Raw genomic sequence first — 52050 nt, 5'->3', positions numbered from 1 at the left:
GAAGAAATTCAAATTGGATGTTGTAGAATAGAGACACAGCTGAACAAGATAAAAAAAATGATTTGCAACATTCTTGAAGTCTATTAATCTGAGTAGGTTTAATAATGTCTGTTTGGACATTGACTTCAGTGTGTTATAACAATCACAGACTATAGCTTGAGATACTTGTCAAACTCTTCTATGTAGTTAAATAGTAAGGCATTTGATACCACATTACACCCCCCCCCAAAAAAAAAAGATCAGGGAGAGCAAGTCCAGTGTTGCATTCAAAACATAATGGAACAACATGCTATAGCTTTAAAAATTGATTTTACAATAATATGCATGTAAGAAAATTCATAAGTACATGTAATCTGTGGTCATCTTTGGTGAAATACAACTTAAAAGATCGAAAAACTAAATTGTTAAAACAACCCGCTTTATTACTGTTACAATTAAGAAATGCATATCATTATAAGCTGAGGAGGAAATGACATGATACTTTTTTCTTGTATGTTGCAGCAGGTGTATTCTGTATGGTGAGGATACTATTAAATATCTCTTGACGCCATTATATTGGATCATGTGACCAACTTGTGATACCCCCCTTTTTTAAATATAGAAAAACAAAATGTGTTTGTGGAACACTGATGCCGCCGTATTGCAGCTTATGGGATCGAGGGTTGAATTTTCTCAAATGCAAGTCAACCTACAAATTAACGTCATTACTTTTGTAGAAATTGGTGCTAGGGTTTTGGTAGGGTTAAAATATTTTTGACCTTGACCTTGGAGTTTGACCTGTATTTAAAATAACTAGCCTTGGCCCTATCTTTTGAACAGTTAGAACTAGGGCTTTCATATTTCACAAGTGGGTTCCTTGTGACAAGCTCTTCCTTTGGGTACCTACAACATTGAACTTGTCATTTGAGAAACTTCTACCCTCACCATAAGCTGTCGGGGGGAGGGGGGATCAATGTTTCACAAACACAACTTGTTTTTCATAGTGTTGTAACAGGGGGTGGTGATGAAGAACAACACGTACTCCTCTGTCAGGGTTCAGGTCATATATTTATTCGACACAGTGAGCATATACGAAATACAAATGTTAACAGCCCTGAAATATAGTAAAACAACAATATAATAGCACATCAATTCAATCCTATTAATCATCTATACATGTAGCTCTCATAATCAATATATTCATAATGATATATTATAGATGATATAAATATATGTACATTTACTCTCAATTAAGGGAGATAACTCTTATAGTGAATATATAGACATTACAGTCATATCTTCTCCCATATAAAGGCATAAAAAATAATACTAATTAAAACAAATAATTCCTCACCATTCTGTGGGAAAAGGCTTCCACAATGATATGGTGGTTACAGCTTTAATTAACATGTATATGGACTCTGTAATTTAATACAGTATACATTAAAATATATATATATTCCTTTAAAATAAAATCATCTGTTCACTTTGAACAAAGTTACCAAATATCTGGGTCATAAAAATATATGGTGTAACTTGAATATAACAATTTACACTTATAATATAATACATTTCTGATCTTTATAATCAATAATTCCAATCATAAAAATAACATCTTTCTCTCATGGTCATACTTTTAATTAATATGAAGTGAAGTTGGGATCTTTAATAAATGCAAATCTATAGAATGGACATATTACTTGACAATTAGTAATAAAGAAAGTTAGTACTTACCAGAAAATGGAATTTGTCAGTCTCCAACGGTCAAAGTCATGGAGTCCATAAAATACAGTTTTAATTGGTCATTTCTCAATAAGACAAAGAATGAATATTTTGGCGGTAAAACCAATGACCATAAGAATAAAACCAATGAAATCCAACTTCACAACCAAACTACCAATAAGAATCAATAACACTCCAAAACCTTTGAACTGCTAAAAGGACTACAAGGACCAGGCAAAGGTCATCTGCGGAACTAATTATCTATATACAGGTGTACAGGTAAAGGGCTGCTTTAACCATTGCTGTTTAGTTTCTGCATAGACTGCTTATGAAAATTACTACCTTTATCTATTATGGTTTCAACAGTCACTAAAGATCTTACTTTGCAGATGATATTTTACTATCACAGCTTATTTATTCAAAGTAAAACTGATGACCTGGTCAAGTATAAGACAAATTGGACTTAAGATAAATGTAAACAAAACAAAGTTAATGAGGATAAATACAATGTGAATAATGAAATATGTTTTACATACCTTGGCAGTAAGATACAGCAATGGAGATTCCACCATGTAGAATTTCAAAAGCCCGTGCCATCTTTGCCAAAGCACTGGATTTATCACCAAAACCAAACTACAAATGTCATAGTCCTTCTCTATGGATCTGAGTCATGGAAGGTGACAAAGAACATCTCGCAAAAACTGGATACCTTTCAAACTAGATGTCTCCGTAACAAGATATTCTGGCCAAACAAGATCACCAACGAGGAGCTGTATGATGCACAGCTGCTATATCTGCCAGATTATGGAAATGGATTGGCCATGTGATGAGGATGAAACCATAGAGATACCAAGGGTAGCCCTAAGATGGACTCCACCAGGAAAGAGAAACAGAGGGCGACCGAAGGAGACATGGCGACGGTCGGTTGAAAAGGAAATGAACGATCAAGGGTGGACTTGGGGCACTGTACAGACAATGGCAGCAGACAGACAGAGATGGAGGTCCTCGGTGCAGGCCTTATGTGCAAGCACAATAAGTAAGTAGTTATATAGAGGGGGGATCAGGTGCTATGGAGGAGTGAGCATATCCCCTGCCGACCGGTCACATCCGCCGTGTGCTCCTTGTCACAATTTATATATAACGGGAAAATCCATCGCCAATTCAGTGTGTAAATAATGGACTAACAATTAGTATGAAAAACGTCAGTCAGCATTTGACTCTTAAAAGGTTCCTAAACCCTCTGCTCACTCATATGAAATTTTTCTTTAACTTTTATGATTTTCCAAAGCATATGTATATGCTGAATGAAATACAAACAATTATAGCGTGGCTTGCGGGGCAAAATTTGACAAAAAGGCACTTAAACTTGACAAATTTGTAAAGGAATAATAGACATTTGTGTCATTAAGAGTTATCTCTCTTATCAGAATATCAATGTGCCTTAAATTGTATTTGCTGACAAGGTCATTGTAGCATCCATAGAACTTACGAATTGATGACTTTATACGAGACTGCTGAAATTCTTGTTTCATTAAACTGTTTGTCGATAATTTACTAGTACCTCGCTTTAGAAATTGTTCATACGTAGGATATGCTCTTGCGTATCAAATCACACTCCGTATGCAGGTGATGAGGATTTTAATTCTGCACCATTAAGGGAAGTTAACGATTGAAAAGTTACAAGTCCATACTCTTATAACTAATTAATATGTATTTAACCTTTCATAATGAAAACAAGTAATTTCATTTCTTGATGAAATTCATGTTATCTGCCATTGTGTTTGTATTATTTCCACATTGTTCATCCAATGCTGACTTTCGATCTCTTATTCTATTCCTCACAAGCACTTCTTTCGTATTCGGGACACCCTTACTTATTTTGTGTGGTTAAAATAAGTAGGGGGGTACCCCGTATACGAAACAAGTGCCTGTGCTATTCCTCCCCGAATTGCCAAGTACAACGCGACCTTTTATTTATCCTTTCATTGTGCGATCATAAAGTAACATTTATAATAATTTATTTATGCTGTGACCACCTATCATCTACATTTGTTGATGAAATGCTGTCTCGTATTCTATACATTTTAAAAGTCCACATTGTTGAATTCCACATATTGACTTTCGATCTCTGGCTTTCATACTTCCTTCCCGTAAATCGTAACAGCTCTTCAGTCAAGTTAACATATTTCGAAAACAAGACTTGTCTGTGAAATACTGATGCCCCAAAAGGACAGCTTTGGCGAAGATATAAAATTCAAGTAAACTCCAAGGTCAAGAGACCGAAAATTTGGTACCCCATAAAGGTCTTGTCAAGGAATATACATGTACCTGTTGAATAGGAAAGCCATAGCACCAACCATCTAAAGTTATATCAAAGGGTGAAGTTTTTTTTCAAAAGTATGTCAAACTCAAAGGTCACGAATAAAGAATTGATGGTGCCAAGGATAATTTTTTTTTACAGGAAATATACCTATGAAATATGAAAGCCATAGCACCAACCATACAAAAGTGAAAGTCAAGGTTCAATTTTTTTTTTTTTCAAAAATAGATCAAACTCGAAGATCAACGTCTAAGGTTGAAATTGTTAATATTGAATGAGCTCTTGTAGAAAATATTCCCCTGAAATATAAAAGCTCAAGCACCAACCACTCAAAAGTAACTTTAAGATTTTCCTCCAAAGTGAATATTTTTTAGAAGAGGGTCAAACTCGAAGGTTAAAGTCTGAGGATCATAATATTATTCACACAAGTACTACGAAGTCGACATAAAAAATGCTTAAGTTTCTGATTGACAATATCTATGTTGTTTTTAGAGATCAGGGCTTCCAACAATCTTTTGGAATTCTTTTGGGTACCAATTGCGCCCCGTTCTTAGCAGACTTATTTTTGTGTTCATATGAAGCAGAATTTGTACAAAATTTTATGTATGAAAAGAAGAAAACACTTGCTTTTGCCTTCAACTAGACCTTTAGATATATCGACGACGTACTGTCAATTAACAATGGTAATTTCCATTCTTATGTCGATACAATTTATCCTGGTGAGCTTGAGATAAGATACCAAAGAGTCTGACACATCTGCTTCATATTTAGATATTTAACTTTAAAAAGAGGTTAATGGTAATCTAACAACCAAGCTCTATGATAAACGTGATGACTTAAACTTTTCTATAGTCTTACTTATGCAGCAATATACCTTCATCACCTGCATACCGAGTTTATATATCTCAGCTGATTAGATACGAAAGAGCGTGTTCTACGTCTGAACAATTTTTACAACGAGGTAAATTATTGACAAACAAGTTGATGAAACAAGAATTTCAGCAGGCTCGTTTAAAGTCATCATTTCGTAAGTTCTATGGTCGATACAATGACCTTGTCAGCAAATACAATTTATCGTTGAGTCAAATGCTGACTGACGTTATTCAAACTAACAGTTAGATCTTTATTACACTGAAATGACGACGAATTTTTCCGTTATTTCCCGATTATGACAATTAAGGAGCACACGGCGGGTGTGACCGGTCAGCAGGGGATGCTCGCTCCTCCATGGTACCTGATTCCACCTCTGATGTTTTGGAGGTCCGTGTACATTGTATGTTGTGCTCATATTTTGTATTGTTTAGGGACTTTTGATCTGGAACACCGTTCGTTATCTCCATGCATATATTTCATTGATACATAAAGAAACCTCTAGTCACAAGAAAAAAATTATGAACTATGAAAACGCGAGCATCAACATTCAAAAGATGTGGCTGTAATGGTCAAACTCCAAGGTAAAAGGGCCAAAGTTGTTATGTAACCCAAGAAAGCTACTCATCATATAGAAATATAATTGTGATATATAGAAGTCATAGCCCAAACCGTTTAAAAGTTATGAGCAAAGTTCATTTTTTTTAATGGGACATACTCCAAGGTCAAGAGATCATATGTGATGGCACCGAAAGAAAAGTCTGAAAAATATATCTTTTTTTTTAATTCTAAAACAATGACATGCAAATATTTCTTATAAAGCTGATAATCGTCACAAATATAAATAAGTTAAGTATAATATTTTAACAGTTCTCGGAATATACTAGATATAAAATACGATTTGATGGACGTGGTCGAATCTATTTATACCCCGATAAATGTTTAAAAATCATACTTATTTCTTAATTAAGCGTAACATTTTTTTTTTGTCTGCTTTAACATACGTTCTTAAGAAATGATAAAATCATAGTGTACGCGTACTTTTATCAGTAAAACACTGGCGACAGACAATGACTGTATCTTAGTCTTAGAATAGAAAGTGCAAGAAGTTATTCCATCTTAATTGGACTAAGATTACAAAGGCCTTGTACCTCCAGTATATTGCTGTATTAGAGGTGCCCGTGTTGGTCTTAGCTATATCAATATACAAAATATTGATTATAATCTTAGTCTAGGTGTTTTCTATTAGCAGATAGGTAACAATGCAAGCGGAATTTTAATTGATTTAAAGTGGCTGAACTTTTTCAGTAATAATTAAATTTACAAATCACTTGATCTCTCCAATCCCTGATATACCTGTGTTAATTGGCACAAAACACTTTCACACGACAGTCTAAACAAAATCTCCCCTGGTCTGATAGACTCGTATTGTCCTTGGTTTCGCCAGCTCTGAGACAATGCACTTTGTAATTAAATCATGTATACTTTCTAGTGAGGTAAATATAAGCTGAATTCGGCTGTTTGTTCGTGATTTTTTGTTTACTTACAATAATAATAAGGTACCTGCTTTATATTATTGATCTGACGTTATGTTTGATGTTCGGTTTCTGTCATTTGTGATCCAATAGAAATCGTAGACAGCGGCGGATTATAAAGACGGTTCTGCCGAGATAAAGCACTTATTGTCCAGTATTCTAAGATGCAAAGACACGCTCGATGGATGTTTAATATTTTCTTAATATTAGCAGCAGTATAAGATATTCTTGTTGAGCATTTCCAGATAAAAGGTGTCTAGCAATGGGTTTAGGATCCTTGAAGGATGATAAGACTTCGTAGTTTGCTGATTTATATAGCAGCAATATGTCAAAGTCTAAAAACTACGCTATGGCCAACTACAACGGAAAAGGCCGGTCCTCAATGAACGGTGAACTTTTATATATGCTGAAAGATTTACGGAAATCGGATACAACCAACAACGGAATACGCAACAATCGCATTGCTAAAATAAACAGGGATAGAGAAATTGACAAAACTCAAAAGGAGCAAATGCTTCAAGTTTCGAGTATCAAGAAAAGCCAGGAAGCCATTTATAAAACTTTAGTGCGTGTAAACAGAGACAAAATAAAAACAACAAAAGATCGAATCACCAACACACATGAGGATTTACGTACACGAACTCAAAAGCTGCGGCTTAAATTGCTAGTCAGAAAGGTCGTCGAAAAGTTCAGGGAAAATGTCCAAGAGAAAAAGTTACGAAGGTATGTGCTATTGGACAAGTCTGATGGGAACGAAATTAAAGTAAAAATTAGTTCCCTAGTGTTCAACAAAGAAGATAAAAATATAATAAAAGAAGAAAAGTACAAGGAACTTTCACTGAGTGTAGACTCACTGGACCGAGAAAACTCTGAAGAGACATCACTCTCTCCTGTTGACTTAGAGAAGAACAACGAAATGGTGGGACAATTGAGCAGACCGACCTCTCGGTCGTCTTTCGAGGACGCCATCACAGCAGAATACCTCGACAGAGACAATGACGCGTACAAGGACAAGGAAGATAGAGAGGATCAGATGATGGACATACACGAAGGAGGGGTCACCATTAAAGAATTAGAGTCACTGAATGACAAACCAGCAACCCCAGCAAAACGCACGATAATCGTAACGTTACCAAATCTATCATCTGATCTCACACCAAAAAAGAAGAAAAAGGAACGGGCTGGGGCTTTTGTTGGAACGTCAATGAAGTATAAAGAGATGTACGATTGTTCGAAATGTGACATAAAAGAACCAGAGAGAGGAGGGAAAAATACCCCAAATCCAAACAGAGCAAGAAGCGCCCGATCTTCCTCCAGCGGGGGAAGCTATAAAATGGACGAAAATAATTCCAGACTGAACAGACTAAACGACCTGCCTTCACTGAAAGTTACCCTTGATCAAATTAATTCAGGTACATACTCAGCCATTTTTCAGAATACTAACAATATGTTAAATAAAGTAGAACATTTTCTTAATACTTCCATAAAGCCGAGGAATGAAGAGTTGTCTAAACCCCAAATGGATACACGGAAGGAGGATGTCGAAAAAACAAGACAAAGAAAGATAAATATCAGAAACCATCTGTTTGAGACATCCGGAAAACTATCAGGACGAAGTATACCTATGGTCAGAGCGGAAGATTCAGAAATGGAGAAACTCTCTGTGATCGGATTAAACCCCAAAAATGGTGACAATACAGAGGGCAGGGTATCATCTCAATCTGTCAATTCGGTGCAAAGTTCCACATCTTTGTCAAAAAGAATGAGTGTTCAATATATAAACCGAAAGAGGGCCAAAGCCAAGCAAGAGAGATTTCCCAAATTACAAGAGAATGTAAATGAATTGAAGGAGGATCCTCCTATTGTTTTCGTGGACACGAAAATGGAACAATCCTTGGAGCAAGAGATGAAATCTCAGAGAAGATTAATAAAGTCGGAATATACAGCACGGGAACTTCAACGGGAGAAAAGGGATGAGTCGACCAAGAATTTGAAAAAAAGTAAGTTTTTCAATAAAGGCTTCAAAACTTTTATATGTAACTTCAGTTCATTCAAGTATGATTAAAAGATTATATATAAATGCATGCGCTTAATTGAATTAAACACTTAGTGGAAACCGCCTCTATTGTGTTAATCGTATCAATGATCTGCACAATATGTAATCAAGTGAATTAATCACTTATATTAATTGCATGCAGATTTGGATATTGTGGTTTTTAAAAGGTTGAAGGGTTGCCCTGCCCCATTTTGTATGTCCTTCTGAACTTTTGGTGTTCGTACAAATTATCTATTTTCTTTAATATGTCCTCCACTAGATACTTGATTTATATGATACCCATTTACTTTTTTATCGCTACACTGTGCATTTATATGTATCATCTGTATGTATGAAAACGTTGACTTTATATAGAAGACGGAGAGAATCATTCTCGGCAAAAGTCACAACTTAAAGAATCCAGGAAGCCGCCAGAGGCAACCCCGGTAACCAGTAAAACAGAAAACGAAGAGCAGGAAATAAAGAAACCGTCCAACATGTCGGAATTTGTGTACAGAGTCTTTCTAAGACAAAACCAATTTTCCAAGCTTCCATCCTACATGGACCCAAGCGTGGAGGCTTTACGTCACTGCCGGTACCTACGTCACTACAAACGCATGAATGTAGCTGAAAAGATGGCTGCTCGATATGCTAGAAATTCCTGCTGGCAATCGAAACCTTTTTCGGTACAAGAAGAATTTCGGACAATGAATCGTCTTGGGCTTGTACCATCATCCGCCAACTAATCTCTAAAACGATATTGTTAATTCATGAACTCACATCCCATATTCACTGATTTACAAATTGACACACGCAATGGTATTATTATACCCCCACTTGAAAAGTGGGAGGGTATACTGTAATCGGTATATCCGTCCGTCTGTACGTCCGTCTGTCTGTCTGTTACGCTTTGGGGTACCCATCTCTTATCCGCAACTCAATGCAACTTTAATTGAACTTTCACAGAATCTTTATTACATATTCCCATTGTGCGAGGTGCACACTCTACTTTTTGATCCGACACATATTTTGGGTTTCCCCGCCACAGCAAAACATGGATTTTTCCATTATAATCATATGGGAGGCGGGGGGGGGGGTATCATTTAGTGAGCTCATTGCTCACAGTACCTCTAGTTTTGAAATTGATTTCTTCAAACAAGCTTAAGAAATCGTTTTAACTTTTTAATATTAATGTATGTCTAGCCGATATACCGAATTCTTATTTTAAAACGCGACATTATATTCTTACAGAATATTTCAATAACACATCCTGTATGATAAATTTAAAATTCTGTGCACCTGAGATACCCAGTTTTTGAGCAATTTGTTAGCTCTATTAAACACACAATAGTATCTATTTATTGAAGAAATTATAAAATATTTACTTTAAAATGTAAATGGAGAATATTCCCTTTTTAGTGTAATGAAATTGTTTACTTTATTTTGAGTCTTGTTTACTTGAGGTTTTTTCGCAATAATTTTTCTTTGTAGTGACAAGTATATAAAAATACTCAAAGAGAGCAGACAGTTTCGTTAAAATTAATTCAACAAATAAAACTGATGGAAAGCAATTTTGTTTTCAACACAATGTACATTTTTGTATTTGTCAGATTAGTTCTCCTAGCAGTTGATGTTATTGCAAACTAGTCGATAAATTTCGTCTTTTCGATTTATTTTTTTTTTCAAGTATATATGATATCTACATGTGTTGAAAAACAACAGAGATTGCTGCTAGATTTCTTTGAATTTTTGCTTTTACTTGGTTACATTTAATTGGCAATGTAAACATAATTTCTTATTTTTAGTCTGGACTTTCTGTGTGATTTAAGTTTACCTTTGTTTACTAGTCATTTTTAGTGAATAAACAATAAAATGTATTTAAAATGTAAATGCATTTATTATTAACATTAAATGTGTAAATATTTTTTTAAAGTGCTAATTCAATGTTTTTGTTTGTTTTCCTTTTTAAAAACAAACAGTGTTTAGATATCAATGTTTGACAAAGAGTGATTTGTTCATTAATATTATGAAAATTTGTTTTAGGTCTATGATATTATGAAATAGAAATTACGCATATTTACCTTTATTCAGGTAGGCAAATATCATTCATGTCTATCATACGTTTGAGATCTAAAGGACAGCGCAAACTGGGCTGTTAGAATGCTTACATTTGTAAAGTTCAGTATATACAGTGTTCTATCCAAGGAACACTGAATTTAACTTCCATAGAATTGTCTATTAAACACACACAAAAAAATTATTATTCAACCTTCTCCCTCAAAAGCTTGATATTACAGGCTTTTCGATTACATTAACAGCTGCTTTTTCAATAAAAATGGAACTCGAAAGTTTACTTACCTTGTCATTGGTCATTTGCAAAATTATCTTGTTAAAAAGCATTTTGATTGTACACACAAGTACTCTGAAGTCGACATAAAAAAGATGCTTGAGTTTCTGTTTGACAATATCTATGTTGTTTTTGGAGACCAGGTCTTCCAACAATCTTTTGGAATTCCCATGGGTACCAATTGCGCCCCGTTAATGGCAGACCTATTTTTGTGTTCATATGAAGCAGAATTTGTGCAAAATCTTATGAGTGAAAAGAAGAAAACACTTGTCGTAGCCTTCAACTCGACATTTACATATATCGACGACGTACTGTCAATTAACAATGGTTATTTCCATTCTTATGTTGATACGATATATCCTGGTGAGCAAGAGATAAAAGATACTACAGAGTCTGACAAATCTGATTCATATTTAGATATTTTACTTGGAAAAGACGTTAATGGTAATCTAACAACCAAGCTCTGTGATAAACGTGATGACTTTAACTTTTCTATTGTAAACTTTCCTTACTTATGCAGCAATATACCTTCATCACCTGCATACTGAGTTTACATATCTCAGTTGGTTAGATACGCAAGAGTGTGCTCTACGTATGAACAATTTCTACAACGAAGTAAATTAACAACAAGTTGATGAAACAAGATTTTCAGCAGGCTTGTTTAAAGTCATCATTTCGTAAGTTCTATGGTCGATACAATGACCTTGTCAGCAAATACAATTTATCATTGAGTCAACTACTGACTGGCATTTCTTATACTAAATGTTAGTCCATTATCTATACACTGAATTGACGACGGATTTTTCCGTTATTTCCAGATCATGACAAGGAGCACACGGCGGTTTTGACCGGTCGGTAAGAGATACTCACTCATCCGTGGCATCTAATCCCACCTCTGATGTTTCGGAGGTCCGTGTTTGCTCTTCTCCTATTTTGTATTGTTTTGTGGACTTTTGATCTGGAATACTGTTCGTTATCTCTATATGTTTCAGGTATAATTTATACGGGCAACATCCAGCTAAATTTGTTAGAACTAATTTCATACATCATAAGTTTACAAGTGAAAAAAATCTTTTGAAATTGATTTATAATTTATTTATTTCTTAGTATAAACATCCTATAGCATATTACAAATGTACAAATTTATATAATTAGATAATAAACGGTTGTACATAGATTTTAAAGTGATAGAGAACAACAACAACAACAACAAATGATGATAATGATGATGCATGACAGAGGATATACAACAATAATTACACAAAATTATTTTACAAATGTAACAAATTTAATATTAGACGTAGAGGCAGATTTATGAATTGTTAGTAATTTCTTTTCAAAATCTTTTAAAAAATATCCTACAAGATTACAGAGTTCCTTGGGTATATTAGCAGTAATGAGCTGTATAAATTTTAACATTGAATAAATATTCTTAAAAATAAAACGAGATGGCGCAATGTCAAATTCTGAGAAACATATACGTGTGGATCTGAATACACTTCTACGTAGTTGTCAGGGAGTCTACACTGGTTGTATACATGACTGTTGTACTGAATGGTAGCGATGCTGCAGAAAGATTTCCGCCAGAACTGTTGGCAATTTTAGCTGCAAAGATAGCTGGCATGGTATTTAAGTCGTATATTGCTGATCCCCAGGTGTTGATTGCAAGAGTAAGAGTCAAAATGGCGATAATGTTCATAAATATACCAGTCAGAAACTAAAATAAAAATAAGAAATAAATTTAAATGAATTTTCTTTTAATTAAAAAAATGATTTTATTCATTCTTTAGTAAAATTCTATAAGGACCGTAATGTAGCCTAGTCCGAAATATCTGAAGTTTTCTAGGCTTTTTAAGATTTTGATATTTTACGTGCCAGGAAAACGTCAGAATTGGCGCCATTACGAAAACTGGGAATTCACGGCCTGCAACCGGATGCGGCATTCTCGAGTTGATTTTAGACAATTTGTTGAAAACATTTTAACAGACTGATGAGATTTGTTAACATTTCGTGCATTTTAAAATCTTGCAAGTCCTGTAACGAAATGTGGAGTGATATTTTCTTTTCATTAATTTTAGTGAGTACTATAAGCATATGTGCTTCTGATAAATTCTGATTTAGGCATTTAGTTCGGTTCACAACTATTTAAAATCAACTCCGGTTGAAGACAGCAAAATTTTCAGTTTCCGTAAATGCGCCGGTTCTGACGTTTTCCTGGCATGTAAAATATCAAAATCGTTAAAAAGCCAGGAAAACGTCAGATATTTCGGACTAAATGTAGCCAGGTAGCACGAGTGCTAGTAAATACTTAAGAAAGTAAAAACACACTTTTAACGATAGGTTCACAAAGACATCCAAAATTTGCTTTAAAAGTTTGGATCTTGTGACCTCTAAAAGTCAGTCAATCTCAACTCATTACAATATGATGGTGAATTTAAATAAGTAAACAGCTTTAAATGTATTTTTTAATTTGACCTTGATCTCTCAGAATAAAGGTGGATAAATGCTTTAAAATAACAGATACTTTTAAAACGTTTTATATCATTACAGTTGTATTAAAACTCCGTGTATCGCAATACCCATCGTCTCAAGCCACGGTTCGGAGTCCACAGCTCTTCCCAGATTTGGAGAGGATCGCACAGGGGCTTGTTACGAAATATCTATCTTCTTTTAATAAAGTTACCCCTACTATAAAAATACACAAGGGAGGAATCTAAAAATAGGAAATTCGCTACTACAAATTTTAACCGGACTTTCTTTGGTGTATTTTTATAGTAGGGGTAACTTTATTAAAAGAAGATAGATATTTCGTAACAAGCCCCTGTGAGGATCGTACATTTTGGCCGTGGTTTGCGACGATGTGCAATACCGGAAGTACCCGTTTTAAAAGTTTACGAAAATGAATCGAATTGTATTTCTCAATTAACTACTAAAAGTAATTTATAACTTTTGAGGACGTTAAATCAACCGATCTTCAATTCTATGGTCCCGTGGGGATCCGGGTTAGAATAGGTCCTCAGTACCCCCTTGCTTGTCGTAAAAGGCGACTAAATGGGGCGGTCCTTCGGATGAGACCGTATAAACTGAGGCCCCGTGTCACAGCAGGTGTGGCACGATAAAGATCCCTCCCTCCTCAAAGGCCGTAAGTGCCGAGCATAGGCCTAAATTTGCAGCCCTTCAACGGCAATGGTGACGTCTCCATATCAGTGAAATATTCTGGAGAGGGACGTTAAACAGTATGCAATCAATCAATCAATTCTACGACTGAAATTATATTTTGTTCTATTTGTTCTTAACGACGTTCGATCCTGATATTTAAAGTCTTAAACTTTTTTTGTCAAGTATATTTTTAATTTCTACATACATAGCTTAATTAAAATTCAAATCAAAAAATGGGGGTCAATATGCTTCTTTTGGCACTACAGTACATTAAATATGACCTTTTTGCAATGAAATTTGTGTCTTAATTAAAAATTACATCTTCGACGATTTCCCTGCAATATTTTTATATAATTAAAGCACGTAACAAATTGAACTCTAAGTCTGTTTAAAAAAAGACACTTTAAAATTGTGACTAAGAAAAAGTTTTAAATTGCTTCGCATAATCAATTATTTGACCTTTCTGCACTAATAAAATGTGATTTGTCTGGCATTGAAAATTTAACAAGCAAGAAAATTATTTTAAAGTCTTAAACTTTTTCTGATTTTAAGGAAATAGGTCAAAGTTATCTTGAATATTTAGAAAAGAACATCAAAAGTGGGGGTATATGATGTAAATTTCCAGATATTACTAAAACAGTGTCAATTTTACGTTAAAATCGGCTAATTTTTTCCCCGGATTTTCAGAATATATATACTATATTTGTCACACTTTGTTGATAGAATTCATAAGAAATAATTTAATAGATATTTCAGAACCAGCATAACACATTTCACTGCAAAAAACAGCTTTGTGTGCAACCAGCATGGAAAAATAGGAATCCAAAATAAACAGTATCGTTATAGTTCAAAAGAGAAAAACGGATCATTTTCGTCTAAAAAACCTTCCGCCACAAAATATAGTCCCTAGTTTAATTCTACTTGAATAGAATTTAATCGCGGTTTTTTCGTTGAATATAGTTCAATTTGCATTGTATAATTCAGATTTAATGTTATAACTTAAAAATGATGCAGAATTTTATAGATAAAGGACATGACCAAAATTCACTCAAAAGCTCAGGATCGAACGTCCTTAAAAAAATACCTTAAATTCAGTATCAATAATTAATTAATATAATTGTAAAGGACACAAAGACACACAATCAATTAAAAAAAAAACTCTCTGCAATTGTTGTCAGAGGATGATTTCGATACCATTTCGGGTATTTTGATGAATCCAGAGGAAAAAACGATGGCGTTTGGGGGCGTGGCTACTGGAAGACAGAAGGCAAATGAACATGCGATGGTTGCGGATATCATCAAATAAAGGGGATGAAGTCCAACAGAGATCGCCTACAAAAACAGAAAAATCAGTTCTTGAATATGATATTAGTGGCTAAGAATGATTACGAATGAAGGAACGGCAGAATAAATTTTAATTATTACCAGCTCAAATATAATTGGCATAATAAGAGATGCTATGGCAGTGTTGCTGGTGATTTCTGTAACAGCCGACACTAACAGACACACCAACAAGTTCATAATCCAGGGATCCAAGTTCTCAAACACTTTCAGTTCACATCCAATATAAGACGTTAGACCAGATATCTATGGAAATATATAGACAATATACACTTTTATTTTATCTTTTGTGTTATGTATTTGCTCCCTTTTACAAGTGATACTCGGTAGGACATACTATTGCATGCAGTTTCTTTAAATATTCTCCACATACATATACTAAGTATTTCATTTGAATATCAATCGAGGACAGGATAATTGAAAATGAATATTATACTCTAGCATGTATATATCGATCAAACTTACTTCAAATTCGCCTACGAGAAATATGAAAAGTAAAAAGAGAAATACGATGTAAATCGGATTCTCAACTTTAAAACTCAAAAAAAAAAATCTTAAGAAAATTTGGAATCAACAAAATTTTTATAAAGTCCACAACATCAAAACGCACGACTTTTCAACACTTTATAAAACCATCTCCTACAATACATTACATTTTTTTTTTACTTATCTGTTTATTGCTTGCAAAATTATTTTGTTAAAAAATTTTCAAAATGAAAGTTTATATTTAAAAAGGTGTCTTATACTGATACATGTACATAGTTTTAGAATGGTGGGTTAAATTAATTATTCCCATGTTTTATAAATCTCAGTTCTCCCTGAATGTTTAGATCCCCTCTTAGATTTACCTGTATTCTATTCACTTTAGGATAGAAAATAATGAAGAACTGTCCTAGATATTATTTATTTCCTTCAAAAATATGGATTTGAGAAAGTAACAAAAAAGATCTTGCCATACACCATACTGGTGTAGCATGGGCTTGTGTTTGTACAATAATTAAATGTCCCTTATAATGTTTAATTTGTTTATACTGTGTGTCACACTCATTATAAGGTCTAATTTTGAATAGGTGTGAACCCCTATCATACCCAAGAACAAAAACACTTAATGAAAGTTTGAATTCGATCGCTGTAGAAAAAATCTTATTTAAAAAAAAATCTTTATCTTTTTTTTTTTATAAAAATAAAACTCGAAGTAATTGAAATGTATTTAATTACATTTGTCAAAGTAATTGAAAGTAATTAATTACATTTGAAAAAATCAATGTAATTGTAATTGCAAGTAATTGACAAAATTATCAATGTATTTGAAAGTAATTAATTACATTTCAAAGTAATTGACCCCAAGCCTGGTTAAAAACATTCTAATTGTTCAAACAAATACTCCAAAAGTTGATATTTAAAAGATGCGTGATATTATGATTGACAGTATCTACATAGTAAGTAGGTTTTGTTATTATCAGACCTATGAGCAGAATTGATTGAAATGAAACATATGCAGATAAAGAGAAAACATTCTACGTAAAATTGAGACGTCTATTGCTGTGGTTTTCAATTTAACAGTAAGATATATCGACGACGTTTTAATCAATTAACAATATTCATTTTCATCATATACATCTATCCCATCGTTAACTTCCCTTATTTATGTAGTAAGAATGTTTTCTCATACCAAATCAATGGATCTCGGTTAAGATAACTTTAGATAAATGAATTAGTATTGTCATAAGAAAAAATGCATGTGATGTGGTAATCGAACAAAACATTTAATTATTAATATGTATTTTTTGGAAAAGATCTAAAGACGACCGTTGTGAAAGTACACCTATAAGTATGCCATTCTGTGTTTTTCCTTACGCAAATCATAGACCGGTGTCGCATAATATTTGGTCCGCCTCGTTTAAAGGTCCGGCCGGACCTAATACGATAACATATTAGGTCCGCCTTTTATAAGAAAAGGTCCGCCCGTATAAGAAAAGGTCCCCCTACGTTTTAAGGTCCGGGTGGTGCAAAATGTTTTAATCTTGACTTTAACATAAATTATGTAATTAAAGAGAGTTAGTTTATACTGTATGATAAGAAGGGTTTACCCTGTTGTGTTTTATTTTTTGTACAACATACATGTATCTCTAGACAAGAATCTACTCGTTTAGTGTGCTTTAAGCAGTGCCGTTTAGGACCATGATTTCTTAAAAAAATAATGCCACAATTATTGTGCAAGCGTTTGTTTTTCCTTAGAATTTGCTTTGTGTAAATTAGTATGATTAAAGGTGTGAAATCTGTCGGTGTGTATAGCTAATAAAACAATGGGGGTGTGACATATTTGTTTACCTGACAGGTACCCACAGGTAGAGCCCGCGGCAGATGGCGCTGTCAATGAATGGTCATGTGTTCGCTTTATGTTGATGTACGCGCCTGTGTCAAAAATGCAGGAGAGATATCCGAGGAATTCTCTGTAAATACCGGGTTGTTGCAGGGAGAAGTATTATCACCGATATTATTCAATATGTACGTTAACGACTTGGAAAATCATTTCATAAACGATAAATGTCCATCCGTAGAATTAAAGGAATTAAATCTTTTTGTTTTGATGTTCGCAGATGACACAGTAATATTCGCTAACTCACCAGAAGAGTTACAGAACTTGCTTGATGCGTTACAGGGATACGTATCATCGTGGAATTTGACCGTAAACACCGCAAAAACCAAAATTTTAGTATTTAGGAAAGGGGGGTGCGTTAATTTTTCATGGACGTATAATAATGAAGTTTTAGAAATTGTCAATTCTTTTAATTACCTTGGATTATGTTTAAACTACAACGGTAAATTTAATGTTAGGCAAAAAAAGTTAGCTGAACAAGGTCAAAAAGCTCTATTTGGTTTAAACCGTAATATTCAGAAATTTGAATTTAACGCCGAAACCCGCTGTCAGCTATTTGATACATATATCGGCAGCATTTTATCGTATGGTAGTGAAATCTGGGGTTTTCATAAATCTCCAGAAATTGAAAGACTGCATTTATCCTTTTGTAAAAATACTCTTGGTGTTAAGCGCAATGCATGTACTTATATGATTTATAGAGAATTGGGACGATATCCACTTATTATTCAAAGAAAACTAAGAATCATGAAGTTCTGGTGTAAATTATTAAAAACAGAAAACTGCATTTTAAAAGCTTCATACGAGTACCTGCGACATGATGCAGAGAATGGGCCGGGAACAAGCACAAATATAAATTGGGCGCGTGACGTAAAGCTTGAATTATTTAGGTTGGGTCTGGGAAAATTTTGGATGAATCAACAAGTAATAAACTCTGCTAATTTTATGCATATATATAAAAACAGAATACTAGATATACACTTCCAAGAATGCAATGCATTTATGGATAATTCGTCAAAATGTTTTTTATATAAGCACATTGTCCAACCCGATTTCTGTAAAATGCAACCTTATTTAACAAAACCGTTACAAAGTAATTTAAAAAAGCATATTTCTCGCATCAGACTTTCATCGCACTATTTAAACATAGAATGCGGAAGGTACCAAGGCAAGAGCAGAAATGATAGAATATGCGATGTTTGTGATAGTCATCAAATAGAAGATGAATTTCATTTCATTCTCCAATGTCCTAGATACCTAAATCTAAGAAAGAAATATATAAATGAATATTATTACAAATCGCCAAGTACATTTAAATTAATCCAGTTATTAGGTACAAACCGCATATCTACCTTGGTTGGTCTAGGGAAATATATTCAACATGCTCTAATATTACGTAATGAATATTTATCAGGTTGACATATACATGTAAGTTCTCTATATTTTTGTCTGTATATCAAAATAGCATTGTTGTATATTGTACTCTAACTTTGAATAATTCTGTACTGCTAATTTCAAAATCATTATAATTGTATTTTATAAATGATAATTGGAACTGTGGGACTGAGGAACACTTGACCTGGGGTTTCACCCCCCAGTTTAGACTCTTTGAGAGTCGATTATGGAACGCCATAGCTGCCTTAAGGTATGGTACTTTATGTTACATGGTGTGTTCTATATAATAAAGGGTTGAATCAATATAATAAATGGTCACCACACCTTGTTAAAGGGTTAAGCGCACATAATACATGGTGTATTTAATATAATAAAGGGTCGGTTCTTTATGTTAAATGGTCACCACTCCTTGTTATACGGTGAAAGATACATTATAAATAGTGTGTATAATATAATAAAGGGTCTGTTTACTATGTTAAATGGTCACCTCTTCTTATTATACTGTGAAAGATTCAAAATAAATGGTGCATTCAATATAATACAGAGTTGGTTTAATATGTTCAATGGTCGACGCTACTTGTTATAGGGTGAAGTATACGAATTAAATGGTGCATTCGATATAACAACGGGTCGGTTTGATATAACAACGGGTCGGTTTGATATGTTAAATGGTCGACGCTACTTGTTATAGGGTTAAGTATACGAATTAAATGGTGCATTCGATATAACAACGGGTCGGTTTGATATAACAACGGGTCGGTTTGATATAACAACGGGTCGGTTAAATATAACAACGGGTCGGTTTGATATGTTAAATGGTCGACGCTACTTGTTACGGCGTGAAGCATAAAAATTGAATGGTGCATTCGATATAATAACGGGTAGAATTAATATGTTAAATGGTCGCCATTACTTATTATAGGTTAAAATATACATATACAAATTAAATGGTGTATTCAATGTAGTAAAGGGTCGGTTTGTCATGTTAAATGATCAGTGCTACCTTTTATAGGGTGACATACCAGTATACAAAAAAGGTTAAAGATGTGTCAAATTGTGTAGCTACATTGTATAATTTTACAAAGTTTCAAAAGAAAAAAAGCAAACAATAAAAATAGAGAAAAATAAACAAGCAAACAACCCCCACCCCCATCACATTTCAGAATTAGTAAAATTAATCTGAAACAATAAAATATCAAGCTATCTACGTAAGCCTGTGGTACGAGGGGGAAAGCGCATCGATTTGATTTAATATTGAAATTGAATTTTTTCATTCAAATGCCCCCCCCCCCCCCTCCACACACACAGTTTTTGTTGCAGCTTGATTGAAGTTATGTTTGTCCCAATTTAATGTGTTTAATTAAGAATATTTCGAAAAGTTAGAGAAAGATGCTAAATCCACCAATAGTTTGTAAATTTTAAGCCTGTAAATTATTGACGCCTTTGAATTTTAACCCCCCCCCTCCGTTTAAAAACGTTGGGCCTATCATAGTATGTACATGTAACAAGTTAAAAGCGTTATGTCGTTTAGGCATAACACCTTCTCCAAATTCCACATATAATGCAAAAGACAAAAAAGTGTAAATAAAACTTTGGAGATGTATGGTCTTTCTATAAACAGTTTTATACAATTTTACAATATAAAGGAATAATATCTTAACAGAGGAGGTTAAATTACAAAATAAGTGACTGCGATGTTCCTCAAAATATTAAACATTACGTACGGCAAAAAGAGATGTAACACTCATGCGAGGGTCTAGAGGTGCCCCCCCCCCGGAAATAGTTTTTTTTTTACATTTGAAAAACAGTTTTGTTTTTTTGCTTGTCAAGATATGTCAGGAATGAATGTTTCTTTTACTGGAATGGACCCCTCCCATGGGAAAAAAATCCTGGACCGGATCCGCGCCTGACACTTAGCTCTCCCTCCCTTACCATTATTAGCCCTTTTTATATGGTACTTGATAGTGATAAACATTAAAAAATACGAGACATTTTTATTCCATAAGCCAGTTCTATAAAGGATAAGTACATCCAATCTTCTTTGTAAAATTTCATCCGGATTACTCATTCTTAATTTCCTTCTTCCTTTTTTTTAATCCTTTTTTTATTTTACATTTTTACAAAAAAAATGAATTTAAAACAAGAAGTAACAACAAAGATAATAAATTAATAAAATATTAGAATCAAATTGGAAAAAAAACAATTACGGATTTATATAAGAATACTAAAGGAGAACTGTGTCATTGATATCCATCTCTAACACCAGTTAATTAATTTATCAGCTAATATTTAATGTGCGTTTTTTGAAACCATGTTAAATTAGCTGAACAATGATAATTGTACTCAAGACGCATTTTTAATGTGTTATTTGACTCATTTTAAATATTTATTATAATGTGCCTTTTATCCTATTACAAGTAGCAATAACCATTTAACATGGTAAACCAACCATTTACTTTGTAGGACACACCATTTATCTGCCATTGACTCTAAAAACAAGTAGCGTCGACCATTTAACATATTAAACCGACTCGTTGTTATATTAAACCGACCCGTTATTATATTAAACCGACCCGTTGTTATATTAAACCGACCCGTTGTTATATCAAACCGACTCGTTATTATATTAAACCGACCCGTTGTTATATTAAACCGACCCGTTGTTATATCAAACCGACCCGTTGTTATATTAAACCGACTTGTTATTATATTGAATGCACCATTTAATTTGTATACTTCACCCCATAGGAAGTAGCGACGACCATTTTACATAGTAAACCGATCCTTTATTATATCGAATGCACCATTTATACACCTATCACCCTATAAAAGGTAGCAATGACCATATAACACATTAAACCGATCCTTTATTATATTAAACACACCATTTATAATGTATCTTTCACCGTATAACAAGGAGTGGTGACCATTTAACATAAAGAACCGACCCTTTATTAAATTAAACACACCATGTATTATGTGCGCTTAACCCTTTAACAAGGAGTGGTGACCATTTATTATATTGATTCAACCCTTTCTTATACAGAACACACCATGTAACATAATGTACCATACCTTAAGGCAGCTATGGCGTTCCATAGTCGATTGTATTATATGTTGTATACATGTACATTTGTCATTTTGTAAACTGATGGGCTGTATTGCCCGAGGTTGTATCCTGAAATAAACTTACATATATATCAAGAGATTTTTTTTTAATTAATAAATTATGCTAAGGAACAAAATATTCATGCGTACACTTCAAAACTGCGACATTTATAATAATTATAATCATATAGTCTTTATTTGAATATTTAAAGCTAATTACGGCGTATCTGAGCTAAAAATTAAAGAGACTAGTTAAGCGTATATTTACATGAGATTTGATATTTAAGTTCAAATCAAAATTTTCACCGATATTGAACTTAAATATCCCCTCGTTTCTATTAGTTAAATCTAAACTAATTGAATTAAAACTGTGTCTGATATTTAAATTCCGAGTCGATAAGAATCGGTCATTGTTTTAAATCTCTGATATCTATATATGAAACGCAATTGATTTAAATTTCGGTAATGGAAAATTTTAAAGAATAAATTATAGACTGTTTAGTAAATCAAATGTCTTGGACATAAGTTCGGCGCAGTCTTTGACATTTAATTTAGTGAACATTAAATGTGATGAAAAAATTGCATGCTCATTAAACTCTGTTAACTAGACTAAGTGCTTCATGTACAGATGTATATAATAGATACAGAATTTTTATATTAAAAATGTTGTGTATAATAAATTTTTTTCAAAATTCCTTTTCTACGTACATGTACCTGGTAAACATTAAATTGCCGGAGAGGTACCTAGCAAAAATTCCGGAAATGAAAAGAAATAAATGTCGGTAAAAAAAAGAGTAATTTTGTCGGAAATAAAATAAAGAAATGTCGGAAATGCCATGCCGATTTCCAGAAATGAAATGCAGCGGTTCTTTCTTTATATAAAAGAAAGATCTTTTTAATATTGTTAGTCTGAACTTATAAAAAAAACGCCTCATACGAGTTAAAGAAATTCCTTATCCCAAGTGTGGAGTTTAATACTAAGATCAATAAAGAGTACATGTAATTCTATGGTTTCCTGTAGTCTTCACAATTACCTTTTGTTTTCTGTTTATAATCATATTTTGGTCCTGTATTTGTGGATAGTGTAAAATATAACAACATATACATCAGGGGATTGTTTTACAAAAGAACTTGCGACTCAGACCAAAACTTAAGCTGATTGTATTTTTTTTTAAATAAAAATGATTCTTTTTGAAATAGCTGGCATGAAAATATGTTGTTAAATTTTTTTTTAAAAGATTAAAACTATTATCAAATCAACGTACAATAAAAAGTTATGAGCAGATTGAAAGGTCTAAGGTTTTTTATATTATTTTTTTTATATTTTTGTAAAACGGGCCTCAGAATTATAGTTTATTGGCTTGGAACTTATTTATTCTGATACAAATACATGTATCCTTCATCCTCGTCATAAAGAAAGGCACAATACATATAAATATTTTTTTTGCGGAAAGAAAAACAGAAATTATTACACTTTTTATTATGACTGTTGCAGAATGCGGGATAATCTTGTATTGCAAGAGCGATTAAATTTTGAAATCTTGTCAGTAACCGTAACTGTAAATTATTTTCTATATATTATAACCGACATGGAGCCTCTTGCGAAAAGTTGTTTATCGCGAGTACCAATAAGTACCTCACAGTTATCTAACTTACTACCGCTCTTTAGCGGGGGAGTCGAGAAAGGTCTAAATTTCTGGGGCACATGGCATTGTTTACAGTAGTGACAATCGAATGATTCTAACAATTTAAGGTCGAAAGCACAATGTTTTGCCAGATATTGAACGCCAAATAGTAGATTGTCAAATAAGGCAAGTTTAGAATATTTTATCTTCTTAAAAATATGACAAATTTCAATGAAAATTTAACGAGAAGAGTCCGCTTCGTTAAAAATATCGTTAAAAATGTAACAAATAAGGATTGGCTCCTCTCAAAAATTTATTAGGCTGGTTCAGCGATTGTTTAGCAAGACATTTCACCAGGATTTTTTACTTATTTGTCCTTATAAATTCTACATTGATCGTTCTTGCATTGTATTAAATAGCACATTTGCCCCCAGCCAACAGACGTTTCCTAGTACCTCCATCGCGAGAGAGTTCCGCTAAGTTAAGTAATCGCGATATCAAGTATTATTTATCTCACGCCTGTATGAAAAGGATAAGCCTGAGGGAAAAAGTTTTTATAAGTTCTCGTCCATATGCTCAAAAAAAAAAGAAGAAAAAAAATAAAGCATACATGTGTAGACAGTTGGATCCAGCATTGCATCTCTTGACATATGCTGTGTATGAAGTACAGGGCGGACCTTAAAACTCAGTTATCAGAAAAGGTCCTCCCTCTGTATTTCACATATATTCATGTCATAAAGAGAAATTTTTGGACAGTGTTTATTTTTGTAGCTTAAAAACTAGGGAAAGAGACAGGGCGGACCTTAAATCTCAGTTATCAGAAAAGGTCCGCCCTCTGTATTTCAGATATCTTCATGTCATTATGGAAAATTTTTGGACAGGATTTATTTTCGTAGCTTAAAAACTAGAAAAAGAGACAGGGCGGACCTTGAAACTCAGTTATCAGAAAAGGTCCGCCCTCTGTATGTCAGATATCTTCATGTTTTAAAGGGAAATTTTTGGACAGGGTTTATTTTCGTAGCTTAAAAAACTAGAGAAAGGGACAGGGCGGACCTTAAAACTCAGTTATCGGAAAAGGTCCGCCCTCTTTATTTAAGATATCTGTATGTTTTAAAGGGAAATTTTTGGACAGGGTTTATTTTCCTAGCTTAAAAACTAGAGAAAGGGACAGGGCGGACCTTAAAACTCAGTTATCAGAAAAGGTCCGCCCTCTGTATTTCATATATCTTCATGTCATTATGGAAAATTTTTGGACAGGATTTATTTTCGTAGCTTAAAAACTAGAAAAAGAGACAGGGCGGACCTTGAAACGCAGTTATCAGAAAAGGTCCTCCCTCTGTATGTCAGATATCTTCATGTTTTAAAGGGAAATTTTTGGACAGGGTTTATTTTCGTAGCTTAAAAAACTAGAGAAAGGGACAGGGCGGACCTTAAAACTCAGTTATCGGAAAAGGTCCGCCCTCTTTATTTAAGATATCTGTATGTTTTAAAGGGAAATTTTTGGACAGGGTTTATTTTCCTAGCTTAAAAACTAGAGAAAGGGACAGGGCGGACCTTAAAACTCAGTTATCAGAAAAGGTCCGCCCTCTGTATTTCACATATCTTCATGTCATAAAGGAAAATTTTTGGACAGGGTTTATTTTCCTAGCTTAAAAACTAGAGAAAGGGACAGGGCGGACCTTAAAACTCAGTTATCAGAAAAGGTCCGCCCTCTGTATTTCAGATATCTTTATGTTTTAAAGGGAAATTTTTGGACAGGGTTTATTTTCGTAGCTTAAAAAACTAGAGAAAGAGACAGGGCGGACCTTAAAACTCAGTTATCAGAAAAGGTCCGCCCCCTGTATTTCACATATCTTCATGTCATAAAGGAAAATTTTTGGACAGGGTTTATTTTCCTAGCTTAAAAACTAGCTACAACGAAGTTTTTGATACGTCATGATATTAAAAGACTACTAGTATTTCTATTTAATTTATTAAAAAAATGATGCGTGTCAAGTTTCTCTTTAATATGTATTGTTTGAAAAAATTCTCACTATAGCTAGTAAAACAGTGGAAAGGGAGAAAAAAAAATCTGTACTGAAGCAGTATTTCTCTGGTGAAAAATCAAGTCGGGATTGTTAGTTAGATGCTAACGGGAAATTCTAGTATGCCAAGCTTCTGAAACTGGGGTGTGTCTTTAAACTTCAGTTCTTTTTTCTGGGGAAAAAAATGTGGGATATATATGTACAATACCGGTATTCTTTAATACTTTAAACTTTTTGGCACGTATCCGCGTGATTTTACTACGCCCCATTACTCCCCCCCCCCCCCCCCGCCAAAAAAACATTTAGGAGGGGCGTATAAAATGTTCGGATTTTTTATTGAAACCGAGAGACATAAGTATGATTATATTATTAATGCACAGAGATTTCATATGAGCGACATGTATATTAAATATGAATGATAAAGGCATTTATAAATCCAGCAATTTATCGACTTTGGTTTAATTTGATTTCGCCAATTAATGCACATTTACCTTGTCCTGGAGTAATATTTAGTAGGCCGTATTTCATTTCCGGAATCCCCCCCCCAAAAAAAAATATATATATATATTGAACTTTTCATTTCCGACAGTTTTTACATTTTAAAAGTTTTCACCTCTGACATTTGTCAAATTCATGTCATTATTTTTTCGGCAATGAAAAAAAAAATCATACTTCCTTTAAAAATTAATATAATATAATACATATATACAATATCCTGTTAAAAATCTATTTCCATCTTTGTTATATATACTAACTTTAAAGTGCCATAAAGGTTTCTTTTTAAAAAAAATCCAAAAATGTGAAAAAAAATTAATAAACAATGTCGGAAATGAAAGTCGGATTCCGAAATAATAACAAAAATTGTCGGAAAATCCAATGCAAAATTCAGGAAATGAAATGCAGAGTTCTAGTAGATATAATTATTAGCTTTTGAATAGGTAAGAAACAGTGTTAACTTATAAAAACACAGGGGATATGGTACTTTAGGTTTTCTCAAACGAGACAATTATAGGCTAACCCCCAACTGCCCAATCCGCAGCATGTTGTTTTTACAATAACGGGTGTAGGGTAGTACACCGTGACATAAGCCCCCCGTCAGAGTGGTTTATTCCCCGAATGGCTACTGGAATAAAACAACAAGTAATTATCACACTCAATTAAGGGGCCTTCTAAGGGGTACAAGTAGACTTACCGGTATGAATAATCTACCATAATTGAAACAAAATAAAACGGAAATTCATCTCATTTTATTTTAATTTGAGCACTATATAAATATTTTGTATACATATTTTTTAAATAAATAATTTTTCAAGCACAAATCATATTAAAAACTATAAATTATCTTGAAGTTTTATTGATTAGCAGCACTGATTTTCACATTATATATGTGATAACACTGTTTCACTTTCATATAACACATATTTACAAGTTATAATTTAATCCATCTCCGTATATTTCTTTGCAACTAAAGGATTGGTATGAAAGGTGAAGAAGTTCATAAACTTCATCTGGATTTTATGATTATTTAATAGAATGTTTTGATAATTCAAAATGATAGATAAATAAAATAAATTAAACAAAACTTTGTAGAAACACTTTATTTATCATACATATATATCTACCGGTATATTATTTTTAAAAAAATTGTGTTAATTTATCTAAAAGAGTTTGAAAATGTAGCACAAAAAGGGATAATAATTTTTAAGTTCTCAATCAATACTATAAATAATTTGGGGAAAAAACTATATTAAAGGTACAATAAAAATTTCTTAAATCTTAATTTTATCTACTTATATTTATATATATTTTTATTCAGTATATTTTGGAAAATAGAAAACCCTCTGAATTAAAATATAATTGAATGAATATATTTGATTTACAAAATATTGCTTATCCAGGTAAACACAGGTAAGTCTACCTGTACCCCTTAGAGGGCCCCTTAATTGAGTGTGATAATTACTTGTTGTTTTATTCAAACATTCGGGGAACACACCGTCAGGGTGACCCTCCAGTTATTGACAATGTTAAACGTTAAGAATGACAGATTTTTTTATTAATACTATAAAGAAATATATTTTGAAAGATGTGATTTTTTTTTTTTTGCGAGTGGAAGTCGGACGTTTATCATCTTTATTCGAAAGAGAGTGTAACTAAATGATCCGTATTGGACTTACGAACATTCATCTATTCATTGCCTACCGATTAATCTGCCAGTAAACAGGTGGTGAAGGTAAATGTGTGTACATTTGTATTCTTAATATTTTTTAAATGATAATGTTGACACCAGTGTATTTAAACGACAAAATAAAGCATGTCTCATCTTCCCGACAGGAAACTCGATCAATAAATCTATACATTTCTTTAATAAATAAATTATTTATGTATTAATTTCTTACTTATTGTTTACTACATTCTCTTGGAGGAAATACTAGCTATTAATACGACTTTATATCCTCAATTAATTTTAAAATAATAGTTTTTCAATTAATATCGAATGAACACAGGCATACAATTTGTATAATAGGCAAAGGGCGGACCTTTTCTTATAGAGCCAGGCGGACCTAATATGTTATCGTATTAGGTCCGGCCGGACCTTTAAACGAGGCGGACCAAATATTATGCGACACCGGTCACAATTTCTACACTTCCAGACTGTTAGGACGAAATAAGTTCATAACTATGACATAACCTCTGTTTTCCTTTAATGGTTGTGAATTAGACAGAATTCAATTAGCTGTTCCTTTGCTCAAATTTACCTAGTTCAATGTTATTATACTACCCTTGTAATAAGCTACCAAATGAATAAAAAGGCTCAACAATTTTTACTCGAAGCGTTATTAGGAGGTTTATAAAAGTTCAGCAAAAAGTGACATGCCCGATTTTCGAGGACAAGAAAGGAACGTATAAAAATTTTATTTTAAACTTTCCTCTAAAATAATTGCGATACTGCACCCTTTGTTATATAAACACATACCGAGGCTGCGTTGGCCAGAGCGAACCCTCCACCCAGGAGGAAGATCACACCCCAAGACACTTTACTTTGAGCTGCACTCCACGTCAGGATAGGTCTATATCCAGGTTTTTGATTTTTTTCTAAAAAGGCAGATGATGCGGTTATATAAACAATCATAAAACCTATGAAGGGGTTGAATGTACAAGATGGTGAATTTTCTATGAGCGAGAGTATTCTTTATGTTGCATTAAAAATGACATAAGACCCCAATCATGATTAAAGCGTAATCAAGGTATCACAAAAAACCACACTCCATATAGAGATTAAATGAATCATGATTGTAATGATGAAAATAATATTAATTCATACTAGATTCAAATGTTACCAGTCGAACCGTACACAGATCATTAATGAACATCAAATAAAAGTTTTCTTTTTTAAGGAAAAAAATACCAAGAAAAATTGTAAGAAAATTATCAAGTTTGCTCATTCATAGTTAAATGAAAAAGAAATGACATTGAGATTAAAACTGAACTAAAATAAAAACATCCAAACCAGACTTTTTGAAAAGACAGAAAACGTTTGGTTTTTCTCTTGGAAGAATGAACAGAAGACATGCTACAAAGATGGCCGCTGTAGAATCACGTGCTGTCGATGTTTTCCTGCAAAAAGTGTTTCTATTTATCAAATGATTGGCCTTTATGTCTTTTTTTTATTACAAATCATACAACATAAAGACAGTTTGCGATGATTTTTAACTTCATCTAGCATCCGATATCATGAATGACAAGGAACAAACGGCGGGTGTGACCGGTGAGCAGGGGGTGTTCAATGCTTCATGGCACCTGGTCCTACATCTGATGATTTTGAGCTCAGTGTTTGCACTGCTCCAATTTTGTATTGTTTAATGGATTTTTGAGATTGAATTCTGTTTGTTATCTCCATATATTTCATTGAATATGGTTAACGATAAAAACAAAACATTGGAATCTACAAATATATGTTGTTGCTTTATATTTTCGGTGCACATAAAAATTAACATATTTACCCGGTACTGACATCCATAAATAGGTCTCCCCATCCTCCTACATCCGGTAAACTCCTAAATACCCAAAGCAACGCCAGCACACAAAAGAGGATAAAGACCTCAATCTCTGCGAATCTGAAGTCATGAACTTGCCATATTTTATACACGTATTGGGAAAAAAAACTTATATAAAGACCTTGTTTTTATTTTTTCTGACAATATTTTTTTTTCATGTACTCACTTCATTTTGCCGAGGTCTTTCCATTCTTTCAGTACCGCTGTTTGTATGGCTTTCTTCCTAATCTTATCTGTTCTTTCAAAGCACCTATAAAGCAATCAAAAGGATTTTTACTTTACTATTGCATACTAGTACTATTTTTTTCTAATAACTCATCATTTTAATAATAATAAAAAACAGAAATTGCAATGAACACCAACTTTCCACGGAGGAATACAATTTGCAGATATAGCCAGGCCAGGATTAGTAACATTACAGACATAGGCAGGGCTAGTCCCATCCAGTTTACATAGGTTATTCCGGAGCCTGCCTCACCATACTTAGCATAAAAACTGAAAAGAATAAATCATTATGAGGATCTTTTTTTTTTATAACTTTACGCATGATTCAGTTGTAATGATATATATTTCTTTCTTATTCGTTATCATAAATCTTTTTTATATAAATTACTTATTTTGGGGCAAATTTGCTTAAAAATTGCATAAAATATGGAAGAAACAAAACAGATTCTTATTTATAATGTTCATCATCTTATTTCTCCTGATTTCTTCATTTACTATCAATTCGTTAGAATTTTGGTAATCAGGAAACTTTAGCGATTCAATCACTTACTACTCAAGTAAATATGAATGAGAGTTGTTGCACCATTAATTATGATAATGATAATCAAGAACAAAATAGGGATACTGACATGTCTGCCTGACCCTGAAGCACTAAGTTGGGCGGCGTCCCAGTCAGGGTCGCTATCCCTCCAATGTTTGCCCCGTAAGCCACACAAAGAGCGAAACCTTTAGACATCCACTTCAAATCGTCATTTGGCTCTCTATAATAAAGACCATATACCAGTAAATAGTTGTCGCCTTTGAAAAATCATTTGTCTGTCTAGAAGAAAATTTATGAGACTCTGAAAGATATGTAAGAACTTTTTAGCCCTCATGTAATTCATGCAGCTAACAGTCCTTAAGTAAAGAATGAAGAGTACACTTAATCATCAATTCAAAAGGAACCATGATGAAAGTCCCATAATGGAAACAGAACTATGAAAAAAGCAACCCTACAATCTTCAATTTTGTAAAATCACCCGTTTCAATAGTATCTTGTACGTTAATTATTCTGTTATTTCTCATTATTTCCGCACAAACCCGACTTCAGATTTCTCTTCTATCTCCAGAATAACATTATCCACCATGACGACTCCGTTCTTGTCGGCAGTGTCCTCAGGGTCAACTGTGAACATATTTAAGGAATCGTTGTCTTGTTAGTGGAGTTTGCCAGGGCATCAACGATAGTGTAAAATCACATATTTTCATGGGGTCAAATTTTCGTGGCTTAAAGAAAAACTCTTGGTTCAAGGGGACTTGATTTCGTGGATGAAGAATTGTTGAATAGTAATGTATGTTACATTTTATATTTCGTGTTGGATATAAATTCATGGGTTTTTTCATACCTCAAAAACAACGAAAATTAACTCCTTAACGAAAATTTGTGATTTCACTGTAGTTAAAAACGTGGGATCATTTGCATAACGGGAGAAATCTCTAACGTTTCCAACTATTGCGATATCCCTGGCATACTCTACTAACTAGACAGTATTTCATTATATTTCTATTTCATGGTGAAAAAAATTGTAAATGTAGATTTTAAGAATGTAGACTAATAGATTTAAATTAAATTAGGCCTCCCATGTCATTTTTAATAGCCCCCAGCCCACTTACGTCAAACACAAAGTACCTTGCTGTATCTTTTCCAGTTTTTCCATCTGCTCCGTGATGGCCATCAGTATTGGTAACATCATGGAGGTGGCCGCCGTGTTGCTGATCCACATAGACAGGAACCAGGTAGGGAGCATCAGACCCAGCATCAACCTGAAATTGATTAAAAAAAATGACTTCAAACAGTCCAAAAAACAAACTGAAAACAGACAACAAAAGGGAACTTTGGTCCAAAGATCTATAAAGTATGATCAATACGGACGACGAAATTACACTGTAGAATTTTTTAAAGCAAAATATCCGAGGATGGATGGTTTGTTTTTCTCATCAACCTACTTTAATGGTATCAGCTGGATTTTTACTACTAGTATGCAGTTGTACATGTATTTCAGTATCTCAAATAAGTGTCATATATTTATATGCATCTACATGGGTGACATTATTAGGAAGTTCTATAGCCACTTTCTTTTTTGTCTATTTAATTAAACCTAAATATTTCAAGTCATTTAGTAGCTAGGATTTTTTTCAGTCCAGTTAAATTCATGATACCGAAAAATTCCTGTATTATTTGAACAAGAGGCCCACGGGCCTTATAGGTCACCTGAGTATTGTGCAACAACTTTCAAACAATTAAATTTGGTTCGTGTTTTAAACCAGAGGCCATGAAATTCGCAATTCACAATTTTGAAAGAGGTACCATTGCTTATAATAATTATAGACTTAGCATGCTTACTCTATTTACTTAATACCCAGAGGTAGATCAGAGTAAAATTAAGAGAAAATGCACTTCCACTTTATAACCAGTTGTGCACATCATCCCAAAGGAACCACTGATCCTGGGCCCACATATTTCAAATTTTTGCAAATTTTATCATAAAATGGTTGATTAACACCAAAGAGCAGATTTCAAAGCATTAATTTATTTTCAGACTTTGTACACCCCCCCTTTATCCCCGACCCAGGGAAGGGGCGGGGGGGGGGCATAAAAAATAACCATTATGCTAGGTGCACCTTTCTTCATCATGAATATATATATATTTGAATCATTGACATAAAACCCAGGAGCAAAGGAAAGATTTTCAAAGAATTAATGTATTTTCACTATGTAATCAATAGAGCCCCGCCCTAACACCAGAACCCATGACCCTCGGGCCACAAAATTCACAACTTTGGAAGAGGCACTCTTGCTCATCATAACTATGTACTTAGTTAGTTTATATAATACCCAGAAGTAGAGAAGAAGATTTTCAAAGAATAAATGCATTTTCACTATATAACCAATAGAGCCCTGCCCTAACACCAGAACCCCTGACCCTGGGGTCATAAAATTCACAATTTTGGAAGAGGCACTCTTGCTCATCATAACTATGTGCTTAGTTAGTTTATTTAATACCAAGAAGTAGAGAAGAAGATTTTCAAAGAATAAATGCATTTTCACTATATAACCAATAGAGCCCCGCCCTAATACCAGAACCCCTGACCCTGGGGTCATAAAATTCACAATTTTGGAAGAGGCACTCTTGCTCATCATAACTATGTGCTTGGTTAGTTTATTTAATACCAAGGAGCAGAGAAGAAGATTTTCAAAGAAATCATGCATTTTCACTATATAATCTATATAGCCCCGCCCTAGCACTAGAACCCCTGACCCTGGGGCCATGAATTTCACAATTTAAGTAGAGGACTCAATGCTCATTACATTCATGCCAACAGTTTGCCTGCTTGATGTCCAGGAGTAAAGAAGAAGATTTTTAAAGATTGCAATAATTTTAGTGGTTTTGGCCCCACCCCTCAGGCCCCAGGGGGGCGGGGACCATAAAATTCACAACTTTTGTTCTCCTTCACCCATAGATGCTGTATACCAAATTTGGTTGAAATTGGTTCAGTGGTTTCAGAGAAGAAGCTGAAAATGTTCAAATGTTAACACACGACGCACGACGCACGACACACGACACACGACACACGACGACGGACGAAAACGGATAGCAATAGGTCACCTGAGTTTACTCAGGTGACCTAAAAAAGGATGTGTTTGTGAAACACTGATAGCAACATAACAAAGATTAAACTTTTCTTAAAATTGGTACACAAAGTCGGGTCTTCTCATTCGAAATACAATTTGAAATATGAAAGTAGGCCAAGGTTAATTTTTTTCATAAATACGGAAATCTCCAGGGTCAAGGTATTTGATATCCAATGAAAGGTCTTGCCGCAAAAAATACATATGTGAAGTATGGAAGCCCTAACTCTAACCCTTCAAGAAGTTATGGTTAAAAATTGAAAAAAACTGGGTCAAACTCTAAGGTCAAAATTCTTGATATCCAATGAGAGGTCTTGTCACAAGAATTAAATATCAAAAGTAAGAACGACCTAGTCCTAACCCTTAAAAGTTATGGTCAATGTTTTTTTTTAAACGTAAGTCAAACTTCAAGGTTAAGGTCAAAGGGATAAAAAAGTTTGTATCCAATTAATGGTCTTCTCACAAGGATCATATATGTGAAGTAAGAGAGTACTAGCCCTTACCGTTCAAAAGTTATGGCCAAAGTTAAAGTTTTTTCATAAGTACGGAAATCTTCAAGGTCAAGGTCAAGGTCAAGAGGTCAGAGTTGTTGATATCCAATGAAAGGTCTTTCCACAAAGAATGCATATATGAATTATAAAACTCCTTCTATCTACTGTTTAAAAGAAATGACCAAGGTAAACATTTGGAATTTTTGAGTAAAATGGGTCAAACTCCTAGGTCAAAAGGTCAAATTTGATGGTATCAAAAGAAAGGTCTTGTAACAAGGAATGCACATGTGAAGTATGAAACTCATAGCTACACTAACTCAAAAGTTATGGGCAAGGTTAAAGTTTTTGCGGACAAACAGACAAACAGACAGAGAGACAGCTAGACGGACGGACACGACAAAAACTATATACCCTCGAAACCTCGTTTACGGGGGCATAAACATGTTTTTGCGAAACACTGTATGGCAGTTTTTTGGAAAGATTAAGGTTTTTCGAATGCAAGGTAATTTTCTTTATTCCAAGGTCATGAGATGAAACAAATATTGCTACCCAAAGAAAGGACTTTTGTCAATGGATATACCTAGTAAAATGAAAATTCAAGCACAAACCATTCAAAAGTTATGATTATAATTTGTGTTTTCTTAAAGTGGGTTAAACTCCAATTTTAAGGTCAAAGGTTCTGTGCGTCCTGTGGATATATCATATAGACAAAGTACTCTGGCCTAAGGTCAACAGTAGTTTAGTATCAATGACCTAACGAACAAAGGTCATATTGAAATCCTTGTAACATCAACTTATTTCGGGTTAACATTTGATTGTGTATAGAACGTGCAAGTATATCAGATAAGTTTGAAGACATAAACGCTTTATACAGGTGATGTAGAGTAGAAATCGTTTTCTAAAATTGTTTTTTTTTTAATTTGGTGAACCATTCTTTCATTGGTTAAATAAAAGTTATAAAGAGACATTGTTTTTATATTATAGAAATAAGTGCATTATAAAAACATATTAAGTTAAATGATTAGTGCCTATTTGGGACACCAGCAGCAAACATTACCATTTCTTTATGGTATGTTTAATAATGCTATTATGAAAGTACTTACGTGTTGACTCTTGAGCCTAGAACTCGCATGACCCCTACAGCAATACGTCTGTGAAGGTTAACATCCTCCATGGCTGCTGCTATAAATAGTCCACCCAGGAATAAAATACTCGTATCCTGACATGGGACAAATAGAATTATTGTTAGTCCAGCTACTCTGAGTTATGTTTATAAATCCATAATATATTTCTTTGAATATCTCAGAGTGAATGCATTAAAGCAATATGAGCTTAATTTGGTGTCGGATTTTTTTATGCAAAATTGTGAGTAACTATTTCAATGACAGTAAAAAATAACGTTGATAAACTCCCGTTAATCGTATTTGCGATAGAAAATTTATTTATAAGCTTTGATTGAATCAAAATTACATTATTGTCATCCTGCACAATAATGATTTCTTATGTAATACTGTATATTTGATTGTATAAAAAAGTATTTCTTCTGCTTTATTTTGGTCTAATTGATCATCAAGGTTTTAGTTACTTACAAATTTATCATAATAACGCATTTTAAAAGCAAACTAAAATTTTCAAAAATGCAGCTCATAAAGTTTTAGTGTCAATAATACCTACTTTGTATATATAATTACAAAAATAAAATTAATTCCAGTTATTATTTATATAGTTACATATTGAAAAACATATTGAAGAATCGGGCAGGATTAAGAACCTAGAAGATAATTTTATGGTCTGTTCAGTCCCACTGTTTAAACTCAATACTAGCGTAATATTTAACCTCTGCATGACTGTTTAATCAAATCAAGTGTGTAAATATTACAAAAATCAAACTATATATTTATTTTGTATTTCTTTTTAATAAATATTCAAAAGTGTATGCGTAACTTGCATAAAAATATCCATGTTTTCATAGAAAATTGGTTATCCATCATTATATTTACTTACATTGACATAATTTTTGGAGACATCTCTTCCATTTTGTACACCCAGCATGGGGAGAAGGAATATAGGCACAAAGGCAGTGGCGGCGATTGGAAGCGCTTCTGTTACCCATAGGATTGCCATGACAATGATGACGTAAGCACATCGTGACATCAATGTGTTAAAACAGCATTTATCATCTACCATGCAAATCTAGAAAAAAAAGAAAGAATTTTTATACGTTTATTGATTAGTCATATGGTTTTAAAAAGTGTTCTCTCCTTTCATATGTAAGGGAAAAATATTAAATTGATTTTCTTTTTTCAAATATTTTGTTCTTTTAATTTTTTTAAATTTCGCGTTAAGCGATTGAGAAAATGAATAACTAAAATGTTAAAAAAAGAATTGGATAGATTACACGATCAGTATGTACCGGTCCCTACTGACAAAGCAGATAACAACATTGTCTTTGTAAGGCTCATTATTAAAATTGTATTTTAGAGGAGCTGTGATTTACTAGTAATTCTACAAGTGGCAATTCAACATAAAACAGTAGATCCATTTCTAACGAGAATATTCTTTAAAATCATACGTCAGTTTTAAATATTTCTTAATATTCATAGCAGCCAGAATGAATTCGAGTTACCATTACTCTACTGGATTCCAAAATTATATTAAAACTCATACAAAGATACATAGTGGATTCTACCAACCTCGTTTTAACTCTTTACTATAATATTAACAGTACTGAAAAGGAAACTTCAGGAGTACTGTACAACGATATATCTAAGAAAAGGTGTAAATCAGATGTGGATACTTAGAAATTCCAAGGAGCTATTGGAAAATGTAAAATCACAAAATTTTACCAAAATCAACAACATAAAACTTACGACTACAAACATTAACCTTGATAAATTAAAGTCCATGCTTTTTGACATCATTGACAGCTGCTTTTTGAATAAAAATAGAATTTATTGATTTACTTACTCTGCCATTGATTATTTGCAAATTGATTTTATTTTATTAAAAAGCATTCTGATTGTACACACAAGAATTCCAAATTAATATTTAAAAAATTCTGATTGACAACATCTGTGTGGTTGGTTTTGGGGGACAAGATCTACAACAATCCACTGAAATTTCCATGGGCGCCAATTGCACCCAGTATTAGCAGACTTAATTTTGAATTCATGTGAAGCAGAATTCCTTTAAAATCTAATACGTGAAAGGAAGAATTATTGTTAATGGACAATCGAGCTCAAATACTGTTTGCTATCTTCTTTTCTCTCCTTAAAATTCTACAGATCACCCATGATTTATTTTATTACATTTTTAAGTGATTAGCATAAGAATCGCATGTCATTTAAAGTATTAAGTATCACAAAAAATAAAGGTCCTACCCTTGAAATGTCATTTCTCAAAAAAAAGCTTATTCATCGAAAGAACTCTGTCTTGTGCGCATGCAATATAAGGTATAGCAAAAGGGTTATAGGGGATAGCTTAAATCTTTATCAGCGCTTTGTAGCAAAATACTTCTGACGTAACTCAGTTACAGCCCTTAATAATGCGCCCTGTTATTATCATTTTTGCATATGAAACAGAATTTATTTTAAAACTAATACATGCGAAGAAGATAAGACTTGATATGACCTTAAAACTCAACATTTACATATATATATCTCGATGACAAATTGTAAAATAACGATTGTTATTTCAATTTTGTCGACTCGAAATCTCGCAGTGAGCTTCAATATAGGATATGAAGATAACGCACAGTATTCAATATCAAAGTCCATAAAACAATACAAAATACGAGCAGAGCAAACACGGACCTCTAAAACATCAGAGGTGGGATCAGGTGCCATGAAGGAGTTAGCACCCCTTACCGACCGATCACATCCGCCGTGTGCTCTTTGTCATGATCGGAAAATAACGGAAACATCCGTCGTCAATTCAGTGCATGAATAATGGACTAACAATTAGCATGAAAAACGTCAGTCAGCAGGACTCAATGATAAATTGTATTTGCTGTCAAGGTCATTGTATCGACCAAAGAACTTAAGAAATGATGACTTTAAACGAGACTGCTGATATTCTTGTTTCATCAACTTGTTTGTCAATAATTTACCGCGTCTTAGAAATTGTTTACACGTAGAGCATGCTCTTGCGTATCGAATCAACTGAGATATATATAAACGCTGTATGCAGGTGATGAAGGTATCTCGCTGCACAAGTAATGGAAGTTGACGATAGAAAAGTTAAAATCATCACGTTTATCATAGAGCCTTGGTTGTTACATTACCATTAACGTGTTTTTCACGTTAAATATCCAAGTATGAAACAGATGTGTCAGACCCTGTGGTATCTTTTATCTCAAGCTCACTAGGATATATCGTATCAGCACAGAAATGGAAATTACCATTGTTAATTGACAATTCGTCGTCGATATATGTAAATTTTGAGTTGAAAGCCAAGTGTTTTCTTCTTTTCACAGCATAACCCAGCAGGCACACAACATTGAATAAACTTTGAATCAACGTTGTTTATCTATGTTGATTCAACATTGATTTTATGTTAGATTTTTAAAATTTGTATCAACGTTGAAGTCTTAACATTGAATCAACATTGATAATCAACGTTGATTATATGTTGAAAAACAGTTGATTCAACATTTATTCAATTATTTATTTTGGAAAGGGGGTGTCATACAGTAATAATTAGATTTGCACAAATTCTGCTTCATATGAATAAAAAAAAAAATAGGTCTGATAATAACGGAGCACAATTGGTACCTATGGGAATTGCAATAGATTGTTGGAAGACCTGGTCTCCAAAAACCACACAGATATTGTCAATCAGAAACTCAAGCATCTTTTTGATGTCAACTTTAGAGTACTTGTGTGTGCAATCAGAATGTGTTTTAACAAAACAATTTGCAAATGACCAATGACCAAAAAGTAAATTTACGAGTTCCATTTTTATTAAAAAAGCAGCTGTGTATGATATCACAAAGCCTGGACTTTAATTTATCGTGGGGAATAGTTGTATATAAGGTTAAAAAGTCGTATGTTTCTAAGCTGTTGATTTTGGTAAAATCTTGTGATTTCATATTGTCCAAAAGTTTTTTTGGGGGGAATTTTTGAGTATCAATATCTAATTCACACCACTTCTTGAATATATTGATGCACAGTACTCTTGAAGTTTTTCCTTCATTACTGTCAAAATCTTAGTGAGGAGTAAAGAAAGAGGCTTGGTTGAACATTTACTAGAACCCGCAATGTATCTTTGTTTGTAAGAATTCTTATGAAGTTTCGGAATCCAATCTATAGATAGTAGTTCAAAATCATTTTGGTTCTTCGGGATATTAAAAATATTCAAAACTGACACATGATTTTGAAGAATTTCTTACTTATATAGAGAACTATGAGTATGTAGGACTACCACTTGTAGAATTAAATCCAAGTTCTTCTAAAATACAATTTATATAATGAGCCTTTCAAACGAAGACAATGTTGTTACCTGCTTTGTCAGCAGGAACCAGTACGTGCTGATCATGTAATCTATCTAATTCTTTTTTCACATCTGGATTATGAACACAGAAGGATAGATGGTTTTTATATTGCCCCTTAATCTTTTAATACCCGATTTTAACATGGACCTGATACATTTAAGCCATTCTGGCAAAGTGTCAACGTCATCTTTTTCATATCTGGCCCATCCTCTAACGTAATCTTCAATAGAATCCCTAATATTTATGAAATTCCGACGCTAGTTGAAGGATCGAGGTTCCCTATATTTAGGACCTTTTAAAATAAGTGATCTAAGGTCTTTATTATTAACTATATTTACGTCACCTGTAATAACGTGTCCAGCAGGACTATAGTTATAGGGCGAAGAAGAATATGAAATAAAAGATACTGTCTGACACAGCTGTCAAATATTTTGATATTTTCCTTGTAAAATACGAAAATGGTAACCTAACAACACAACTTTATGATAAACGTGATGACTTCAACATTTTGATCGTCAACTTTTCTTAGTTACATAATGTAAGTAAAGCATATTCATTCTTATCGCCTGCCTTATGGGTTTATGACATTTAGTTGATTACATACGCAAGAGCAGGCTTTACGTCAGATACTCTTTCTATAACCGGGTATGCTATTAAAATACAATTTCATGAAACAAAGATATCAACATTCTCGTTTTTTTTTCTCGATAAATTCGTCTTGTCAGCAAATACCTGGTAACCTACAGTGTATGGCCATACGTGAGTCATAACTGCATTTTACACTATATATTTTATTGAAATTTTTTTTTCATAAAAACTTATTGCTAGGTCAATTTTAGATCAATTTTCATCAACTTTTTCACTGAATCATGTAGAATTGTTCAAATTTTCTTCTCTTAAAATGCTAAACAAAATGATACACAAATCTTTGAGAATAAATAAAGAAATTGTCGAGACAAAAATTTCTTTACTCAAATTACTATGATTTCTTAACAAATTAGAGTCTTAAAATTTTTATTTCGCACTTGACCTGTGATATCTCTGCAAAGCCTACAGATAAAATTATTTTGAAATAATGTGAGGAAACTGCGAAGAATTCTGCATTTAAATGTGTTTTAGTCATAAAAAATGAACAATAAATAACACTGCAAAAGTATTTTAGAAAAAATGCATTTTTGAATCAAATATATAGTGGAAAAATAAAATTATCACTCACTTATCGCCAGGCACTGTATCATTAAATAAAATGCCGACTGAAATTTATCATACTAATATTAAGCCATTTTAAAAACTGAATAGTCTACTGTTCTATTTCTCTCTCGCTTTTCCTGATAATTACAAGGAGGTGACCGCCGGTGTGACCGGTCGGCAGGGGATGTTCTCTCCTCCATTGCACTTGATTCCATCTCTGAAGTTTTTGAGATGCATTTTTATGTGTTTGTTCTGCTCTAAATTTATATTGCTTAAATGGACATTGACCCTTTATGCTGTTCGTTATATCCATATTTTACTGATTTTACACATTCAAATCCATTATTGGAAGTTAACGATTGAACTAAGTCGATACAAAAAGCTAGGAACTGTTCCTTCGCAAAGCGCTCAGCACTTTGAAGTGAAAGTTGTGGGTCCTTCAGGTAAGACCTTAAAAATTGAGGGCCCGTGTCACGGTAGGCATTGGCACCATAAAGAACCCTCACTGCTCAATGACTCTGAGTTCCAAGTAAAGGTCTAAATTTGAAGCACTTCGTCGGTATATGGTGAAGTCTCTTTATGAGTGAAAAATTTCGTAAAAACAACATACAATCAATAAATCAATCAATCTATTTAGAAAATGATATCATTAAAATGATATCTTAAAGTTATATTTATGATATCACAAATTCAGCCAAGAACGAGATATCACCTACTCGCAATTTTGAACAAGCAATTTAACAATCAATACAAATCTTTCATACAACATAAAGTTGTACATACATGTACTTCCTTTCTTTCAGATTTCTTGACGTGTTTATATTCTTCTAAAAGTCAGGAGGCGACTTTTTCATTATTAAAGACACAAATCTCTTCATGTGGAACCCTTCTCTTTTCAGTTCATCCTTGATTCCAGTTTGAATATTGCATAAAACTATTATCACTGTAAGAATCTCAACCATTTAAAGTTTTATTTTAAAAGGTATTTTCTTTGCCTTGCTTCAGTGCATACAAAGACTAGAAAATGGAATAAGGTGGTTCATTAGATGTCCCTCACTCCATAAATCAAGTGCATGGCGTAGTGTTGACAGTGTGTACAAAGCTTACAAGAATTGGAGTGTACAAATGTTCTCTGAACAAGAACAGACTGCCACTTATAAAAAAAAATAACCCGTCATTCATATTCGATTATAATGAAATTCATACCTTTTAGTATTGTTGATGCATCATTTGTTTTAGTGCATATTTTTTTCATATGAATGACATTTTTCAAATACATTCTTAGCCTCATCGAATTGTCGAAACAAATTGTTTAATCATTCTATTTGTATCTACCATAGTAGCTCTAACACATTAAATAATTACAGAAAATTTCAAGGATAAACTCTAGAAAGTTAACACACGTTTTTAAGGTTATTTTTTTCTATACTGAATTGCCTTCGGATGTTTCTTCTTGCTCGATCATAGAGCATCCGGCAGTTGTGACCGATCGACAGATGATGTTTACTCTTTTATGGCAACTGATCCTGCCTCTGATGTTTTACAGGTATGTGTATGCTGTGATCCCTTTTGTATTGTTTTAATAGACTTTTTAGCTTGATGCCTGGTCGATATCTGCACAGAACAAAGGGTGAGGACAACGAACAGTGATTCACAAAACCATAAACAATATACTAGTAAATATTTGAATAGGGCACAAACACAGCCTCCTTTAAATCCAAGGGGTGGTCCAGATACGTGTCAAGGGGGAGCAAACATTTAATTTTTTTTTATTGTGATATTATTTACTCAGTCTATTTTAAGAATTCAATATGCTTTTGTATTGGCAGTGTGAGCTATCCATAGATATTCCTCAAGCTTAAGATTTAAGTGTTACGTAAAAGTATTGACTTTGTAAAGGTTTATTTAGTTAGGATACGGAAATCAGTTATTGTTTAAGGCCATGATCTGTCTTGAAGTTTAAGAAAATCGTCAGTATTATGTATATACAGTTTTCACAAATTGCAGAAGGCGCCAAAGGTTTCAAAAATCACAAATACTGAAAATTTTGGTCTGTCTTTAAGCATATATTATTACGAAGAAGTTTTTTTTTACATATTGAATATTTTGAATTGTTGTTTTAAATGATATATGAAAATTTTAATTTAGAGCTAAAGTCACTGTTTTTATAGAAAATAAATACTGGATATAGTACTCACATTTGTTCTTGTAATAATAAGTTGACATGGTAACAAGAACGCCAGCAATATAAAGATCCACTTTCTTATTGCCCAGAGATTGCGTAAAAAGGCAGAGATAGCCATGTTGGAGTGCCACCCCTGAATGAAATCCTTCCGGGTGAAAGGAAATCACGAAGTTCCGACTGAAGAATATTTTAAATGACGCATTGAAACAGAATATTAAGTAAACTGTTGAGAAGAAAGAGAAATTTTACAGGCATGGTAATACTTTTTTAGAGTGTCGATTCGCTTAAAATGATTTTTAAAGGCCTTCTTATTTCTTTTCATGCAAAAAGAAGGTCTTGAATTTTCTGTTAACAAACAATATAATTCATGGTTGTTTATAAAAACAAAAAAAAAGCCGAATCTCGATCAAAAGAAAACAGAAACCAAGAAACAAGCAAACGGAAATCAGTTGCGACATTTTTTTGCTATAAAGATGGACTTATTTGGCGTGTATAGTCTACGGGAATTGTTTAACAGATCCAAATATCTTACGTGTAGATTTTTATCCAGTTTGGTTAGCTTTCTACAACAGAATAGTTTCATGCACACGAAAAAATATTATATTGGAAAACTTGCCAAAACTTGTAATATTTAAGTAACATAATTACAATGACATAGTAACACTTCATTGAGAAACAGCTATAAAATAATAAAATACTCCAATTAATGCAAGTGTATGCATAATTTTTTCAATGATAGAAATATTTGCTTTCGTGTCTCCCATAATTTGGAGTTCTACGGTAACTTTTTTTATCAAGTTGAGGAAAACGGAGTTATTCCTCTTGAAATAAAAAAGAAATGTTCCAAAACAAATATTATTAATTTTTATTACCAGACAATTTAGCATTTTTAATAATAGTTTTCACTTTCTTTTCAAAATCATATTTTTGTGTAACGTCTCTCAAACTTCCGATATTGCAATAAACTTTGATAAAAAAATATTGAACCATGATAACATTTTCACCATTCAGAATACGGGAATTACTGGGGTGATCTTCACAAATATATTCAATCCAGGACATTCATGTTTCTTGAGGATAGGTTAGAGCACAGGGGCCAGTAACATGCTAAATTTGAATTTACGTATTGACTATATATATACAAAAAAAGCTTTTTTTGTATATATATAGTCAATACGTAAATTCAAATTTAGCATGTTACTGGCCCCTGTGGGTTAGAGTAACCGTCTATAAACTTCAGATATATCATAACGGTATGTCTTAATTTAAGCATATCTTTCTCCACAAACTATTGAATATTAACTATGTATGGTGGCATATTTATGCCATCCACATAATATTTTGTCAACATAAGATATCACGTCAAGTCAAGATAACTATCGCGTCAAGTCTTGATAACTTTCTGGTTTGTGGTCAAATACAGATTTTATCTTGTCAAGTCAAGATAAGCTATCGTATTTTTGCGATAGCTATCTCGACAAAACAAGATAATTTATCTGGTATCGCGATTTAAAGTTATCTCGTCATGCCAAGATAGCTATTGCAACAAAACGTGATTACCGTCTTCCTTGGAAGACGGTATTGTATAGTTGAAGTTTTTTACAGTCTTCGGACTATGCACTTCCTCTCTTTTGTGATTGGTAGAAATTGCATGATGAGAAAATTTTCAATTATTTCATTGGTTGAAATGCTGTTCAAGGCAAGGGAGATAACTTTCTGATGATCTATTTTTCGTACGACTTAACAATTTTGCAAGATTTCCAATCTTAAAAAAATGACAAAACGAACAACAAAATCAGCAGTAATTATTTCTCAATAACATGATATTTTTTATAGCAATAATTTCATTATAAATAAAATTTGATAGTTATTGCTTGCAGGCTTTACAATTTGTTATTATTCTTTTCCCCTGTCTTGTTTGAAGAGAGAATGGGAATCAACCGAGTTTTGCCGAAAGCTCTCGGCCAGTTTACGGAGATGACCGAGCGACAACCGTGGTAGGGCTAATGCCCGTAAAAAGCTAATTTAGAAATACAAAATCAAGAAATTCAAAAGAATTATACGGCCTGATAAGTGTAGACCTGTTTACTATTTAAAATTGTTGCTAAAGACGGTAAGCTTTTTTAAAAAGCTCTACTTGTAGCTTATCTTGACTTGACAAGATATAAAGTCGGTGTTTGTCGACAAACCAGAAAGTTATCAAGACTTGACGCGATAGTTATCTTGACTTGACGTGATATCTTATGTTAACAAAAAATTATGTGGATGGCATAAATATACCACCATAACTATGGTTAAATTAAGTAGAGGAAAGGAAATCTAAGCCCGCATATACGAAATTCATAACATGTATTGTTATTCATCAGGACAGGTCTACCAGATTCTCAATCTTAAATTTCATTCATCAAGTTGAATTTAAACTTTTAATGCAATTCGAACAAAACTCCGCCTTTGTATTTATTCTAATTTATTTTAAAAAGCCAAAAGAGTTTAGGATACCAATTCAATTGATCTTAAAGATCTTATATTCTATAGCAATTGGCTCAAACTGTTTTAAATGTTGATTACATATTATGTAAATTTAATTCATACTGTGGAGACACATTTTGAAGTTCAAGCCATTGATATACAAGTTACAAAGATATCTACAGTTTCGCAAGTTTTATGGTCGATACCATGACCTTGTCAGCAAATACAACCTGACAGTAGGTCCAATGCTGACTGAAGTTTTTCATATTTTTTGTTTGACTGTGATATACACACTAGATTGTCTTCGGCTTTTCCCGATGTTCCCGGCCATTACATGGAATGTTAACTCTTGTGTTGATAGCTTCTGTGAATTATTAAATACTTGCGTACTCCCTTTCTGTGATGTTCGTGAATCTAACCCACAGCAAGGCATTAGTACAAAAAAATTATCTAAAGAATATGAGGATAAACCATGGTTTAACGATAAGTGTAAACATCTTTATAATGAGTACAAACAAAAACTAAATGTGTTCAATGCAAATAAAACATCAGAAAATAGAGAGGTTCTTTCAAACGCCAAACAAACTTACACAAAATTTGAAAATAAACTTAAACGGCAGTACAAACGCCATGAGGGCGATATGCTTACTTTTTTGAAGAAACGGAACCCAAAACAATTCTTTAAACTTTTTAAAGCAAAAAAGACAAACCATGTTGATTGTAATTTAAATTTAGAAGATTTCTTCACTCATTTTAAAAATCTTGGTTCTAACACGGGCGACAACTTGAAAAAAGAATTCTATTCGGATGCTGTATACGACGAGTTGGATACAGAGATCAGTTACGAAGAAATATGCACAGCAATTAAAAAGTTAAAAACAAATAAAAGTTGTGGAGAAGATTGTATTGTTAACGAACTGTTTATGAAATGCCGCGACGAATTGCTCCCGCTGCTACATAAACTCTTTAATAATATTTTTAACTCTGGTTTTTACCCTGAATCATGGTCAAAATGTTCCATTACTCCATTGTTTAAAAAAGGAGATAAGAATGATGTTAACAATTATCGTGGTATATCTATTGTAAGCTGTTTTGGTAAATTATTTACAAGTGTTCTAAACAATAGGATACTGGAATGGGAGCACTCCTATGATATATTGACGGATGCACAATTTGGGTTTCGTAAAGGAATGTCAACAACTGATGCTATTTTTGTTCTGCAATCTCTTATAAATAAGTACCTTTCTACTAAGAAAAGATTATATTGCTGTTTTGTTGACTTTCAAAATGCATTTGATTCTGTTGATAGGATAAAATTATGGCAAAAATTATTTCATTTAGGCATCCAAGGTAAAATGTTAAAGATAATCAAATCCCTATACAATAATGTTAAAAGTTGTGTTAAATACAATGGTTTCCTCAGTGATTACTTCCACAATGATATAGGTTTAATGCAAGGGGAAACATTATCACCAATATTATTTTCACTATATGTAAATGATTTCGAGGTTGGTTTTATATCAGATAACTGCCCATATATTGATTTACAGATGTTAAATTTATTCATACTTATGTATGCAGACGACATGGTTATTTTTGCTGAATCTCCAGAAGGCTTACAAAAAATGTTAAACACACTGTACAATTATACTGAAGAATGGAGCCTTTCTGTTAATGTAACAAAAACAAAGATTGTTGTCTTTAGAAATGGTGGTAAATTACGCAATAACGAATCCTGGGTCTATAATAATGCTGAATTAGAAATTGTGAATGAATTTAAATATCTAGGTATTTTATTTAACTTTAATGGGAAATTTTTAAAAACGCAGAAGCATGCTGCTGAACAAGGAAGAAAAGCTATGTTTGCTATTTCAAGTAAATTAAAGAGGTATGAATTTAATGTAGAAACTCTATGTTCAATTTTTGATACATATGTATGTAGCGTATTACTTTATGGAACTGAGATATGGGGTTTTCATAAATGTTCTGACGTAGAAAAGGTACATTTAAATTTCTGTAAAAATACTCTAGGTGTGGGGAAGAAAACCTCAAACAGTTTGATTTATTCAGAGCTCGGGCGTTTTCCATTAGCAGTTACAATGAAATTAAGAATATTCAAATATTGGATCAAACTGAGAACAACTGAAAATTGCATTCTTAAGTCCTGTTATGAAAGCATGGTATTACATAATGACAAATGGATTTTACAAATTAAAAAAGAATTGTCCCTTTTAGGTCTAGGTCAACTTTGGACAGAAGATAATTTAAATGATAGATCTTATCTCATTATAAAACAACGACTGTTAGATGTTTCTAGGCAAGCTATATTAGAAAATATATCAAACTCTTCAAAGTGTAATTTATATCAAAATTTAATTGACAATTTCTGTTTGCAATGGTATTTAACAAAACCTATTGACAAAAAATTAAGACAGCTATTAACAAAATTCAGGTTATCTAATCACACTTTGAAAATTGAAACAGGTCGACACCATAACGTACCTAAAAATGATAGATTATGTACATGTTGTAATCTCCATGATATAGAAGATGAATTTCATTTTATTTTGAAATGTCCATTGTATATTGATATAAGAAAGAAATTTTTGAAAAAGTATTATTATACTAGGCCTAGTGTCTTTAAATTAATTCAGCTGTTAAGTTCTCATAATGTTAAAGATCTCGTAAATTTGGGCAAATTTTTGAACGCAGCAACAATGTTAAGAAGAAATAAAATTGATGTATAGAATTATTCCCATGTATGTGTTCTTTACGTTCACTCTCTCTGTATGTTTTTTTCTTTTTGTTATTATCATGTTTGTTGTATAACTCTGATGGGCCAGTTGGCTTAAAGAAAATAAAGAAACTGAAAACTGAAACATGCAGCATACGGAGGGCGTGACAGCTTGACAGGCTCACTCCTTCTTTTTTTTCTTTTTTTTTTTTTTTCCTCATTTATTTCCCAGACCTATAACAATTAAACAGCTGATAAGTTGGGCAGCTGCCAGGGATGGGGCCCTGACTTAGCTCCCTCTATAACAATACATAATAATAATCCCTACAGCACCACGCAGGGTGCTTTATTATTTAGATACAAAGTCACACATAATTTTACATCTAATACATATTATAAATCAAATAATATGCGTATATATAAATATGGAATCAGTTTTGGTGAAAATATGACAATAAAATGTAAATACATAACTATGAAAACATCATTGTATTATTATATAAATCTGTACTTAGGAAAACAGGTAACAGTTAATCAAAGTCTGTAAGCATATCTAATGTTAATTTTAAATTTCTGTTGAAGTTACTCTTATTATTTCTTAGGAGTTGAAGGATTGATTTCATTTCTTTCTTGAAGTCACTCAAGAGTGCTGAATTTGTAATATTTTTATTTTCATACTTAATGCTGTTTCTTGTTTTCCATATTGACCACTTGTATATATAAATCAAGGTGTTAATACATATTCGAACATTTTTGGGTTCTCCTGCGAATCCCAATAAAACAATACATACATCAACTTTGACTGAATTTACTATAGAGATTTTTAACATTATATTTTGTACCAATTCTAAAAGTGGTTTGACATGTTTACATTAATAAAATAGATGTTTCTGACTCTCAATATTTGATTTACAGAAAAAACAATTACCATTTGAAAAACCCATTTTGCTTAATTTTTCTTCAGTGTATAAAATGTTATGCAAACATTTCCATTGAAATTCTTGAATCTTTTGTTTTAACCTAACTTCATAAATTGAGCCCCAAATCTTTTTCCATGTAATTTCAATTTGCATCAGTTTCTCCCATTTTTGTTGGGATTTTGGAGTGATATTTTTGTTTAATACTCTTTGTATATCTTTGAGTTTTATATCTTCAAAATTTATGAACTTGTTTGTTTTTCTTACAAATAAAAAATTATCACACATCACAAAAAAATTATTTATTTCATTATCTATTCTATTTACAGTATTGCTCCCTTCTAGAATGTCAAGATAGGTTTTAGGTATAGCGGTTTTTATTTTACTGTATTCAAAAATCCAACTTCTTTTATCAAGAAGTTTTGAAAATATGTACGCATTAGTCTTAAAAGTTTTAGTGTCATTATCCCAAATATCTCCAATAGTTTGTAGACCACATTTAATAAAAGACTCTATATATAGGCTTTTGCCTCGAAATTGTATATCTTTATTTCCAAAAATCTGACATTTCAAAACTTCATCTTTGCTTTCTGGTGGAAAGTGTGATCTAAATTCACTGTATGCCAATAATGCATTTTTATAAAATGTTGGTAGTTTATTAAGAGATATGTTCATAAGATCAGAGCAATTGCAAATAAAATATTCCTGTTTTGGATGAATATCTTTACTTTTTAGCCAGAGCTTTCCTATAGCATTCCAGTTTTCAAGTTTAGAGTGCATTATTTTGTATATTGTTTTAATTTGTTTACTTTTAATAAATGTAAATAAATTTATCATATCTAATCCCCCCTCAGCTTTACTAAGGCAACAAACATTTCTATCTACTTTGTTTACTTTCTGATCCCAAATATAAGACCAGATAATGTCATTGATTTTTTTACTGTAAATATTTGGTATGCCTCTCATTTCAATTTCATAACCAATAATAGGAATTACAAGATTTTTAATTATTAATGTTTTTCCTTTAAATGTCAAATTTCTAGTTTTCCAAACATGAAGGCAATTGGTTATTCTTTCTATTTTTTCCATCCATATAGCTTCAATATCAATATCTTATCCGTGGTTCACACCTAAAGTTTTAACATGCGTTGTGGTCAACTGAATTTTATTGAATTTAGGTTTTTTACCCCTTGATTTTCCAATATATAAGCCCTTTGTTTTAGCAAAATTTATTTTTGCGCCTGATGCGTTTTCATATATTTCTAGGATTTTAAAGGATTCTTCTATAGATTCTTCGTCTTTATTGAACAACTGGGTATCATCAGCAAACATATTGATTTTGCATTCAATATGCTGATTATTATTAGGAATATGTATACCTTTAATGTTGGGATTTTGGCGTATGGCGCAAGCCAAAGGTTCTATTTGTAATACACATAGCAAGGGAGCTATAGGACACCCTTGTCTAGCTGATCTTGATATTGTAAAGTATTTGGAGAGGAACCCATTTGTTTTAATGCAGGTTTTTGCATTTATTAACAACATTTTTATCCAGTTGCAGTATTTATTTCCAAAATTAAAGTTTTTTAAGGTAGAGTCTAACCATTCCCATTCTAATCTATCAAATGCTTTTTGTTGATCAAGAAAAATTATTGCTCCTTCTAAGTCTTCATTATCTGCGAAATCAATAATATCTTGTATAATTCTATTGGCACCGCTTATATTTCTTCCCTTTACAAAACCTTTTTGATCAGGATGTATAAGTTTTGGCAGGACAGATTTTAATCTTTCAGCAAGTATTTTTGCAATTATTTCATAGTCTGTATTTAACATTGTCAGAGGTCTCCAATTCTTTATATTTTCGCGTTCTCCCCCTTTGTGAATTAGGGATAAAATACCTTTCGTTTGGGAGTCGCAAAGTAAATTGTGGTTAAAGATATGTTTAATTACTTTGGTAAATTCGTCTTTAATAACATCCCAATAAATTTGGTAAAAATTTGAAGTAATACCATCTTCCCCTGGTGATTTATTAATTTTTAATGTCATTATTGCGTTATGAATTTCTTTTTCATTTATATCGCGATCAAGCATTTCTTTTTCTTCAGTGTTAAGTTTACTATAAACATCTTTTAACAATTTATCTCCGCTTTCTGGGTCGCACCCTTCGGTGTTTAATAATTCTTTGTAAAATTTTATTTGTTCCTCAATTATAGAATCAATATCTGTTTTATATGTCCCGTCATCACATTTTATTCTTACCCATAGTTTGTTTTCACCATTTTTTTTCTCTAATTGAAAGAAGTACGAGGAGGGCACTTCTCCTTCAGAAAACCACTTGCATTTAGATCTCAAAATTGCGGCTTCTGTTTTTTCTTTCAAGATATCCTTTAATTTTTGCTCAATCGCATTCAAATATTCTTTATCCGTATTAGGGTTGTTTTTTATGCTTTCAATTTCTTTTTCTAATTTTTCACATGTTTTCTTGCTAGTATTATAGGTTTTGGATAACTCTATACAGATTGATTTTATTTTACTTTTTGTCATATCCCACCATTCATGAACATTATCATATTTTTCTAGACTTAATTTGTGAATATTCCAAAATTCAGTGAATGTTTTCTTGAGGCTCACTCCTTCTTGGTACCTTATCCCCCCGCTGGTGTTTTTGGAGGTCCTTGTTTTCACTGATCTCGACCTGTATTGTTTAAGTGGACTTCAAGATTACAGTTTTATGTAATTATGTACGTGAATTGGTGTAAATTATCGATAACCAGCGGTGAGA

At 32.8% G+C, this 52050-nt stretch overlaps 2 protein-coding genes across 2 annotated transcripts; one reads left to right on the top strand and one right to left on the bottom strand.

Moving 5' to 3' along the window:
• Positions 1-6398: 6398 nt before the first annotated feature.
• LOC134277426 (uncharacterized) lies at positions 6399-9281 on the top strand. The gene is made up of 2 exons (XM_062759757.1): positions 6399-8426; positions 8837-9281. The coding sequence occupies exons 1-2, from the start codon at positions 6752-6754 to the stop codon at positions 9205-9207; spliced, it is 2046 nt and encodes a 681-aa protein (XP_062615741.1). The 5' UTR covers positions 6399-6751; the 3' UTR covers positions 9208-9281.
• Positions 9282-11969: 2688 nt separating this feature from the next.
• Positions 11970-43297, bottom strand: LOC134277425 (solute carrier family 13 member 2-like). Its single transcript, XM_062759756.1, has 14 exons — positions 43162-43297; positions 36286-36474; positions 35385-35500; positions 31790-31923; positions 31201-31285; positions 30750-30881; positions 30259-30390; positions 30062-30145; positions 29842-29955; positions 29349-29455; positions 28815-28933; positions 15393-15554; positions 15162-15299; positions 11970-12525 (listed from the first exon to the last, which is right to left on the bottom strand). The coding sequence occupies exons 1-14, from the start codon at positions 43264-43266 to the stop codon at positions 12310-12312; spliced, it is 1833 nt and encodes a 610-aa protein (XP_062615740.1). The 5' UTR covers positions 43267-43297; the 3' UTR covers positions 11970-12309.
• Positions 43298-52050: the final 8753 nt, after the last annotated feature.

This window comes from Saccostrea cucullata, unplaced genomic scaffold (assembly GCF_032062105.1).
Source record: "Saccostrea cucullata isolate Sc308-1 unplaced genomic scaffold, CSIRO_AGI_Scuc_v1 ctg98, whole genome shotgun sequence".
Taxonomy (NCBI): domain Eukaryota; kingdom Metazoa; phylum Mollusca; class Bivalvia; order Ostreida; family Ostreidae; genus Saccostrea; species Saccostrea cuccullata.
Note: the sequence above shows the minus strand (reverse complement) of the source record. Positions and strands in the feature narration are given on the sequence as shown.

What these genes read in the sequence shown, in the direction of transcription:
- LOC134277425 (XM_062759756.1), bottom strand. Translation starts at nt 43,266, where the DNA reads ATGGCTATCTCTGCCTTTTTACGCAATCTCTGGGCAATAAGAAAGTGG. An exon ending in ACTGGAAAAGATACAGCAAG is followed by an intron (nt 31,286 to 31,789) that starts GTACTTTGTGTT and finishes ATATGTTCACAG; the next exon opens with TTGACCCTGAGGACACTGCC. An exon ending in TGCCAATTATATTTGAGCTG is followed by an intron (nt 15,300 to 15,392) that starts GTAATAATTAAA and finishes CTGTTTTTGTAG; the next exon opens with GCGATCTCTGTTGGACTTCA.
- LOC134277426 (XM_062759757.1), top strand. Translation starts at nt 6,752, where the DNA reads ATGTCAAAGTCTAAAAACTACGCTATGGCCAACTACAACGGAAAAGGC. An exon ending in GACCAAGAATTTGAAAAAAA is followed by an intron (nt 8,427 to 8,836) that starts GTAAGTTTTTCA and finishes GACTTTATATAG; the next exon opens with AAGACGGAGAGAATCATTCT.